Raw genomic sequence first — 72,089 nt, 5'->3', positions numbered from 1 at the left:
TTCATGAGACCTGAGCCAGAGCTGGTCCAGGCAGCAGGAGTGCTAGAACAGACAGTGGCATGAGGGGGTGGATTTGGAGCTTCTCTAGACACTTGGTGAAAGGAGCCCAGGGAGTGTAGTAGGGTAAGCATTGGGCTACTCACAGCAAGGTCATTAGTTTGAAACCATCAGTCACTTCAAGTGAGAAAGATGAGGCTTTCTAATCCTGTAAAGGGTGCTCTGTCTTGTTTTTGTGCATTTTACTACCTCTGTAGGTCTATCTAGATAAGCTAAACTGGATAAACAATTTGGAGGAGAAAACAACGGGACTGACAGTCCCAGGGAGACATGGGAGAGGGGCAGGTGGGGGAAAGGAAGTGTTATTAACCAACCCAGGGACCAGGGAACAACAAGTGATCCAAAATCAGTGGTGAGGAGAGTGTAAGAGGCCTGGTAAGGCTTGATCAAGGGCAATGTAACCAAGAGGAATTACTGAATCCCAGATGAAGGCTGAGCATGGTGGTGGGACAAGAAGAAAATAAAAGGAAATAGAGGACAGAATTAGGAGGCAAAGGGCATTTATAGAGGTCTAAATACAGGCATGTACATGTGTAAATATATTTATATGTGACAATGGGGAAATAGATCTATGTGCATATATTTATAGGCTTAGTAATAAGGTAGCAGATGGACATTGAGCCTCCACTCAAGTACTCCCTCAATGCAAGAACACTTTATTCTATTAAACTGGCATTCCATGATGCTCACCTTCCCAGCACCATCGCTGAAGACAAATGGGAGCATAAGCAAATGTAGCGAAGAAAGCTGATGGAGCCCAACTATCAAAAGATATAGCATCTGGGGTCTTAAAGGTTTGAAGGTAAACAAGCGGCCATCTAGCTCAGAAGCAACAAAGCCCACATGGAAGAAGCACACCAGCCTGTGGGATCATGAGGTGTTGATGGGATCAGGTATCAGGCATCAAAGAACAAAAAATCATATCATTGTGAAGGAGAGGGAGTGCGGAGTGGGGACCCAAAGCCCATCTGTATACAACTGGATGTCCCCTTACAGAAGGGTCTGGAGAAGAAGATGAGCCAGTCACAGTGCAGTGTAGCAATGATGAAGCATACAACTTTCTTCTAGTTCTTAAATGCTTCCTCCCCCTGCCCCACTATCATGATCCCAATTCTACCTTACAAATCCGACTAGACCAGAGGATATACACTGCTACAACACAGGGAATCCAGGAGAGATAAACCCCTCAGGGCCAACAATAAGAATAGCGAAATCAGGAGGATAAGGGGAAGGTGGGGAGAGAGGGGGAATGGATCACAGGGTCGACATATAACCCCTTCCCAGGGGGACGAACAACAGAAGAGTGGGTGAAGGGTGACAGAGGACGGTGTAACATATGAAAATAATAATTTTTAACTTATCACGGGTTCATGAGGGAGAGCAGGCAGGGTAGCGAGGGGCAAAAATGAGGAGCTGATAGCAAGGGCTCAAGTAAAAAGAAAATGCTTTGAAAATGATCATTGCAGCATAAGTACAAATGTGCTTGACACAATGGATGCATGTATGGATTGTGATAAGAGATGTAAGAGCCCCCAATAAGAGTATTTAATAAAACAAAAGAAAAAGAAAAACCTTTGAATTAGCTCCAAACAACAGTGTACTATTTTATGGGATTATAAAGAGACTTTCCCCCAGCTTTGTCTCCCCCAAAGTCTTACCAAACAGGGGATTTTTGCTCACATATGGGGGGAGGTCAGATGCTTACAGACATCCTCCCTGAAGGCAATTATAGGCCCAGCTGTTAAGGACAATGGGCTTACTTCTCTAGAAGCCTGCAGTCATGGATTTGGTTCCTGTAGGTGAAGTTCACACCCTCCTGATATTGGTGCCAGGGAACAAGTCAAACCGGCTCTGTGACATCCAAAGTTAGGCTGCTATCCTGTATCTAGGATGTGCCCATCTTGCCACATGTATACCCCCAATCCCTCCTCTTCCTATTGCGTGTGTACCCTAGATTGTCCCCCTCTCAATGCTGTATAACCCATAGTGCAACCCCTTCCCGTGACGTATGTCTTTACCTGTAATTAGTGGGCTTGCACTCGCCACCTAAGATAGATAGGCCTGGGTTAGCAATAAAGATCTCTCTCTCGGCTCCTCCCTTGGCCTCTCTTCGGTTCCCCCTCTCCTCTCCCATTCTCACTCCCCTGTTCCCTTTCCCCTTGTCCTCCTTCCCCTCCCCCTCTCTCCACGTAGACCACCAAGCAGGGCTGAGGTGAGCATGCTACCATGAAATGTATCTGACTCCATTATTTCTATCTCTCACGCTCTTTATGACTTTACTATAATCTTCACTCACTATCGCTGTACAATTGCGCCTACCGGACCCGTGATGATGTGTTAGGGCAAGTACCCTGATACTATGTGTATTCTGCGATTTGAAAGTCAAGTTCTAAATTGGGGAAATGTGAGTCTCCTTGCATAAAAATAGCTGAAGAGAGGGAGGCGGTGAATGGCTTGGATCTTTAACCAAAGCTTAAATAATTTTTGCATAATGCATACAGATTTCCATGGTGTCCAAGTATTAATGTTACTGGGTTAGCATTAAAAAGTTATTCTTGAAAATTTGGTCCTTTGCCCATTTGTAACTATGAGACTTCATGAAATTAAAATTAAGGAAGCATTTTTTTTTTTAAGATGAAATCCTGAGGTAATGGCTTTGGTACTGGCTACCCTTTTGCAGCTGGATAAGATACATTTATAATACTGCAGAGCAATGTCTGGTGAGAAACAACAACAACAACAAATCAGTACTTCTGCAGTCTGGCTTTGGCTTTCACAGTTAATCGCTGATCTTCTGGGTTGGAAAACCACTTTAAGGTTAAAGTAAGGTGGCTGCTCGTTTGTTTTCTTCTTTTACACGTCCAAGCTCTGTGCCATTGTGTGTGTCAATAGAAATAACATCAAACCCGTGGAGCCTTTGCTGTTTCCACATTGTTTTTCTTCTCAAAGTTCCTCAATTCAGAGATTAGGATGCTGGCTCCTTACCCAAAGATTCACAGAAAGAGTGAGGTGGCCGTGGGCTGGGACTAGACTGAGCTAGGGATTCTCCACAAGATCAAGGTAGTGAATTTTCCACTGGACCCCCAACCCTCATTATACACACCCCCATGAACTTTTTCTTCTCTGCAGCCCCTCCCACCCCCGCTTTCTCAGTATAAACAAGAATGAAAAGGAGAGCCGACTTCCTAACAATGTAAGTATGTAGACTGGATAGGATTGGAGAAAGGCAGGGAGAGAGTTGCCCTTGGGACGCACACAGACACATGCTATGTGTGTGTACTACTATGCCTGGGATCACGAGCACATGGACTACATAGTTGCAGTTACAGCTTGCGAATTACTCATTCTCCAAATACCTGTTTTCATAGATTAAAATTTTCCTTTTTTTCATAGAGCTTTTGCAAATGGCTTTTTCACCTGGGAGAATTTCTCAGTCTTGTTTGGTTTGGGAATTTGGTAACACTCTTGGAAAGGCCATCTTTACTTCAAGATTCTCCTATGTTTTTTTCCTAGTGTTATTATTATTAATATGTAGATTTAAGGGAATGAAGCCAGTTGTAAGATGTAAACTCTGGTTCCAACTTTGTTTTTGTCCTCTGCTCTCCCAGGAGGCCATCTGTTTTTCTTAACAGCATTAAAAATTGCTGACTAATTATGAGCTGTTGATAAACGAGATGGTTCATGTCTGAAGTGTGTTGAGTTAATTTTTGCCAGTCGTGTTTTCCATCACTGATGTGGAAGATGAACCCCTAGGCTGGAAGGCAGTATACAATAGCTATAACAATGGACTCAAACATCCTGATGGCCAATGATAGCTGGCCACCATTTTTGTTCCATTTCACACAAGGTCAGAAATCCTGGGGGGCATAGTGTTTACTTTGGCCAATTGCTCACGAAAAAGTTCGCTTTGAACCCACCAGTTGCTACATGGGAGAAAAACCGGTCAGTCTAACTACTATTATGATTTACAACCTTAGAAGCTGTATGAGAATTTAAATCCTGAGCACTGGATTTGCAGAAGGTTACTGTTTATTGTTGGAGTCCTAAACCCATTTTTAAATTTCTATATAGATTCAACCTTCACTGAATTTGTTCTGGCCATTAACCAGCAATGTGCATAGCTTAGAGCCCCGGTGGAGTAGAGGGTTACATGTTGGGCTGCTAAGCTCAAGGTCAGCAGCTTGAAACCACCAGCTACTCTGCAGAAGAAAGATAAGACTTTCTAGTCCTGCAATGGGTTGCAGTCTCTGACACCCACAGGCAGCTCTACTCTGTCCTAGTATAAGGTCGATGTGAGTTAGAATCTACTTAATGGCAGTGAGTACTGTAGAGTGAGTAACCTTGCCCTCAGAAAGAATGTGTTTGGAAATAGATTACTATCCGCTCTAGCCAATTGAAGGAGCACCCTAGCACTTAACGACTTGTCCGGGTGTGCCATTGATAGGATGGGAGGTGCTTGGGTGATCAGGAGTCATGCACTTACTATCTTGGTCAGAAGGCCTATAACCCCTCTTGGACACTTTCGTATGTAGAATAGCTTACGTTTTCCAATCATGCCTCCATTTCCACTTTTATAGCCCCTCCTGCAAATGTGATGACTTGATCTGCTGCCACTCATGAGTTGGGGATGGTTTCCTCTGTTCTCCATGAATGTGACCGAGTGTCTGTGAATTCTCAGGCACCATTACGGCCTTGTGCTGATGATCTCCCTCATTGGTATGATGTGTCTTTGTCCTACCTTTTCCCTGTTTAAGACTTAACATGTCTCTACAAATTATATCTGAATTTCAATCAAATGTCTTTGAAATGTTATATTGAAATTTCTCCTCTAGAACAGGGCAGTTTTATGCTGTCCTATAATCCCACTGTGAGTCTGGATTGACTTGATGACAGTGGGTTTGGTTTGGGGATTCATACAGTCACCATGAGTGGAGTGAGCTGGATAGCAACCAACAACAAACACAAAATCTACAAGTCAAGGCTGTTTATGGCTTACATACATTTATAGCTTAGATACATTTAGAGCTATAAAATTTGCCTTTGCTGATAAAATACTGAGGACCCAAGACTTCAGAAGCAATGATTAGTATATATTAAGGGTTAGTACAAATTTTAAACTAGAAAGAGATGGGTTTTTCTGAAAATTTCTTCTAAGAAACAGTAAAGAATTGACAAATCCAGACAGAAGTTCAAAATCTGGAGGGAAGCAATCTCATAAAGGCTTTCTTTGTTCACCATTCATGTGACTTGAGCTACAAGTCTTATCTTATCTTGGAGAGGTAAAAAATGCTGAGTTCTCTGCCCTGTTGGGTGATTCAGTGATATGAGGAGCAATTGGGATCACTGAGTAAAACAGTTTGCAGAATCCGCCTCGTACAGCCGCCTTCTTTAATGTCCTTTCTCCTAGCTGTATTTTAAACATAAAGTATACAGGGGCCTGGATTCCATTTCAGTTCTGCAACTTATTTGATCATTTCCACACTGAAAATTTAACAACCCTCAATGATTTTTGGAAAGGGATCAAGGGGCAGCTTTGAACCAGTAAAGACATCAAGGAGTGTTTAGCAGTCGCATTGCCACCTCATAATCCTCTTCAGACCCCCAAAGCCAGTCCTTTCATTTACATAAACCAGTTGCTGTCATGTGGATTCTGATTTAACTACAGGGGGGAATAAAAGGGACCTGCCTTGCAACCATTGCTCCAGGACCAGGGCCTAGTGGGCCGCAGTCTGGTTGGTTTGCTGCTGCTCAAGTGTTTTCTGTAGAAAATCCAGAGCGACCTTGCCTAGAACCATTCCAGCCAGTTGAGTTGGACACAGAAACATGGTTCTGAGATTTGATGCTATCAAAGAGTTTTAATTACATTCCACACAAATCAATTCTAATTTTTTGAATTTGCATTCCCAAAGGCAGATTAATTTAAAATTCTATTTCTAGAACCCTCTTTTCTCTTACTTCTATCTCTGTTTGAGCTCTATCATTCTAGTATTCTCTGAGCATACCTCATTACCATCTTAAAGCTTGTGGAAAAATGGAGTTAAAATATATCAGGATTTTTTCACAAACTCTTTGTAGTTCGCCCCATATTTTCCTATTTTCTACCAAAGCCTAGAAAGAGAGCAGATATCTTGATGAGATCAACACTAAAACTGCTAGTCCAAAGAAAATTCTGACTGACACTAAGAAGAGATTGGAGATGAAAGATTTGTTGGTGTTCAACTTCCTTTATTCATTAACAACCCTGCAACAAGAGCAAGGACACACCTCTCAGGGAGTGCTCCTTAGCAAAAACTGAAGTCAGTTCAAATTAGCTTAATGAATTAAAAAGATTTATTGGCTCGGTTAACTGGAAAGTCCAGAGGTAGGTTTCCACCCCACCATCCCCACCCCGCCCCCCGCCCCCCTCCACTTTTCTTTTCAGTAGTTCAACAGTGTGCTCCTCTCCATGAAGTTTCATTTTTATGTTCATGGTGCTGTTCTTGGGTGCCATTGAGTTGATGCTGAGACATGGGACTTCCGGTGCATTCCTCGGGATTTCTAAGACTGTTTCTATTGTGAAGTAGCAGGGAGAGGGGTGTCATATTTCTATCAACTCTGATAGACAGTTCGAACACCCCTCACCCATATTCTATCCCACCCCCACGCACCCCAATGACTTTGTTCCCTCTTATGTCTCCATCCTCTCTTTCACCCGTCAATAACTGTCAGCCCTCTAGTACGTTGTTTCATGTTCCCACCCTTGCCTTCCCTTTCTTGAGAACTTCAAGAACTGCTTTCTTGGGAACCTACAAAGTATGTTCCCTTTGGTATGCGCGTCTTGGTCTTGGTTGTCTCTGTAGCAGTGGAATCATACAATATTTGTCCTTTTTGTGTTCGACCAACCTCATTCAGTGTAATGTCGCCAGGCCCGTCTATGTCATGTGGTGTTTCCTGGTCTCATCACTGTTTTTTAGCAATGCAGAGTATTCCATTTTGTGCGTGTACCAACCTTTTTGTTTCCATTCTTCGTTTGATGGTCATTTGCGCTGTCTCCAGCTTCTTGCTGTTGGGAACAATGCTGCTGTGTTGAGCGTGGGAATGTGAGATGGTGACTTTTGGAAGGAGATCGTCAAGCCTGTCTCCAGAGCACTTCTGAGTGGGTTTGAATCATGAACTTTTGTAGTAGAGTGCTGAGCCATTTGAACCACCAGGGACTACCAAGTACCTATCCTCCCGACCACCAAGTCCATTCCTACTGAGAGGGACCCTACAGGATGTGGCAGACCTGCCCTTCTGGGCTTCAGAGACTGTAACCACTGCCACCCCCTTTTTAAAAATCAGTTTTTCCCTGAATTAAGAACTTTGTGAGGAAATTCCACTATCTTTATTTATTTATTTAAAATAATTTTATTGGGGCTCATGCAACATTTATCACAATTCATACATACATACATTGTGTCAAGCACATTTGTTCATTTGTTGCCCTCATCATTCTCAAAACATTTGTTTTCTACTTGAGCCCTTGGTATCAGCTCCTCATTTTTCCCCGCCCTACCTGTGATCCCCCCTCCCTCATGAACCCTTGATAATTTATGAATTATTATTATTGTGTCATATCTTACACTGTTCGACATCTCCCCTCACCCACTTTTCTGTTTTCTGTCCCCCAGGGAGGGGGTTATATGGAGATCCTTATAATAGGTTCCCCCTTTTTACTCCACCTTCTCTCCACCCTCCCAGTATCATCCTGAGGGGTTCATCCTCTAGTCTAGCAAGATTTGTAAGGTCGAATTGAGATAATCATAGTGGGTGGGTGCGGGGAGGAAGCATTTAAGAAACAGAGGATTTTTTGTTCTTTGATGCCTGATACCTAATCTCTTTGACACCTCATGGTCACACAGAAAGGTATCCTTCTTCAATGTGGGCTTTGATGCTTCTCAGCTAGATAGCCACATGTTTACTTTCAAGCCTTTAAGACCCCAGATGCTATGTCTTTTAATAGCTGGGTACCATCAGCTTTCTTCACCACATTTGCTTATGCTCCCATTTGTCTTCACCGATCATGTCAGGAAGGTGAGCTTCATGGAATGTTAATTTAATAGAACAAAGTGATCTTGCATTGAGGGAGTACTTGAGTGGAGACCTAATGTCCATCTGCTACCTTTATATTAAACCTATAAATATATGCACATAGATCTATTTTCACATCCTCATATATAAATATATTTACATGTGTACATGCTTGTTTTTAGACCTCTATAAGTGTTCTTTGCCTCCTAGTTCTTTCCTCTATTTCCTTTACTTTCCTCTTGTCCCAGTATCATGTTCAGCCTTCATCTGGGATTCAGTAATTCCTCTTGGTTACATTGCCCTTGATCAAGCCTTACCAGGCCTCTTACACTCTCCTCACCACTGATTTTGGATCACTTGTTGTTCCCTGGTCCCTGGGTTGGTTAATACCAGTTCCTTTCCCCCACCTGCCCCTCTCCCATATCTCCCTGGGACTGTCAGTCCCGTTGTTTTCTCCTCCAGATTGTTTATCCAGTTTAGCTTATCTAGATAGACCTGCAGAGATAGTAATATGCACAAAAACAAGACAGAGCACCCTTTACAGGAGTAGAAAGCCTCATCTTTCTCACTTGAAGTGACTGATGGTTTCAAACTAATGACCTTGCTGTGAGTAGCCCAATGCTTACCCTACTACACTCCCTGGGCTCCTTTCACCAAGTGTCTAGAGAAGCTCCAAATCCACCCCCTCATGCCACTGTCTGTTCTAGCACTCCTGCTGCCGGGACCAGCTCTGGCTCAGGTCTCATGAACTGGGCCCACGCAATGGAGAGTGCTGGCTGGCTGAAGCAGTGCATGTATGTTGCACACCCAAACCCAAGCCACAGCCATCTAGTCCCTTCTGACTCACAGTGGCCCTACATAGGCTTTCTAAGACTGGAAATCTTTATGAGAACAGATAGCCCCATCTTCCTCCAGAGGTGGGCTTGAGATGCAAACCTTGTTAGCAAAGCAATGCTTAAATGAGAACACTACCAAGGTTCCTGTGTGTAGAATGCGTGATTGAAGTCTAGCTTTGCACACCAGCTTGTGTGATCTGAAAGTGACGATGGAACATTGCCTTATGACGAAGGGAAAAGCATCAGAGCTCAGACTGCGAGCGCCCGGTCTGTAGCAGGCGATGGAGGACAGTGGGAGCCCAAGACTGATCTACTGCGGATCTAGTCAGATAAGCCTCTAGCAGATCTCCTCTAGCCACAGGCAAGGGTCTAGAAGGGTTTTACTCTCAGGTAGAGACCATTTTTAATCGTGACTATGCTGGACTGAATTTGGTATTTAGTTGGCCTGTCTCTTGCCCCAACCTGAAATTGTTCTAGTTTTATTTCTTGTTTGTTCCATGACAAAGATTTCTCCCCGGCCTTTTAAATCCTGATAGTGGTCTTTTCTTTCTTACTCATTATTTGTATTTTTATCTTCATATTATTATTATTTTAATCTTAACACTTTATTTCGCTTGTGTTTTTTTTATTGTTTCTGTTGGGTTTCCAGTTTGTGATGCACAGGGGGGGGGGGGTTGATGCTTAGAGATAAGAACTGATGCAATCAGAAGTCCCAGAACAAACAATCATATTGATGCAAACGAGGCGGGGCAAGGAGTGGAGACCCAAGACCCCTATGTCGATAATTGGGCATCCCTTCACAGAAGGGTCACAGGAAGGGATGGGTCAGCCAGGGTGAAGCATAGCACCGATGAAACAGACAACTTCCCTCCAGTTCTTTCATGCTTCCTCCTCACCCCTTCCACTATCATGACCCCAATTCTACCTTGCAAATCCAGCTAGATTAGGGCAAGTACACTGGTACAGACAAGAGCTTTTGACACACAGAATCTAGAACAGTAATGGGAGTAGCGATGTCATGAGGTTAGGGAAATGTGGGGGGAGAAGGGAGAAACCTACCACAATGATCAACGTATAACCGCCCCCCCCACACACACAGGGCCAAACGACAGAAATGTGGGTAAATGTACAGTGGTTGGTGTAAGGAATGAAAATAATAATTTATAAAGTAAGGGTTCATGAGGGAGAGATGGTGGGGGAGGGAGGGGAAAAATGAGTAGCTGATACCAAGGGTTCAAGTAGAAAGAAAATCTTTTGAAAGGGACGGTGGCAACATAGGTACAAATGTGCTTGACACAATGGATGTATGGATTGTTATAAGAGCTGTAAGAGCCCCCAATAAAATTATATATATTAAAAAAGCAACTGATGCAAGGGTTTACAGGGGAGGCAGGGGTGGGAGGTTGGGAGATAGGGAGGGGGAGGGGATTGGAGGAGCAAACAATGTATTCAGGAGGGGGAAGCGAGCACTAGAATCTGATCATGATTACAAAACTCATTTCAAAGGCGATTTAAACATTTAGAAATAGAAAGAAGAAAAAATTTTAAAATACAAAGTAGAAAAAGTCCTTTAAAACTGATTGTGGGTAATGATTGTACCATTTTTGATATGCTTGAACCATTGAATCGTATGGTATGGTATGTGGTTGGTTTGTACAACATGAAGAGTGTAAGCACTGGCGCCGAGTCATACGTGTGGAAGTTGTTGCACTGGTGCATGCTTCCTTGTGTATATTTTTTTTTACCAAACTTGAAAAAGAATTACACAGATGTCACAGCTCTTCTTGGTATGGCTGAATTGTTGAATTGTGTGACATGTGGCGGAAGTGCCAACACAACTCTTTTAAAAATTACCATCTAGATTTGTTAGGAGGAAGGCAGAGTGAATGGGGGCCGTGTTCTGCGGCACAGTGGAGGAGATGCGCTGCTCCTGGGAGAAGGGGAAATATGGACCAGGTACCCCTCCCCTCAAGACCCTTGAAGGGTAGTGCTAGAGATAAGATAAGCTCTCTGGGTATCTACCCGGGAGTGGAGCAGGCTGGCACGAACTTCTAGGTTGCATCTGATCCAGTTTCCAAGTTTTTCTGATGTTTGGCGTGCATTGCTTTGTTTGGGTTTTTGTTTGTTCCGGTCACTAGGGTGATCTCAGAGGTGATGTCACTGGAGGTCACCTTCTCAAAACCCAGATTGATGAACTTACAGGGACAGCAAGTACTATAAGGGTTTGGAGAGGAGGGGTGGGGACAGGGAGACGACGTCGAGGAGTCCAGGTTGAAAAGGATGTCTGGAAACTGATTGTGGTGGCCACTGTACAATTCCACTTGATGTGACTGAACAGCGCAATCACTATATCTGTAATATGCATCACGATCTGCTTTACGGAAGAGAAAATGAAATATTACATTCTTCCGTCCGACAGCACCCTTCTTTTCAACCATTATGATTTAGGCATCATCTGACTTGTCTATTATTCATTTCCAGTGGTTGCTGTAGCAAATTGCCCCAAGCTTCATAGCTAAAGACAACAGAATCCACTCCCTCTGGATTTGGGGTTTTGGACAGTAGTGGAGGTCGGAATCTTACAGTAGGCTGCACTCTCTCTGAAGGCGCAAGGGGAGACTCCTTTCTTGCCTAGTTAAGCTTCTGCTGGCTGGTTTTCAGCAGCATCAGTCCATCCTTTGCCTCCATGTTAACCAGTCATTCTCTTCTCCTAGCGTGCTTTCTCCTCTCTCATCTCTTGTGAGACATTTGCCAATGGATTGAAGCCCCACCTGGATGTTTCCCGATGATTTCAACCCTTAACTTCATAGCCCCTTTGACCACATAAATGCAAATGACAGATCTTTTTGGAAGCTGTCATTCTAGCCACACGGAAAGCCCTGGTGCCTTACTGGTTACTCACTGGAGGGCTAACAGTGAAGTCAGCAGTTTGAAACCACCAGTCATGCTGAGGGAGAAAGGCGAGGCTTTCTACTCCTGTAAAGAGTTACAGTCTTGGAGACCCACAGGGGCCGTTCTACCCTGCCCTGTAGGATGGCTGTGAGTTGGAACTGACTTGAGAGCAGTGCATCTGTTTGTTTTGCTTCTATTCAACCCAGTACAACCCTTCAGAGATGTGCACATCTCATCTCCAAAACTGAGGAATATGGTGAAGTGATTTTGAAGAAGTCGATAATTGCAGATATGGAGATTATTCTAGGTTAGCCAGCTGGGCCTGATGTAATTGCAAGGATGGAGGCAAGAAAGCCCAAGAAGAAGCAAGAGTGCTCCAGAATTTCATCCTTTCTCTGAAAGAAAGAACACAAGGGCAGGTTCTCCCATGGAGCCTGCAGAAGGAACCAGTGGTAGGTGACCAGGTATTTGAAAGCAAAACTATGCCAGGAAGCCAGCTCCTTGAAAGGCGTATATTGCTTTCAGGTTTACAAAAAGCATAGACTAACATACTGTATATACTCGTGTAAAAGTCGAGTTTTTGATCACATTTTCAATGCAGTTTTTGTGGTACAATTAGGTGCCTTGGCTGATATTCAGGTTGGCTTATACTCGAGTATATACGGTAAGTGCAAATACACGTTAACTCATGATCAGTCAGCAACGCTTGGGTATTAAAAATAAGAGTATACTTCTGACAAGCAGCAAAATGTTTTAAGACTCATTTTGGAATTCTGAATTCAAGAATGATAAGAGAACAATTTTTCTTTTGTTTCTGGTAAGTTATTAGAGCATTTATTGTAAATTAATATATATCCTTGTTTCCAGGCTCGCTTCATTGTTCTCTATACTGCAGCAACCTTAATCCAATTGCTGCCAAGTTCCTTGGGTTGCTAACTAAAAGGTCAGTAGTTCAAAACCACCAGCCGCTCCTCAGGAGAAAGATGAATTGTTCTACTTCCATAAAGAATTACAATATTGGAAACCCACAGGGGCAGTTCTACCTGTACTAAAGGGTTGCTATGAGCCAGAATCAATTCGTTGGCAGTGAGTTTAGGAGCCTGGTGGTCGAATGGCGACTTGGGCTGCTACAGGGGTTTAGAAGGTTCAAATCACCAGTCACTCTGTGAGAGAAAGATAAGACTTTCTACTCGCTTAAGCAGAGTTTTACCCTGTCCTATCAGGTCAAGAAGAGCCGGAATTGACTCAGTGGCAGTGAGTTTGTTTCTGGTTGGGTATGTGTACCAGAGTAAAACTGTGCTTTGAATGGCATCCAGTGGCTAACTATGCAGAAATAGATTGCCACACCTTTCTTCGAAGGGGCTTCTGGGCAGACTTGAACCTCCAACCTTCTGATATTCAGTGAAGCTCCTTAAGCATTTGTACCCCTTAGGAACTTTCTCTGCAGCGACCTTAAAGAGATTTTAATATAATGGAAACCTGTTCCCTTAAAGTTTTTCACAGGTCCCTCAAAATGTCCAAATTTCTCTAGAGATTGTCTCTATTTCCCTCATCCCATCCCCCCTCTTCTCTGTGGTGCAATCAATCACTTTTATATGGCCTTCCTTCCCATGGTCTTGTAACATCTGCCAGACGATCGGGTGCCAGTGTGGTGGTTGTGGCCCACCAAGCTAGTGATGCATGTAAAGCCTATGGCACCCTTGTGGGAGTGGTACCATGCAAATAAGGTTCATGGAACCACAGTAAGGAGACTAGTTGCTTCTACCATCCCAGCAGGCATAAAATGGGTCATTTCAGAGACAGACAGTAGAAGCTAACCACTACCAAGAAAGAGGAGATGGGTGCAGAGTATGTCTTTTGAGGGGTGTCCCAAGTTCCCTGCACTGGGAGCCTCCTATGAAGTAGACCAAGTAGGCAGAGAGGTGTAGCACTGGAGACAGTGAGAGAGGCTCAGCAGCAGTGGTAGAGGAAGGGCGGCCACACGTCAGCGGAACATGGGGATTGCAGGTGCTGTGGCCACAGGTTTCTTTTTGTGTGTGTATTTTTTACCCTTTTGCCTCATTCTTTGTTCTGGACTTGTTTTAAAATTTAAACTTTTAAATTTTGTAAAACATTTTATTGGGATACAATCCACATATCATGCAATTCAATAGTCCAGTCTTATTGATAAGAATTGTACAACCACCACCACAGTAAATTCTAGAACATTTTCTTCTTTCTTGAATTCCTTGTTATTAGCTCTCCATTTACCCCTAACCTCCCCTGCCACACCCCTAAGGAACCATTAATCCAGTTACTGTGGGGGTAACAAGCGCCCCACAATGAATCATGGGGATCGGTAGGCTCAACTATATGGTTAAGATATATAAAGATTATAGTAAAGTCATAGAGAAATAGGAGAGATAGGAGCGCAAATAAAAGAAACAAGTCAGACACATTTCATGGTAGCATGCTCACCTCAGCTCCTCTTGGTGGTACACGTGGAGGTGGGAGATGAGAGGGCAGGAGAGAGCTTGAGGTTTTATTTCTAACCAAATCTTACATATCTTAGGGGCATGCAAGCCCTCTGATTACAGATAATGACCTACATCATTGGAAGGGATTGTAATATAGGCAATATAAACAATAGGGGGCGGGGAGGATGACCTAGGGGTGTACACACAATAGTAAAAGGAGGGATTAGGGGTACATATGAGGCAGTATGGGCAGACCCTAGACTCAATATAGTAGCCTAACCTTCATCATCCTTGAGTGGCCCTGGGCTTGCCTTCAGGCACTCCTTCAAGGGAACACTATCAGAAGGGAGTGGACCCTACTTAAGGTGAGTAAGATTATACCATCCAGTTGCTCTGGAAGGCTGATACCCTGGCTTAAGGAGAATAACCTCTGACCTACTTTCTTTGATTTCCTAGTGTACAGTCCTTTAGCATGTGTAGCAAGCAGCGTCTTGGGTTTGGCACATATATGGGGGAGACAACTTGGGAGAAATCTTTCTGTATCTCTCAAGTTACTATATCTCTATAGATTCTCCCATTCTGGATTTCATATACCAAAAATCATACAAAAACGAAAAGCAATGAAACAAAAAAGCTAACAACAATAAAATTAAAAAGAAAAACCTCAATCAAAATGAAAGCAGAAAATATTAAAAACTTGAACAACTTTAAAATGGGTCAAAAGAGAGATTAAATGATAGGGTGTTAGGTTTCAACCTAGCTACATCTGCCATAATCCATTTTCTAATACACTCTGTATGATAATACACTCTGTATGCTGATACACTCTGTATGATAATACTCTGTATGATGATACACTCTGTATCACAATACACCCTGTATGATGACATACTCTGTATGATGATACACTCTGTATGATATGATCATACACCCTGTATGATGATACACCCTGTATGATGATACACCCTGTATGACGATACACCCTGTATGACGATATACTCTGTATGATGATACACTCTGTATGACGATACACTCTGTATGATGATACACTCTGTATGATAACACTCTGTATGACGATACACCCTGTTTGACGATACACCCTGTATGACGATACACCCTGTATGACGATATACTCTGTATGATGATACACTCTGTATGACGATACACTCTGTATGATGATACACTCTGTATGATAACACTCTGTATGACGATACACTCTGTGACGATACACTCTGTGTGATGATACACTCTGTGTGATGATACACTCTGTATGATAATACACTGTATGATAATATACTCTGTATGATGATATACTCTGTATGACAGATAGCAAGGCTACTCACATCCCTGGTCTATGTTCAGAGAGATTAATTGTCCACTAAAGCCATGTGTATTTCCCAGTGGTAGTTACATAATCCGTTGTCAGTTTGCGTATTGTAAGTGAAGGAGTGGAGTTTACCCTGTCAATCAGGTTGCAGCTTGATGACCTCATTTGGAGCCGCTAAGGAGATAATAGCTTGCTGGAGGCTGGACCCAAGCTCACTTCCTGCAAGGCATGCTTGCTGACAAGACACATGGAGCTACACTAGAACCCTGGAGCTGAAGGAGCCACATGGAGACTCCTGCTAGCTCTGGGATGCTTCCACCACCACTGGATCCACAAGAATTTCCACCCACTGCCCTGTGGTCTTCCTACATTTAGCATCATTGCATATGTTGCGTGAGTTTGAAGAGGACTTTATAGATTGGTATTGGACTTATGGGCTTGATCTGGACTGGACTGGGATATTCTCTCAATATTCGACTGCTCTTGTATATAAAACTCTTATACACATTTGAGTCTCCCTGAATTTGTTTCTCTATTCTACCTGGACTAACACATTCCCCTTCACAATTTCTTTAACTGATAAAACATTTAAATGAGTCAAAAGGGGGATCAAATAAGATGTTACATTTGCATCTAACCTTGTCTACCATCATCGTCTCTACAGTACTCTCTGTCTGACAACCAGGCTATTCACACCCCTTGACTGTGGTCACAGGGGATTCACTGGAGGCTTATTCTAGGTGTGGACCCTGCACATGGATTTTGGGCTTCCACTGTCATTCATAGCCTTCTCCAAAAATAGGTGTTCACAAGGAAAACTCTGATGCCATTCCCTCCCTCAGATTTGTCTTGTATTAGTTACAATCCTTTGATCACACAGGCTGGTGTGACTTCCATGTGGACTTAGTTGACACCTCACATATATGGCTGCTTGTTTGAAGACAAGCCTTTAAGACTCCAAACACTATTCTTTCTGATAGCCAGTCACCATCTAGTTTCTTCTCCACACTTTTCTGTAGCACTTAGACCTTCGGTGATCTCTTCATGAGGTCAAGTATCAGGGCTCTTGGCCCATAGGCCAAGAAAGTTCGGTGTCTTTAGTGGGGAATGGGCCTGGGTACTTGTTGGCTGAGATAAAGAAGAGCAGGGAAAGTCTGCCTGTGGGCCTGAGAAGCAGTTCTGATGGGTGAACTCTATCCTGATTCCTTCCTGATGCTGAATTATAACTCCACATTTCTTGCATCAACCCCATAATCATGCGAATTGTCTGTGAGTTCTTTGTGCCCTTTTCCATGCATTATCAAACCCAGGAGAGAAATAGAAAATTCTGTGGGAGGAACAGACTACTAAAGTCAGAATTGGTGAAAAATCAACAACAAAACAAAACAAGGTTGGGGAGAGGAGGCATGTCTTACTTCTGCCTCATAGGCATCAGCCTGAGCTGATGATGTTGGTGCATATCTCTCTCCCAACTTGTAAAATTAAAGGAGGTCGTATGCCTCCACCAACCAATTTTACATCCTTATATCCCCTCCTTTCCTTATTGATGTCAGATGGATCTTGACTGAAAGCAGAGAACACCAAAAAGATGTTACTTGTGTTTTATTCCCCACACCAAGGCATTCAGCTGTGCGGATGAAAACAGGCAATGGTTAGCCTTGAGAAGAGCACTGCATTGTGCTCATGTGGATCTTGTACACGAATCAAGAGGAAGTTATGAGAACAGAACAAGGGCATGCTGCACAGCTTAAACTCAGGGAAGGTGTGCATCAGAGTTATATCCTCTCACCCTACTTATTTAATCTGCATGCTGAGCCAATCATCAGAGAAGCTGGCTTCTATGAAGAAGAATGTGGCAACAGGATTGGCTAATGAACAATCTTTCATATGCAGATGATACAGCCTTGCTGGTTGAGAGTGAGTATGCCTTGAGGCATTTGCTGATAAAGGATTGTAGCCTTTCATGTGGATTACAACCCAGTACAAGTGAGACCAAAATCCTCATAAGTGGACCAATTAAGTATCATCATGATAAATGGAGAAAAGTTTGCTTGCATCCACAATCACTGCTCATAGAAACAGCAGTATAAGATATGACAAAATAATAATAATTTATAAATTATCAAGAGTTCATTAGGGAGGTGGGGAATGGAGAGGGAGGGGTAAAAATGAGGAGCTGATACCAAGGGTTCAAGTAGAAAGCAAATGCTTTGAGAATGATGATGGCAACAAATGTACAAATGTGCTTGACACAATGGATGTATGTGTGGATTGTGATAAGAGTTATATGAGCCCCCAATAAAATGATTAAAATGTCTTTAAAAAAGATGAGTTGTATTAGCTAAATCTGCCACATAAAACCTCTTTAAAATGTTGAAAAGCAAGGGGGTTATTTTGAGGTCTAAGGTGCCCCTTCCCCAAGGTAGGGTATTTTTAATCGCCTCATATGTGCATGAAAGTTGGGACATTGAATAAGAAACACCAAAGAAGAATTGAGGTGTCTGAATTGTGCTGCTGGCGAGGAATACCGCTAAAAGGACAAATCTGTCTTGAAGAAGAACAGCCAGAGTGCTTCCTAGAGGCAAAGGGGTTGTTGAGAGTTTGTCTCCCATACTCTCCACAGGTTGCCAGGAGAGACTAGTCCCTGGACAAGGACATCATGCTTGGTAAAGCAGAGGGGCATCAAAAGAGAGGAAGGTCCTCAGAGGGATTGGCACAGTGGTTGTAGCAGTGGGCTCAAGCATACGAACAACTGTGAGGATGGTGCAGGACTGTTCTGTTGAGCGCAGTGTTGCTATGTGTTGGTACCGACTTGATGGTTCCTAGCAAAAACAACAAGAACCCCTCCCTGCTTCCTTTCATTGAGTCTCCCTCTAGAGCTTGGACTTGTGCACATGCCATTTCCTCTACCCTTCTCTGTCTGGCAAATTTCCTCCTTTCAACATTTCCTGGATCATGAAGACTTTGGGATGTCCTAATGAAGCTGATTGCTCCATTTTCAATGTTGCTATTTCACTTTCTATGGACTTTATGGATATGTAGTACATACTGCCCTATGATGGAATTGTGTGGTTTACATCTGCTTTTTCCTGGTAGGAGCTGATCCTTTTCGACTGGAATACAAGAAAAGCCAGTAGATAGCAGCAGCAGGCCTAGATGACTATATTTCTGTAACCAGTCCTGCCTCTAGCTTGACAATGAGCCACACCGTCTTATTTTTTCTCTTCTAGCATAGCCCAGAGAGTGCAAACGGACTTCCCAGTCCTAGGCCTTTAAGTCAGAGGAAGTATTTTAGGAGAGGGCTGGGTGCCAGACTGGAAACATGAGTACTTTCGGCCTGGACTCAGCTCTTGCACTCCAGAGCTCAGACACAGGAGCAGGCCCAGCATACGGAGAGTTTCTGAAAGACGATGGACAAGGGCTCATCAAGGACAGCATGAAAATTCACCTGAAGTTGACCTTTGGCTTTCAGCTATGACTCTCTTTTTTTTTTTTCTTTTGCAGGGAGGGGCAGGAAGGGAGAGGGACAGGGAGAGAGACAGGGAAGGGGAAGGAGAGGGGGAGGGAGAGAGGGAGAGGGGGAGGGAGAGAGGGGGAGAGAGGGGGAAGAGAGAGGGAGTGAGGGGGAGAGAGGGGGAGGAAGGGAGGGAGAGAGGGAAAAGGAGAGGGAGAGAGAGAAAGGGAGAGAGAGAGGGAGAGGGAGGGAAAGGGAGGGAGAGAGGGAGGGCTGGAAGGAGGGAGGGAGAGAGGGAGGGAGGGAGAGAGGGAGAGAGGGAGAGCTCAGCTATGACTCTCAAAACACAATTAATACTCTTTATTATTCATAGATGGCATATTTTTGAGCTTGCCCAGTTGCTAATATTTGTTTGCAATACTTGTGCCTCGTGCACAGTCATCCAGGGCCCTGGGGACAAGCAGAGTGGTGAAAATTTTGAGGCTGCTGATGCTCCAGTCTATTTTAATATTCTTAGAGCTCAGTGTTTGTGGATTATTTTCAGTTGTGGGTAACTTGCCGAACATACCTGTTGCCAACAGTCACCAGTTTATACTTTGAAAATATCACTTGATGGAAATATTTGTATCCCATGGGTGATTTTTCCCATTGCCTGAGTTCTCTGAAGGAGCAAAACCAATTAAATATATACAAATATAGATGTGTATGTACTTCTAGGAAGTGACTCACATGGTTGTAAGGCCAGGGCTCCTGCAATTGTGGGGCTCCTTGCTGCTGTTTTAGGAGCCGCCAAGTCCATTCTAATGCAGAGCAGTCCTGGGGCAGCAGAATGACACGCTGCCGAGCTTGTGCCGGCCTCACAGCTCGCCTCATGTCTGAGTCCACCTTGGCAGCCACTGCATCCATCCGTCTTGTCCAGGCTGTCCTCTTTCTCCCCGCCTCTCAACTTCACCAAGCTTGAGGGCTTCTCCAGGGACTGGGGATTGACAAGTGCCAAACCTGTGGGTCAGAGGACAGGCAGGAGACCACTTCTGGCTCAGGTAATTGCAGGGGTGGATGAGCTCTAAACCTGCAAGTCAGGTGGCCAGCTTATTTCCCAGGAACTGGGACCAGACGCTGAGATAGCAGGATCAGGAGAGTGACTTTGCCAGCACATTGATGCCTGTCATGGATACAGGCCACACCCTCGAGAAAACGCCTCTTCTGGGTGGCTGCTCCCCTGAGATTATAACATGAAAGGAAATACATAGTATCTGTCAAACCACTGAGAATCAAATCCTAGCCCAATTAACACTTACCATCAACCACCATAGGGGATAGAGAGTCTTACGTACACAGTGTTACACACACACACACACACACACGCACACACACACACCCCACATGCTGCTCCCATGACAATCTCACTCCACTCTGTCAGACACCGTCAAGGTCCAGCCCCCTTGACTTCACCGGTGTCTGAACCTGTGGGCTTTGACAAGCCTCAACAAATGGAGTATAGGAGGGGGCAGACTCTTGCTCCCCATTTCTCCCATCCTCTAATAAGACAATTCCAAAATCTTCTTTATAAAGTTGGTGAGAGAGCACCAGTACTGAGCCAGATGTTCATCCCTTCACTTCTGCTTCTCTCCCTTCCCAAACGAAGGCCTTGTTTTAAACCACATGGCTGCTCATCAGGGAAGGTCAAGGGTTTCGTGACTTAATGATGAGGACTGAGATTGGAACATGCTTGCCAGAAAGAAAATGTTTTGAAAATGATGATAGCAACATATGTAAAAATGTGTTTGATACAATGGATGTATGGATTGTTATACAAGCTGTAAGAGCCCCCAATAAAATGATTTATTAATAAAAATGTTTTAAAGGAACATGCTTGGATTTTGAAGTCTGCCCTCCTCCAAGTTTGGAGAACACCCTGCAGTGCTCCCCACTCCACAACCCATTGGCAGCCACTTGCTCCCTTTGTTTCCTGTCAGGCTTCACGCCCAACTTAACACCCAGAGTCCAGCCAGATGGGCTGTAACACTAATGCAGATTATCTAATGCAAACAAATCATTAACAACAACAAAAGACTGTTTTATATCATTCTTGGACTTGACCTGGGAAGCTTTCAAAAAGGCACATGGAAATAATCACAATGAAGAGATTGCATGCATTTTTGGAGCAAAGCTTATTTATTCAAAATGCCTTTGATGGTTAGATCCCATTACAGTAGAGGATGTTCCAGCCAATCTTCACGCTTCATTTTCAGAGCGATAGGCTTCTTATTTGTGTTATTATTTGGGGGCACAGATAATCTGATGCATTTGGCAGATTCTGTTAGAATATTGCATTTTTCACTGGAGATTTTTTTCCTACTGAATATGCAAATGGATTCTTTCATTTGAAGATTTCAAAGTCATTCTTAGTAACAATGGTCTATTTTAAATAATTTTATGAGCAGACTCAAAAGAATCAACTACAGAGGCATTACATTTATACTAATCAACTAGACCTATTTTGACTTTTCCGAGTTTTATTTTTAATTCGCTTTTTAAAAAACTTTATGGTGGAAGTATACATACCCCACAAAATGTCATTTTAATCACGCTTTAAATGTGCCGTCTGCTGACATGCATGTTGTGCAACTATCCCCACGGTAGATTTGGAAAGGTTTTAGACACTATAGCCAACATCATATGTGTTGTCAATAGTCGCCGCATGGAATCAATTCCATCTCATGATGCCTGCAAGCTTAGGGTAGAACTGCTGCATAGGAATTTCAAGGCTATGTTATGACCTTTTGAAAATAGATCACCAGGCATGTTTTCCAAAGCACCTCTGGGAGAGTTGAAATCCTCAACACTGGTCATATTGTTTTAACTTATCAGATTATAAAATATATATATAATTAAAACCCAAATACAGCAAAACGGGGCCCTTCCGTGTCTGAAATTACCTTTACTAAAATCTTTATTTCTTCATGAGACTTCAAGGTTGTACCTAGTGTCCTACCTTTCCAACGAAAGGACTCTCTGTAGCTGTTCTTTCAGAAAAGAGCTCATAGTAATGAACTCCCTCACTGGTCGCTGATCTGGGAATGTCTTAATTTAACCCTCTTTTTTAAAGATACTTTTTACTGCATACATAATTCTTTGTTGACTTCTGTATCCCCTCCCAGACCCCCTAGTCCTTTAAATATATCATCCCTTCACCTTCCGGCTTCTATGATGCCCAAGAAGAAATTAATATAGTCTAATTGGGCTTCCTTGAACCTGAAGTTTCTCTTTTCTCTTACTGCTTTTTTTTTTTAAGTTAGTTCAGGGATCGTTTGCTGGCCCTTAGGAACGTTTTCCAGTCCAGTCTGTTGGGCCACTACACCCTGGCCCCAAAGTCCACTTTCAGCATTCCCTGGGGACCTTGCCACTCCATTCCTTTGCTGTTCCGCTGCACTCCCCCAGTGATTTGCCTCGGTGTGGTGGGATCAGGTCAGGTGCAATTCCCATACTGTGTCTCCGGTGCTGTCCCCTGTATCGCCCTTAGTCACTGAGGGGCATCATTTCTCATAGTGGGGCCAGCCATGTTGTTCTCTCTGTGGACTGGCTCTCTTACTGCTTTTTTTTTTTTTTTAAATTTTAACAATTTATTGGGGCTCATACAATTCTTTTCACAGTTCATATATATACATACATCTCTTACTGCTTTTAAAAGTCTCTTTTATCTTTGATTTTTGACAGCTTGCTTATCATATGTCTTGGCGTGGCTCGCCTTCAGTTATCCTATGTGGACTTCACTGAGCTTCTTATACGTGCAAAACTCATGTCTTTTGTCAAACTTGAAATGTTTTGGCCATTATATATTTTTTTCAAATGTTCTTTCTGTTCCACTCTACTTCTCCTTTCCTTCTGGGACTTCCACAATGCATATATTGGTCTACTTAATGTAGCCCTCAAATCTCTTATGCTCTGTTCATTTGTCTTTATTTGATCAGGCTAGATCATTTCAATGGTCTTATCTTCAAGTTCACATATTCTTCTGCCAACTGCTATTGAAGCTGTTCAGTAAACTGTGTAAGTGATTAAGTGTTGGGCTATTAACTTCTACCTGCAAGGTCAGCAGTTTGAAACTACCAACCTCTCCAAGAGAAAAAGAGGAGGCTTTCTACTCCCCTACAGAGTTACAGTTTTCGAAACTCACATGGGCAATTCAACCCTATCCTGTAGATTCATTATGAATCAGAACTGACATGAAGACAGTGAGTTGGCTCTTTGGAGTAAACTTTTAATTTTAGACACAGGCAGTTCCTATATTGCAAATGAGTTCTGTTCCTAATGGTGTTTACATTGTTTGTACATATTGAAACTGCTGTTTATTTAGTACCCATATTTGTCTTGGTGTATAGTATATAGTGTATCCATCTGTGTATTAAAATATTAAACACTTCCAGATATGCTGAAACATTTTTTACTCAAAAAATTTATTTTTTATTTTGTTTTGTTATTAGGAATATACACAGCAAAACATATTAAAATAAGACAGTGATCATCATAATAATAGTAACCCTGCTTTGATGTGCATTGCTAAGTAGCATCCATTCATTATTACCAACCATTGCACATTGCCATAGCACAGATGGCAAGGACTTCGTGAACCCAGGCCACTGGGGGTGGGTGAGCCCACACGAAGTCTCTTGCCCTCCTTTGAAATCTCTGTTGCAATCAGTTTCTTCCTCCCTGCCATGGCCAGGAGCCTGGTGCGCAGTGCAGGTTGCATGGTGTGGATCAGGGGATCCAGGCCAGGTAAGACTGGGTCTGAGGGACATTTGAATTATTACACCCCACTGTGGACAAAGGCTGAAGTGGCACCCAGCAGGGTAACTTGTAATGAAGCTCGGTTCTAGCCTCCACCCTCTGCCCAACTCAGGGCCCCAGAGGCCAGAGACAGAGTCCCTGCTAGCTATGGGGTCATGGTGGAAGCGCATGTGTGGCCTTCACTGCATAACCCCTGCACCTCCACGGCTGCTCAAATGGTCCCAGGGTTCCAGGCTGGTGCCGACGTCATGAGGCAGTGGGAAGAAAAGGGGAGACATTCTACATTCTTTGTAAAATGGCTTTATGCTGCTCAATCCTTGGGCTGGGAGAGTCACCTGAAGAGGAAAATTTAGGATTGCCACAAGTCTTTCTGGGCCTGCATCTTGCCCCAGGCATGCGAGCAGGCACCTTCCTAAATCAGACAGGAGTGACTTGAAATGCCCCAATTTCCCGTGGTAATTCTCTCGCTGGGGTTTTGACCAATGGCCTTCTGTGTCTCAGGTGGTGAGGACTCGTGGGTTGTTTATCTCACAGTGCCTCAGACTGTACCTTATGCGCATTCACCCTGTGAGAATCACAAGATGGACGAGACGAGCACTTCTTTGCTGTAGTCTGTAGGTAGTCATTTCACTGTCTGAACCAGGAAACATCATACTTTGTTAACAGAGTGCTCTCTGCTTCCTCCACTACCAGGCATGAAAACCCAGCTAAGAGTGGAGCGCATAATAATAATAATAATAATAAATAATAATATATACACACATACATAGATCTATCTCGATCTCTATCTATCTATCTATCTATCTATCATCTATCTATCTATCTATCTATCTATCTATCTATCTATCTATCTATCTATCGATCATCTGTCTATACTAGTCTTAGACTCTTCCTATATTCTGAAAGCCTTCACTCAACCACATGGTTGGGATTTTCTGGCTAGACCAGGTGATTTTCTCCCGGGGACCGGCGTGTGGGGTTTCTTACTCGCCATCTTGGTTTTTCAGCTTCTCTGCACGCTAAGAGCTCCCCGGCTGTGTGCGCGATGACGGGGCCGGGTAAACATCAGGGACATCCTCATGTGCTCAGGGGGAGCAAGTGCTAGAGGGCCGTGGGTCTCACAAACACCTTTCTGGCTTTTGAAGTCTGTACTCTTCTGCTCCCAGCCTTCCCTTCAACCTTCCACCTTGTGCTCCTGCTGTCATTTTCCTCTCGCTCGGGAATGGGAAATGCGCTCTGGATTTCCACTTGCCTGGGGGAGCTGGTCAGTCCGTTCCCAGGGGATAGGGTTATTGCTGCAGGATGCCCGAGTCAGCATCCAGTGGCTAGCATGTCATTATAGTCAGGCCAACATTAACCAGTTGAACAATTATTTATGTGTTATTGTGCCACCTGGGTGAATTTCTTAATTAACATTTGCATGTCTGTCACTGATTGATGAACTGCACCTTGCGTTTTCCTTGTTAGCAGTTGAAAGTCAATTCATCAAATACCTAGTACTACAACATTTCATTAGTAGCCTCAATCATCCATGTCTGTTGGTTATTAAGCTTGGGGTGCCCGCACTGTCAAGAGGCATGGAGGGAAGACGACTGTCCTCGGCCTCTCTCTGTATCTGAATGACCGGAATGCCAGTCCCAGCTTTGTCTCGGAAGATGTGAGACACCTCACCCAGTCACTCATCATTTGCTGCCCCCAGTGTACCTGTCAGTCAAACAAGGGGACTGAAGTCAGAAATCGTTTACAACCTTTTCTTAGGAGGAAGTTGAGCTGCTCTCCGTGCATTACACACTTCCCTCATTTCTACTTTTCACCAATTTCCAGGGGGTCCCAAGAAACCAGGTCACACAGCTTGAGAAAGGGATTCGCTAAACCCCAAGGCCCTCCAACCAAACCAAACTCACTGCCATCGAGTTGGTTCTGTCTGTGAAAAGAAGTTTCTTTTGGAAAATTAATACAACACTAGTCCCAAGGAGGTAGAGATTAAAGATCTCCCAAAGGCCCAACTTTTGTAAAATGCTATATTTCTCAATTATGCTTGATAGCTATCACCCACCACTCCCCCTTCTTAGTATACCCCTTCATGTCCCAGCATTCTTCACTTCATTGCAATGTCGCACAAAACCCACGAAGCATTAAGGAAATAGCTCACAGTGGCTGCTGTTAAATCCCCATTCTGAAATTCAGACACTGTCTGGAGGATCTGCCTCCTCCACAAGGTTTGGGGAGCTGTAAAATCAGTTCAAGTGATAGGCTGCAACTCAGGCCCTAAGAACAGTAGGGCCGGCATAGCAAGGCAAGCCAGACGCAGGACCTAGAGTCAGAAGTGAAGTGTCCAAAAGTCAAAGCAGGTGAAAACACTGCATCTGCCATTTGCTAGTTGTAGGTACTTCAGAAAACATACCCCTGAACCTCAATTTTCTTTTCTTTAAAATCATTTTATTGGGTGCTCATTCAGCTCTTATCACAATTCATACATACATTCATTATGTCGAGCACATTTGTACATATGTTGCCACCATCATTTTCTATTTTTTAAATCATTTTATTAAGGCCTGATACAACTCTTATCACAATCCATAAATACATCAATTGTGTAAAGCACATTTGTACATTCATTGCCCTCATCATTCTCAAAACATTTGCTCTCCACCTAAGTTCCTGGAATCAGCTCCTCATTTTGCCTCCTCCATCCCCCCTCCCCCTCCCTCATGAACCCTTGATAATTTATAAATTATTATTTGGTCATATCTTGTCCTGTCTGATGTCTCCCTTCACCCACTTTTCTGTTGCCTGTCCCCCAGGGAGGAGATCACATGTAGATCCTTGTAATCGGTTCGCCCTTTCCATTCCATCCTCCCTCCACCCTCCCAGTATCGCCATTGACACCACTGGTCCTGAAGGGATCATCTGCCCTGGATTCCTTGCATTTCCAGTTCCTATTTGTACCAGTGTACATCCTCTGGTCTAGTCAGATTTGTAAAGTAGAATTGAGATTATGATAGTGGGGGAGGAAGAAGCATTTAGGAACTAGAGGAAAGTTGTATGTTTCATCGTTGTTACATTGCACTCTGACTGGCTCCTTCCTCCCCAAGACCATTCTGAAAGGGGATGTCCAGTGGCCTACAAATGGGCTTTGGGTCTCCAGTCCGCACTCCCTCCCCCATTCACTATGATAAGATTTTTTTGTTCTAATGATGCTTGATACTTCATGCATTCGATACCTCATGATTGCGTAGGCTGGTGTGCTTCTACCATATGGGCTTTGTTGCTTCTGAGCTAGATGACTGCTTGTTTACCTTCAAGCCTTTAAGACCCCAGACACTATATCTTTTGATAGCCGGGCACCATCAGCTTTCTTCACCACATTTTCTTATGTACCCATTTGGCTTCAGTGATCATATCATGGAGGTGAGCACACAATGATAAAATTTTTTGTTCTTTGATGCCTGATAACTGATCCCTTTTGCACCTCGTAATCACACAGGCTGGTGTGCTTCTTCCATGTGGGCTTTGTTGCTTCTGAGCTAGATGACTGCTTGTTTACCTTCAGGCCTTTAAGACCCCAGATGCTATCTCTTTTGGTAGCTGGGCACCATCAGCTTTCTTCACCACATTTGCTTATTCACCTGCTTTGTCTTCAGCAGTTGTGTTGGGAAGGTGAGCATCATAGAATGCCAATTTAATAGAAGAAAATATTCTTGCATTGAGGAAGTATTGAGTGGAGGCCCAATGTCCTTCTGCTACCTTAATACTAAGCCTATAAATATATGCACATAGATCTATTTCCCTATCCTCATATATAAATATATTTGCATATGTACATGCCTTTATTTAGACCTCTATAAATGCCCTTTGCCTCCTAGCTCTTTCCTCTATTTCCTTTGATTTTCCTTGTCCCACTATCATGCTCATTCTTATTTGGGTTTCGTAATTCCTCTTGGTTACATTACCCTTTACCACACCCTACCAGGCCTCCTACACCCTTCTTACCACCGATTTAGATCACTTACTGTTCCCTTATCCCTGGGTTTGTTAACACCACTAACTTTCCCCCCAGCTGCCCCTCTTCCATGTCCCCCAGAACTGTAGGTCCCGTTGTTTTCTCCTCCAGAGTGTTCATCCAGCCTATCTTATTTAGACAGACCTGCGGAGATAATAACATGCAGAAAAACAAGACAGAGCAAAACCAAGCAACAATATACAACAAAACACCACCAACAACAAACCAATGGCAAAAAAAACCCAAAACAAAACATAAGAAAGAAAAGCCTGTAGTTAGTTCAAGGATCATTTGTTGGCCTTTAGGAGTGTTTTCCAGTTCAGTCTGTTGGGCCACCATGCCCTGGCCCCAAAGCCCACCTTCAGCATTCCCTGGGACCTCACCGCTCAATTTCCTTGCACCCCCTTGTTGTTTTGCCTCAGTGTGGAGGGATCAGATTGGGCAAAATTCCCACACTGTGTCTCCGGTATTGTCCCTGTAGAGCTATGGGTCAGTGAGGGATGTCATGTCTCATAGTGGGGCTGGCCATGAGGTCCACTCTGTGGACTGGCTGCTCTAATTGGAGTTATTGTCTTCAAGGCCTGGTGGGCCAGGATGTGCTCCACTCTCTCCTCCTCTCCCTTCATCTGCTCCTTTGTGTTCTCATCAGATACGTCTGTCTCCCGGAGTTTAAGATTCAATATCCTTCTTTGAAATAAATTCTTCTGGGAGGAGGGGCAGGTGTCCATGTAGTTGGGATTGGGGCGAGCCCCTCAGATCTCTCCACTGGTTCCCTGCTCCATGCCGGCACATTGCATTCACATCTTGGAGCACTGCAGAGATATGAACAATACCCTCCCCTTGGGTGGGTTAGTGCCCTCTGCTGCTGCTACCCATTTCTTTTTTATTACTATTATTTCTTCCTTTCCCCACCTTCTTTTTAGTTGTCTACCATGTGTATCCCTGTATTTGGTCTGGTCCCTGCCATATTACCTGGTCCTCACCCCAGGAATGTTTGTATACAGTAGCTTTTCCCGTATGCCCCTTTTGCATTTCTTTTTAAAGCTTACCTCAGTGGACTCATGTTGTACTTGTCCTTTTGTGCTTAGCTTACTTTGCTTAGCATGATTTCCTCCAGTTCTTCCCATGCAGCGATGTGCTTCATATGTTCATTACTGCTTTTTAGTAATGTGTAGTACTCCATTGTATGTATGTACCACAGCTTTTTAATCCAATCATCAGTTGATGGAAATTTGGGTTGTTTCCAACTCCTTGCCATTGTGAATTGTGCCGCAATGAACATTGGAGCACAGATGTCTGGCATTGGTTTGTTTCTTGTCTCTCCTGGGTATAGTCCAGTAGGGGGATTGCTGGGTCGTATGGTAATTCAATTTCCATCTGTTTTAGATATCGCCAGATCGATTTCCATAGTGGCTGTACATACTTATAGGTCCACCAGCAGTGGATGAGAATTCCTGTCTCCCCACAGCTCCTCTAACACTTGTTGCTCTCTGATTTTTTGAATTGGGCTATGTTTGAGGGTGTTAATTTGTACTTCATTGTTGTCTTAATTTACATTTCTCTATGGCTAAAAATCGGGAACATTTTCTCATATGTTTGTTGGCCATTTGGATTTCTGCCCCTGTGAAACTTCTGTTCAGGTCCTTTACCCACCTCCTCAGTGGGCAATTAGCTTTTTTCTTTTTGGAAGCTAGCAGAGTATTGCAGATTTTAGTAATAAGGCCTTTTTCTGATGTGTCATTGCTAAAGATGTTTTCCCAGTCTGTGGACTCTCTTATTATTCGCTTGGTGAATTCTTTCAATGTACACAGGTGTTTTATATTCAGTATATCCCATTTGTCAATTTGTGCCTCCTCTGTGTTTGTGTTCTTCCCTATTTCTGACAGCCTATGTATTCCCTGTGCCAAAGTTCTCCAGTTGGTCCCAATTCCTTCACTGATGGCCCTAATAGTTTGGGGTTTAACTTCATGGTCTGTGATCCACCTTGACCTTATTCTTGTGCATGGAGTGAGATAAGGGTCTTGCTTCATTTTTCTGCAGGAAGATATCCATTTTTTTCAGCACCACTTGTGAAAGAGGGTGTTCAATTTTCTTATTAGCAATAGTAAGTTATACAGTTGACATCGAGAAGATTCTCCCATGTGAGTCAAAAGTAGAACTATTGTCGAGCATAGATGAATGAGTCTCTGTCAGTGTGAATTTGTATGGAAGTGTAGGGGTGGAATCCAAGCTGTCAATTAGATCACAGCCTGATGATGCCTCCTTGGGGATGTGGCTTTCTTATAAGTGGGACAGCAAGGAACCTCCCTCTCTCTCTGCCCCGTCACCTTCCTGCATGCTGGGACTCTGCCACCAATCTCGAGAGCTTTCGGCACCCTGCCATGTTTCCACCCTCTTCATCAGCAAGTGCTGCAAGTCTTCCTAATTTTCAGCAAGCAAGTTGTATCACCTGCATATCACATGTGGTTTATAAACCTTCATCCAATCCTGATGCAAAATTCTTCTTTATAAATTCAGCTTCTCTGATTATTTACTGAGCCTACCGATTGAATATGCATGATGAGCAGATGCAACCCTGACATGCACATTTCCTGATTTTAAACCATGCAGTAGTTCCTTGTTCTGTTCGGAATCTGCCTCTTTATCCAGGTGTAGGTTCTCCATGAGCACAATGTAGTGCTCTGTGATTCCATTCTTCCCAAGGTCATCCACAGTTTATGATGATGCACACAGTCTAATGCCTTTGCACAGCCAATGAAACACAAGTAAACGACTTTCTCGTGTTCCTTGCTTTGAGCCAAGATCCGTTTGACATCACCAGTTTATCCTTATTCAAGGTATCCCTTATTCGTTGCCCTTTTCTGAACTGGCTAAATTTCGGGCAGCTCCCTGTTAATGTAATGCTGCCACCATAGTTGAATGATCTTCAGCAAAATTTTACTTGCGTGTGATACTGATGATATTATGCTATACTTTGAACATCTGTTGGCTCACTCTTCTTTGGAATGGGTACAGATATGGATCTCTTCCAGTCAGTTGGCAAAGAAGCTGTCTTCTCCATTTCCTGGCACAGATGAGTGACTGCTTCCAATGTTTCATCAACTTGTAGGAACATTTCAGTTCGTATTCCATGAATTCCTGGAGCCTTGTTTTGGGCAAATGCCTTCAGAGCAGCTTGCACTTCTTCCTTCAGTAATTTTGGTTCTTTCTCATATGCTACCTCTTAAAATCGTTGATTGTTAATTGGTTCTTTTTGGTACAGTGACCCTGTGTATCCATCTTTTAAAAATGATTCCTGTAAAGTAACAAAGACATATGGAAGAAGCACACCAGCCTGCACAATCACAAGGTGTCGAATGGATCAGGTATCAGCCATCATCAGAACAAAAAATCTTACCATAGTGAATGAGGCGGGGAGTGCGGAGTGGAGACCCAAAGCCCATTTGTAGGCCACTGGAGATCCCCTTGCAGAGTGGTCTCGGGGAGGAGACGAGCCAGTCAGGGTGCAATGTAGCAACGATGAAACATACAACTTTCCTCTAGTTCCTAAATGCTTCCTCCCACCCCACCCCCACCCCCACAATCATGATCCCAATTCTACCTTACAAATCTGGCTAGACCAGAGGATGTACACTGGTACAGATAGGAACTAGAGACACAGGGAATTCAGGGCGGATGATCCCTTTAGGATCAGTGCTATGAGTGGCGATACCAGGAGGGTGGAGGGAGGGTGGGTTAGAAAGGGGAAACCAATTACAAGGATCTACATGTGACCTCCTCCCTGGGGGATGAACAATAGAAAAATGGGTAAAGGAAGATGTTGGACAGTGCAAGATATGACAAAATAATAATTTATAAACTATCAAGGGTTCATGATGGAGGGAGGAGCAGGCAGGGAGTGGGGAGAATGAGCTGATTCCAGGGGCTTGGGTGGAGAGCAAATGTTTTGAGAATGATGAGGGCAATGAATGTACAAATGTGCTTTGCACAATTTATATATATATGGATTGTGATGAGTTATATCAGGCCCTAATAAAATTATTCAAAAACAAAACAAAAGAATAAAGGCCAACAACTTTAACTATTAAAAAAAAGATATGCTGAATGTGGGGTTTTTTTTTTGCTTCTCTCTGTTTTTGCACACTTCAATATAATATTTTGCTTTGTCTTTTCAAACTGCCCTTTGAAATTTTTTGTTCAGCTCTTTGATTTATTAATTTCTTTTGGTTGCCTTCACTAATCTATGATTAGGAGCAAATTTCAGTCTGTTCTTAAATCCACTTTAATCTTTTCCCTCTTTCCTGTCTTTTTATTGATCCTTTGCTTTTTCATGTGTGATGTTCTTAATGTCATCTCACAGATCATCTGGCTTTCTGCCACAGGCTTCAATGCATCAAATCTCTTCTTGAGTTCACAAAACTCAAGTGGAAGGGACTCATGGTCCTATTTCACTCTCCTGAACTTATTTTATTCAGCTTCAATCTGAATTTACATATGAGCAATTAATGGTCTGTTCCCAGTTGTCATGTGGCCTAATGTTAGCTGCTGATATTGAGTTTTTCTATTGTTTCTTCCTACAACTGTAGCCAATTTGATTTCTGTGTATTCCATCTGAAAAAATTCTACATGTATAGTCGCCATTTGTATTGTGGAAAAATCTATTTGCCATGAAGAAGTCATTGGTCTTGCAAAATTCTATCGTGGGATCTCTGGCTTTGTTTCTCTCCCCAACTACTGTTCCCCTCTCTATTTCCAACTTTTGCATTCCAATCGCCAATAATTATCAATGCATCTTGATTGCATGTTTGAAGACATTGGCAGAATTCTTCAACTTCTTCATCACTAGTTTTTGTGGTTGGTCCATGAATTTTAATAATAGCTGTGTTTATTGGATTTCCTTGACTACAGATAGATATAATCCTATCACATATCCATAATTCAAATGCACGGATTCCTCTTCAGTCTTCCTTATTCAATGTCCAGCTTTCACATGCATTTGAAGAGATTGAAAATACCAGGCTTGAGCCAGGCAAACCTTAGTCCTTCTTCTTTCTTGGTCATAGGAGATCTCTCTCTCTCTCTCTCTCTCTCTCTCTCTCTCCTTCATTCTCTTTCCTTTTGTGTCTTTTAAGATAAAGGATGATACATGTAAATGCACCTTACATCCAGTCAGGGCTATGACCTGCATAAAGGCATTGCATCTTACTCTAAGTCCCTTACAACTGATTGGCTGATCACATTTAATTAAGCCATAGGAGAGGATTGCATCATTACACTGTCACAAAGTCACATCTTTGCAGACCTTGTTTTTTATTTTTTTTCAGACCTTGATTTTTAAACATAAAGCGAGCCTGTTGTAGGGAGTGAAGTCAGCTACAACACCTTCAAGATTCACTGCAGTCTTCTACCTGAAGACAGGCTATGCCTGATTGTTCCTAGTCAATGACTGTATTTGGCAAGTGTATTAGTGCAGGTAGACTAGAGAAACAAATCTATGGAAACTCACATGTATATAAGAGAGAGTTTTATATAAGGGGTAATTGTACATTAAGAAAGCATCCCAACCCAGTCCAGTCCAAGCCCATAAGTCCAATATTAGGCCATATGTCCAATACCAATCTATAAAGTCCTCTTCAGACTCCCGAAATACATGCAAAATCACCGAATGCAGGGTGATCACAGGGTAGTTGGCAGAACATCTTTGGATCCAGTGGCGTTGTAAGCATCTCAGCACTGGCAGGCCTCTCCACGTGGCTTCTCCAGTTCCCAGAGGGTCTGGTTGTATCAGTGCAGGTCCATGTGGCTTCTCCAGCTCCCAGGGCGTAGCGCCATGTGTCTTCTCAGTGGAGCATCCCCAAGGGAGTGAGGAAAGAAAGAGGGAGAGGGAGAGGGAGAGGGGGAGGGAGAGGGAGAGAGAGAGAGAGAAGTGTCTCCTACCTTCAAGGAGGAAAAACAGGAGTTCCCAGAATTCTCAGAAGGCCCACACAGAGGCCTCATTGATTATATCTTGATTGACAGGCCAGACTCCTCTCCTTCATTCATAATCCTCTCAAATTGACACCAAATTATGTAACTACCACAGCAAGGACACCAAGACCTGATGATTTCCACCCAGCACATGTCTCCTTTATGGATCAGTTTTGCATTGGAGCTCCTCACTGTGCAAGCCCAGTCGTTCTAGAGCGACACCATGGTCTGAGGCTCTTCCTGTCCTCAGTCCTCCTCTCTGCCTCATCTGGTTTCTGCGATGTCAGACCTGCACTGTTATCCGCAGGCTTCCCCGACCTCTCCTCTCCTTTGTCTTTCACAGCCATTGCCCCTCATCAATGTTTTTTGTTACTTCTAACTCCATCTTGGCATTTGGTTGCTTGGGACCTGAATTGCCACAGCCTCTATTTTGGCATAATGAAAATGAGGCAGCTACCTGTGACTGTACGCGTATATAGTCTCTATTGCATTCTGGAAGGAGTAATTTATCGCTATCTCTCTCCTCTTTATTAGAAAAACGCAATTTATAGATAATAGAGAAGTGGAGACACAGTGTAAGGGTCACAACTGAGTACCTCTGACTCAAGAAGGGAGAAGGAGAATTCAACTCCTCATCAGCCCAAGGCAGAGGTCAGGCATGCCTCCACCACCCAGCCTTCCTTTACCCAATTCTGATACCAATCATTCCTCCCATGACCCTCTACTTCTCTGCTTGAGAATTCATTGCAATGGCCACCCACAGACAATAGTCATGATTATGTGGGTTTATTTGAGAATTATCAGGTTCCCAGAATCCAGGTTTAGAAAGCATGAAGGACACAGGCATTGGTTTGTATTTATCTCTCCTCAGTTAGGAGCCAAGTCTCTCTTTCTCTCAGCTCATGAGCCTCTCAATCATGAGGTCCGTAGGCCTTGGCCTCTTTGGACCAGGAATTCTGTGTGTGTCAGCAGCTAGACTTCTATGAACTGGTGCCTCAGCCCTTCCCACTGTGTGGCATGGCCTCTGCCACTTAAGGCAGGGATCCTGAGCACGCTCCACTAGTGCCTCTTCTTCCTGATGATTCTGGAAACTCTCTCTCCCTGCTTCCGAGATGCTTTCTTTCCCGTGCACACGAAACTCCTCTGTTAATGTCTCACACACCCTATTTACATGATCTCGCCCAGCCATTTGGGGGCAGTTTCAATGATGTGAATAGAAGAACCATTCTGAGTAGCTTTACTTCACCCCAGGAAGAGCAGAGTATGTCGATGAGTAGTCTTGATGTTGCATTATTTTGCATTTGGAAAACTCACAACACAGGAATGTTATTTTCTCCTTTCTTTCTCTTCCACTGCAGATATACCAGACTCCAGTAAGGAAAGAAACAAGCATATTTCTGCTGTGGATTTAATTATGTGTCCCCACCCTAAAATGTATCGTAAATCTTAATCACTCTGCTTGTGGTTGTAATTCCACTTGGGAACAGGTTGTCTTTGTTATGCTAATAAGGCAGTGTCTATGTAAGGTGTATCTTTGCACATTCTCTTTTGAGAGATGAAAAGATGCTAAACAAGCCAGGAGAGGAGAGACAGGCTCAGAATGATGCCAAGACACATGGAGAACTCCAAAGAACCTGGAAACAGGAGAGACAAGGACCTTCCTCAAGAGGTGCTGTGTCAATGGAGGTCATCCTCTCCAAGCTGTGTCATATGCTTTCCTGGCGTTCAGAATGTAAAATCCAGGGTCGATGAACCTAGAGGGACAGCACGTAGAATCAGGGGTTGGGGTGAGGGGGTGCAGTGGTGGAGGGGGGCAAAAGGAAGATCGTGTCAAGGAGTCCATGTTGAAAAAGAATGGTTGGAAACTGATTGCGGTAACACTTGTATGTTCTACGTGACATGATTGAAATTTGAAATGAGACATGTATTAAATCCCAACTTAAAAAAAATAAAGAGAGCAAGCCTTCTATTAGAGCTGGGGCTCTGATTTCAGATTCCCAGCTTCCTAAACTGTGAGGGAATAAATTTCTGATAGGTAAAACCATCCACTTGTGGTATTTCTGTTTTAGCAGCACTAGAAAACGAAGATACTTTCTGAGCATAATAGCCAACCATGCCCCCAGGAGTGTTGCTCTGGACTGTAATGGGTCCGATGATCTGGCAATTAGTTTGGTCCCTAAGAGCAAGCCACAGGGGCTACTCTTCCCTCTCCTCCAGCTCCCAGGAGTCAACCTCATGGACTCACAGTTATATTTTTAGTAATAAAACTCAGTTTTAATGGTAAAACTCAGCCTTAACAGTAAAAAATTTTTTTATCCTACTTCAATAAAGCAGCCTCTATATGCAAGCCTCTCAACATGCTTCATTGTACCAGCACAGAATGAAGAGCCCTCTGATGTCCTGGGCTTCCTCATGTTCCTCCAAAATGGATGTCAAAGTCCTAACCACTGGTACTGTTTGAATGTGACCTTCCTTACAAATAAGGTCTTTGAGGATGACACATGTGAGTGGGGTGGTTCATAATCCCATCTATTCAGTGTCTTATGAAACAGGAGATGGGAGGAGAGATGCATGTACAAGTCAAGGAATGCTTGGCGCTCCTAGAAGCTGAGAAAGTCAAGAAATGATGCTACCTAAGGCTTTCAGACAGCACTTGGACTCTGCTAATACCCTACTTTTAGACTCCTAAACTCTGGGACTCCGAGCTAATACATCGCTGTTATTCAAAGCTATCTACTTAGTGGTACTTTGTTATGTCAACCTAAGGAAATAATACACTTCCCTTGAGTGAATTTCTGTCTCTTCCTCTCTGTGGTGGTATGGATGCTAAACTGGAAGAAAAATAAGAGGATAATGGATCCTCTTTGGTTTCATGAGAAAGAAGGAGAACCCATCTCCATCCCATTCCTAGGCCATTTGCCAGGAGGCAGGGTGAGACATGCCTCCGCCTTGCATCTTTACTTATTCGGACACCAACAGTCCCTCCCACAAGTCTACTTTTCTGCTGGGTTCCATAATCCATTGCAATGACCACAGAAATCACAAATAACACTCAGATTTATCAAGGGTTATCGGGGGAATTGATAGGTTACCAGAAGCCAGGATCTGAAAAGATTTAGGCTATTGTTCCATAGCAACATGTCACCAGCCAGCAACCAAGTCTCTCAGGTCTTCAGCTTTTCAGCCACATGGTCTGGTGGCCCTCTGCCCCCTTGGACCAGGAAGCCACCTACAGTCAGTCTCAGGGCCGCTCCTCTGTTCAGTCTCCTGGTCTACTGTCCTAGGCCTCTAGCCTTGGTGTGGCCATGGCCTGTTACTTCACACAGGGAGAGATATCCAATGTACTCTGCCACTGGCTCTATTCCTTGACAGTCCCACCAGGAATTTTCTGTTCCTGCTTCTAACTCCCCCTGTTAGTGTTCCACACGCTGCAATTGCATGGTTCCACCCAATTATTTGGTGGGTGTTACAGAGATATGGATAGAAGAGCCATTCTAAGTGATGGCACTTCACCACAATGGCGGACACTTTCTGTGGTTTGCCCAAGGTGACACCATTGAAGTGGAAAGGCAGAGGTCTCAGACTCCTACTGCTGCCCTAGCTACCCCCTCCTGTGTGTATTTCTGTGTTTACCTTTCGCGGCCCTGTGGCCCCCACAGGATCTAATCCCTTCCACAAGGATACATTATTCACCCTTTTTAAAATATTTGCCACAGGTGCTAGTTTTCAAATGCCTTTGGTCTCACCATCAAAAGAATGTTAGATACTTTCTCCAGTAAAAAAATAGGGAAAAAAAGGGTTATATCCCCTTTATTAAAATCCATCAACAGTTTTATATTTCTCTCAATATTTTTATAGAGAAATTTTACAGTCTCTATAAATTTTAATCTCTCTCTATAACTGTAATATATATTCAACTCAAATCACTGCCATCAAGTTAACTCTGACCCATAGCAACCCTACAGGACAGGGTAGAAATGACCCTGTGAATTTCCAAGGCTGTCACACTTTATGGGAGTAGAAAGCCCATCTTTCTCCCTTGGATCAGATAGTGGTTTCAAACTGCTGACCTTGTGGATTGCAGCCCAGTCAGAAATCACTCACACATATATGTACATATACATATATACGTGCATAGATATAAACATATAGATACACACAAACGTTTGTGGGAAAATTCCATTATCTTTTAACTCTATTTTTCCACAGATTATGATGGTTGTTTTCTGGTACTTTTTCTCCTCAACAGTTTTATTGGCATATAATTCACATCTCATACAATTCAATAATTTAATCAACTCCACAAGAGTTGTACAATAATCACCACAATCAATTTTAGAGGATTTTTTTCATTCTTGTACTCATCATCATGAGCTCCCTATTTCCCCCAACACTCCCTGCCTCACCCCTAAACCAAAGTTAAATCAGCTCCCTGTCGTTGAGTCTATGCTAACTCATAGTGACTCTACAGGACCGGGGTTCCTGAGACTATTTATAGGAGTAAAATGCCCTGTCTTTTTCCTACAGAGCAGTCAGTGGTTTTGGATTTCCAGCTTGTGTGGACAGCGGTCCAATGCACAATGACGACACCACCAGGGCTCTGTCCCCAAGATATTAATCCAGTTACTGTTTCTATAGATTTACCTATCCTGGATTTCACATACAGAACACATTAATTAAAAAACCAAAACTGAACAGTAGCCAAGTAAAACAGACAAAAACCTCAATAAAAAAATCCCAAAATATTATAAACTAGAACAAATTTAAATGGCTCATAAGGGAGATCAAATGACAGGGTGCTCAATTTTAACCTAAGTGAATCTGCGACAATCTACTTTCCAATGCATTCTACGTGCTAGCAAGACTATTCACAACCCTGGTCCATGGAAAAAGGGGATTCACCAGGAGCTTGTCCCATGTGTATTTCCCTTTTGCTTTTTAAAACAATGGAAAAAGCTTTAAAATGAGTCAAAAGGGGGATCAGGTGATAAGATATTACATTTTAACCTAAGTATGTCTGCTATCATTGACTTTGTGATGCTCTCTGTCTGATAACAAGGCTAGTCCCATCCCTCCACTATGACCAGAGAGGAGTCACCAGATGCTCAATCCATGTGCAGACCCTGCAAATGGATTCTGGACTTCCACTGTCACCCAGTCTTCTGCAATCCAGATACTCAGTTTAAGCTCTGAGTATCCCCTCCTTTCCCTCCTTTAGATTTTGATTATATTATTTACAATCCTTGGATCATACAGGCTGGTGTGCCTTTTCCATGTGGACTTAGTTGATGCCTCACTTATATGGCTGCTTGCTTGAAACCAAGCCTTTAAGACCCCCTACACTGTTCTTTCTGATAGTTGGGCACCATCTAGTTTCTTCACCACACTTTGCTATAGCACCTTTGTCTTCAGTGATCTCTTCACGAAGGCGGGTTTAAAGCAGGGCCATGTCATAAGAATTATTGTTCTTAGATTAGGGCTAGCATTAAGTGCAAGACTGGAATTCATTCATGTATTTGTGATTTATATGTCTTTGATTCACATTAAAGGTACCATTGTCATTTTTTGTTAGCGAACATTATCAATCAATCCCTGGGATATCACTGCTGCTGCCATTAAATCAATGCTGACTCATAGTGACCCTATAGGGCAGGGTAGAACGGACCCTCCCACAGATTTTTAAAATCCCCTCACATGAGCTGTGAACTCATGAGTTCATAATTATTATAAAACTCATTGCATTTTAAATTATTATAATGATAATAAATAATTATATTATTACAAATTAAATTAATTAGTTAAATTATAGAATTCATATTTTGAACAAAGTCATCAAAGTTTCAGAAATGATTGCACTTTGTTTCTAATTTAAAACAATGAAACATGAGACACATGCCAACTTTAATGTTGAATTGGAAGCTTGCATTTAATAAAGGTCAGGACTTTCACCAATCTCAGGTGAAAAAATTAGCCGGCTAGGGGATGCACTCAAACTCATTTACCTGGAAGGAAAGTCCTGCCTTTAGAGGGTACAGCGGAACCATTAACGGAGACGACCAGGCACTCATTGCCTTTTCACCCTGCACATTCCTCTTGTTTTAAATGCTAACCATTCAGGTCTTGAGCCTCTTAATGTTCAGTGAATGCTTGTTCTTGCACCCATTTCTTTATGCTGGGGGTTTCTTTGGCTTTGGTTTCAAGGGGCAATTCCCAGTGTGCTTTGTTAGGCAACCATGCAAAATCGGAACCTAGCTTCCAGTGAGTGGCCCATCTCACACCACCCAAGTCTCCACAGCACTGAGTTCCCAAGCCAACAAACACAAACACAGTAGGGGATACCCAACACTGGCCGTTCCTTCTTAACCTTTTCTGTTGTTGCTAAGTGCTCTCAAATAGATTTCAACTCAGAGACCCCACATGTTTCAGAATAAAAGCGTGCACCAGAAGCCTCTCTTGGTTCACCAGTCTTTTCTGCAGTGGTGCCACAGGGGGTTTCCAACTGCCTACTTTTAGGTTTGTAGCTGAGAGAAAGCTGTTTGCCCCACCCAGAGGCCTAAGATGTTGCCATAACACCAAGCTAAAATTTCCTAAGCAGGCGTGTTAATGGCGCAAACATCCCTAAGCTTCTGGTGGGACAGTGTTTATGTGCTCAATGACTAACCAACAGGTCAGAGGTTGGAATCCACAAGCTGCTCCAAGGGAGAAAGAGGAGGCGATCTGCTTCTTAAAGACCTGCCGTCTCAGGAGCCCCACGGAGCAGCTCTATTCTGTCCTATGGGACCACTGTGATTTTGGTTTGGTTTCGGTTTGGGTTTTGAATGTTTGGTCCGTTTTCTGTCCTGCTCTTGAGTACCGGATAATAATTGATTTCTATCATTGGTTGGCATTGTTAGGAAAGGGACAGAAACAGTTCTGCTAGCAAATCATTTGCTCTTATTTAAGTGGCCTCCAGTTTTCTCACCATGATAAAGATTCTGCTGACAACACTGGCCGTGCAGGCAGGCTTGGACAGTAAGTGTTCCTTTATTCATCAGTCATAAATAAACAACAAATTACCCAACAAAGCCTCTCCAGTGTTGCCCGTGGGCTCTGCCAACCCAGGGAGCTCTTTCTCACACCCGAGCAGTGTGGGGAGAGAACGGACAGGCCTTCTGCTGGAAGCCCGTCAAATGGAGAAAGTAGGCCACTCGGTGCCGCATGGTTCTCAGCGCAGGCTGCCGCTGGAAGCACCCTGGTTTGTTCTTGTCAGGACCAGTCGCTGCCACCTCAGGTCACACTGCTAGTGCGTCTGTGGGTATTAGAGAGAAGTCTGAGAAGCCTTGGTAGGTGGCCTGGGACAAGCAGGATGGAGCTCAGAAGACATTGGCTACCAGCTCCCTCTGTATTGTGAAGCTCCTCTTTGTGGGCTTGAGTTCTTTGGGGACAGCAGGAATGATTCTTTGGTGTTATTCCTTCCCTTCCTTCCAATGGACTGGAAATATTTTAATTGTGCGCTCAAAATTGCAGCAGTAAGCCAGCCTGGCCCAGGCTGGTTTTGTTCTCAAGGCCACTGCCTTTATTTATCTACTTGTTTATTTATTTATGTTTCCTTCTTTAAAATGACATTGCTTTCCTCTCAACCCCCAAAGTTGTAACCTTTGCCTCTAGGATGAAAAAAGTAAGAGGATCTTACCTTTGTTATGTACGAAGTCTTCTCAGAGATGACACGCCCGGTCATGGTTTCTTCTAAATCTAAATCAGGAAAGACATAACCGAAAGGGTGAAGACAAAGCAGGAAGGCCACCTGAGATTTTTCAGTTACTGCTTTACCGAGCCAGGCTGGATTAGTGGGTTATGCAGCAGGCTGCCCACCTCAAGGTCAACATTCCAAACCCAGAAGGTTGAGGTGTCTGCTCCTGTAGAGATTTACAGCTATGGACATCACAGGGGCAGTTCTGCCCTGCCCTACCGGGTCCATGATAGGAGACAGAATCACCTCCATGGCAGCAAGGGGGCGGTCCTTTCTTTCAACCCTCCCACACCTCCGGTACAAGACACACAGAGGTCACGGTGACCAGGCTCAGGGGCAGGCAAGTGGTGGTGGCATCTTGGAAGGCTGTGAACTGACCTGTTAGGACGTCATCGAGTTGTTCCACCATGAATTTTGCGTCTTCTTCAGTGAAGCACATTGGGGGCTTTATTTTGAGCACATTTCTATGAGGTCCATCGGCGCTGAGAAGTACTTGTTTCTCTTTCATCCTAAGGAGTGCCGAAAAGGCAAGCGCCCACAAAGGCTAGTTATTCAAGGGCAACGTGAGCCAAGAAGCGAGGGGTTCTGCATGCAGGAAACACACTTTTAAAGCTAGAATGTCCCCGTGTTTGGATGTGGGAGGAAGTCAAACAGGGGTTTCAAGTGGCTGGACCTTGGCATGGGGTGGATTTACTTGTAGATGACGTGCTGAGCCTCGGCGGTGGCAGGGGTCCGTTTCTGCTGGTCCTTCACTAAGTCAATCCCAACAAATAGGCCAATGCCCCTGAGGGTGGGGAAAAAAACACTCAGCAAATGCTCTAGGTAGCTCTGCGCTGTTCACAAACACAACAGAATTAGCACTCTCCCCAAGTTTCTAGAACGCTTGTGGCATAGCGATTTAGGAGTTAGAATGCGAAACTCAAGGTCAGTAGTTCAAACACACCAGCCGCTCCTTGGGGAGAAAGCTGAGACCTGGCACTCCCGTCAAGATTACAGCAGCCTCGGAAGCCACAAGGGCAAGTGTACTCTGTTCTCTACAGGGGTAGTATGAGGCAGAATTGACTGAATGGCAGTGAGTTTGGCTTTAGTCACCAAATTTCAGTTTTATTTGGAGCCAGCTGCGATGTCCTTTGGGGATAATTGTAATTGATTCTGACCAAGTCAAGATACCGGCTCTGTGTTCGCAGTTCTTTCTTGTTTTGAAACGAGTCCTTTGCCATCCAGGTCTCGTTTATTGTTTCTCATGTAATTCTAGAAGAAAGTGCGTTAGCGGTCTGCCGCTTAGTAAGCAACTCCGAATAAAACCCAGACCAAAGCACTGCAGCTCCTAGAAACCTGTCGAACCGAGTAGAGCCGCCTCTGGGGGTTCCTGAGGCTGTGACTCTTCCCAGGGGTGCCAAGCCTCCTCTGCCTGCCTCCCTCCTTGGGATAAGGGGACAATGTCTATTCACATTTTGGAGGGGGAAAAAAATCCAGTATTCCAGGTGACCACTTAAAACTTCTCTAAACTTTTTATGATGCCGCAGGCGGCGGTTTACAAAGTTGATCATTGTTTTACGCTCAACAATTTATACTCTGCTGCTTGACTTCATCTCCTCCAATGCCCTCCAGGTAACATTGCTTCTCCCATCCCCGTGTTTTCTGTTTGCATTCTCCCTTCTCTTCCAGCCCCCTGGATTCGGTCCTTGGGTAGTGGTTCGATGGTTAATTGTTCTTACGGAGCGGTCAGTTGTAGACCCGACAGGAAGGGGCCATCATCTCGGGGCTCCCTCAGTCTTTATTCGCCAGTAAGTCTGGTCTCTTTTATGATTTTGCGTTCTGCTCCACATGAAAATAAATTTAAACAGACTATTTAGAATCACTCTATGCTTCTCTTTCAATCTTTTGGGTGAGCAAATGATTCTAGTTTGCTTGTTTATTCGTTTATTCAAATAAAGGTATAGAAACTAGGCAGGAGATAGCCTCAGATGTTAAGAGTGATATGGGAGTTCTGGATTTTGAATGACTTGGGGTTTTATACACTTTTTGGAGTGACTTTTAGATTTACTTGTATATAATTGATTTTAGATCCAGTAGGTAAACTAAGCTATGCTCATTTTGGAAAAACGGATCACTACATAATGACAACATGATGAACATACCTGATATCTCCTATCAAAGTATGTTTAGCTTTCTGTTCTTTCAGTAACTCAATAAGGTAATTCCCTACTCTGGTAGCATTTCCTTGAAGGTCTTCATTTTCAATTATATCCAAGACAGTCAGACCCACAACACATGACACGGGATTTCCTCCATACTATAGGAAAATATGAAGAAGAAACATAAAGGTAGATTTAATAACATTACCTCATCCATGAAAAGTTTGACTCAGATATAACCAATATGTGAAGATGCAATTTCAAGACCATGTTCTCTTGTGGCATTCATTTCTTAACTTTAAAATGTAGCATGGTTTATCATTCAGGATTGAGTACAAGTTCATTCCAAATTCTCCTCTCCATGCTGCATGACTAGTGTGAGGGCCTCTTGGGGGAATGCATTAGTTCATTTGCAACAGCAACACAATCAGTGTGTTGGGAATGAAGGATGGTGGCATGTGGGTCAATAAGAGAAACACAGATTTCAGTTCTTGGAGAATTTAGTAAAACCCAGGAAGCAATTACATTTGCTTCAAGTAATTTATATACTTAGACTCAAATTCTGTGCTGATTGCAACAGACCTTACAATGCAGACTGTAATAATTTCCCCAAGTTTAAAGAGCATGGTTTTGAATGGTTAAAAGCAAGGAGATAAAATGTTTCCTAAAGATAACCCACCAGTATCTCTTTTGGGAGCCATATAATATTTATAGTAGTGACTCTTCTAAATATCTTAAAGGTGTTTTGAGAGGTTAAATTTGTCTGATAAAAAAACACACAAAGAGGTTCTAGCACCTGCAAATGAAATATATTCTCAAGAGATAAGCCAGGAAGCCATCTATCATATCCCTCTCCCCCTCCACTGTTATCAAGTCAACCCAATAGAGAGTTTCCAAGACTGTAAATCTTTATAGAAGCAGAAAGCCTCATCTTTTTCTTGAAGAGCAACTGGTGGGTTTGAACTTGTGCCCTTACAGCTAACAATCTCTCCCTTACCTCATTGTACCAACAAATGTCCTTCCAATGATCAAAGAACCATTTATAAGAGTTTTTAGCAAGTGGGAGTGCACACAGGGACTAATCCAGGGAGAATTATACTAGACAGAATGAAATTTGTTTAGATCAAAGTTTGGCTGGGGTTCTGAAGTAACCACATGGAACTTTATGTTCAGCACATTGACAGAAAGTGGAGGAACATACATCATTTGTTTTCCTTTTCACCTTAAAGTCAGAGACTCAAATTTACCGTATTAAAATATTCCATTCCTGAGCTACTGAAGGCTTCTGCGATTTCTTTGGTTGTTACCACGCATGCCATCGGGTGGCCATTGCCCATTGGTTTTCCCATAGTGACGATGTCAGGTACAAAGTCTTCACCGCACATCTGGAAGCCCCAGAAATGTTTCCCAACTCGGCCAAAGCCCACTTGAACTTCATCAGCTATAAACACACCCCCTGCTCCATGTACGTATCTGAAAAGCAATGGAGAAATCTAACATTTTCAGGTCACTGAAAGTCCACTACTTAAAAGGAGTTTAATTTGTAGCCTGTAAACTGTTAAAAATATTTTTATCTCCAAAACTCACAATGCAATCTATGTGATGTCATTGATTTTCCACATCATTACGCAGTTTCTACATTAGGTATGTCCCACATTACGCGGCTTTGTGCTGCTAAACGTAAACTGTGTCGTCTTTTACAAGGGAAGAGAAAGAATTGAACAAGATGTCAGTTTTAGCAGGACCATTTTGCAATTATTTACTAATTATTAAAGCTTGGGTCCTAGCCAATTGGAGGTGACACCAGTCGGAAGGCTGGAGCAGAGTCCTGCAGTCCCTCTGGGACGAAGAGCTCTGCTTTAGAGTTGACCTTGAAGCGTGATGACCCTCTGTGTGTCAGTCAGGCTTCACTCCATAGGATTTTCAAGAGTTGGTTCTTGGAAAATAGATCAGGAGCCCTTTCTCTGGAGGGGTCTCTGGGGACGTTCCAACTTCCAACCTCTTGTAGCAGGCAAGCAAGTTAACCCATTTTCACCACCCAGCAACTCCACGGGCCCAGTTATAAAGCCTTCATTTGCTACATCAGGGATAGGAGGAGGCATTTCTAAAATGCAGGAGTGATTATTGCCAGTGAATCTGGAAGTATCCCACTATTTTAAAAACCAGGTGGCCCTATTCAAGTGTACCTGTCTCGGTTTTCAGTAGGGGAAAAAAGAAACAAACAAACTCCCCCCCAAAACTCTCATGGTGCCCTCCCACGTACGTACTTTGCCACTTTCTGGAAGTAGCCTGCTGGAGGGATTATTTGTCCGCCACAACTCTGCATGGACTCAGCGATAAAGGCAGCAATCTATGTAAGAGAAGATGGGGTCAGTGTCCATTAGGCCCCCTTCTGCCCACGAAAACAGAGGATTCCTTAGAGAGCAGAGGGTTTAAAAACCAGTCAGTCATAGACCAGTGGCAAATTACACGTAGGTCTTCGATTAAAGAGACATGATGAAAGAAGAGAGGAGTGGTCTATGAGGGAAAGGCTAGTGGTCCGAAGCACTTGTTTCTGAAACGGTAGAGAATCCAAGAAACCCCCATGAGAAATGGAGATGAAGGCGAGAGGTTGCTTTTCATTTCTCCCCAGTGAGTTTCAACGCAATACTTCATTAAACCAAACACCAAACGCCCTGTCAATTTGAGTCAATTCTGGTGCATGGTAACCCTGCAGAGGGCTTTCGCAGATAACTTATCTTTCCCCTGCGGAGTGGCTGGTGGGTTGGCACCGCCGACCTCGCAGTCAGCAGCCCAATGCCTAATCACCAAGATTTCTTTCAGAGAACTAAATAAGAGTGACATGATGACTTGTCTTGGATAGGAACTTTTAGAAAAACGACCCAGATTCCAACAGGTGCCTGCTTTCTTAGACTGGAGAAGGAGGATTGCGTGAGGCTATGTTTTGCATTAAGGAAATGGAAGGATGTGGCCAAAGATGACACTTATTATGCAGACTTTCAAGTTCTTGGTCTGAACCAGAACAGAATTGGGAAGTTTCACAAAGGGTGACCTGTAGGTTTAGAAAGTAGATACTGTTGAAATGAGAAGAGAAAGCTCAGCCAGCATAGGAGAAAAGAATTCAGTGGGGCTAAAGTTCTAGTCCTCTGACCACACTGGATAAAACAGTATTACTTGGGTTGTCCTTCACTGTTAAATTATTCAGTTTACTTTATCTGTAACATTAATCTATTAGGCTAAAGAGATTTCTGCTGTGCAGTGTCATAACCTTACAAGTCCATTTAATACTTTGAAGAATCCATCTTCTATTTGTGCGTTGTTTTTAAGATTTGTTAACAATACTGACGCACCTACTGTCACCCAGTCGATTCCAACTCATCGTGAGTTTATAGGATAGAGAAGAGCTGGCCCTTTGAGATTTCAAGGCTGTACATGTTTTGGGAAGTAGAAAACCTTATCTTTCTTCCTGGGATGGAGTTCAAATGGCTGAACGTGCATAACCCACGCTGCCCCCATGGCTCCTAAAGGGGCAGCGTCAGTCCCAAACTGTTGAATGCTAATGATCCCAGAAAATGACTCCAATTCTCTTTTGGGAGCATAAGTCTAGTATGAAGTTCCCCATGATGAGCAACACTTTAAAACTCAAACCAGACTCACTGCCCTCCAGTGGCACGTGACTCATAGCAACCCTTAAACAGAGCGGAATCATCCCTGTGGTTTTCCAAGACCGCTACTCTTTCTGGGAGTAGAAAACGTCATCTTTCTGCCATGGTGGTTTTGAACTGCTGATCTTGCAATAAGAAGCTCAATGTGTAGCCCACTATGCCACCATTTCTTGCTCTTTTTCTTCCTATGCATAGCTATATTGCACAGGAAGCTATAAAAATTGAATGGGAGGAAAAACAAGAAAAATGAGAATACAAATGATGCTCCAGACAACAAGACAATAATATGTAAATTCACTGGAAAAAGAAAAGGCCCAAATTTTATCTCAATGAAGGGTCTTTTTATTGATACTTGTAAGCCATACACCCGTTTAAAGGTAATGAATGTGCTAGCATGCATTAGAACTCCACATACAAAATCTCAAAATGACTGAGAAATAGGGTAGAGATGGAGAAAACGGAAGCTCCTTCTGTTCTCAAAGATTTGGGTTCTGTCTTAGAAGTTTACGTGCACATTGGAAGAATATCCCTCGGCCTTCACCTAACCAGGAGCAGAGCATCCCCAGGCTCCATGTTCAGTAAGGCTGAACTGGTTCAAGGAATGTCCCCAGGCTCTTGTGCAGGTCTGGAGTCAGGGCATGGGTGGGATTACCCACTAAAGGTAAGCATGAGCTTATTTGTGCTTACTTACTGGTCTATAGTGACCCATTCCACACGCTTTTCATTATAAAAGTGATGATGCCTATATGAAATTCTTCACTCCCAATTAGCAAGTAAGCTCAAGTAAGCTTGTGCTTACCTTGTTTAGTGGGTAATCCCACCCATGCCCTGATTCTAACAGGGATTATAAATTTGAAGAGATGTTGATTCTGTAGGAAGGTGCTGTGGAGTTGGCAGAGAGAAAGAAGGCAGCAATACTTAGAAACAGAATCTCTGATGTGGTGAAAAACAGTGAAATTGTTCACTACAGACTAGTAATGAAGCACAAGAACCCCTGGTCTTATTTTGCCTTATTACAACTTTCCTAAGGCTGTGACCCTGTCATACTGTTCCTCATATTGTGGTGACCCCCAACCATAAAATTATTTTCATTGCTACTTCATCACTGTAATTTTGCTACTGTTAGGAATCAGGCAACCCCCGTGAAAGGGTCATTTGAGCCCCAAGAGGGTCACGACCCACAGGTTGAGAACCTCTGCTTTATTAAGTAATGTGACACGAGGTCACTCTGCTTTTTCCTGTTACCATATTAACTCCTGATGCTTCTTTCTCAGTTGGCGTGGTCTGTCCTTGGGCCAGCCCTCTCATCATTCCCTTTCCCCGGGCCTTCTGGGTTAGAGCGCACCCCACGGAAGCTGTCAGAGGATGAAGTTCATGGAAAGGATCGAATGACTGCATTGTCAGAGTAAATCGAGGTAGACCTTTTAGAGGCATGACCATAGTAACGCTGCCCTTGGAACATAAACAGTCCCTGGTCATGAAGAGCAACCTGACTTGCCCCTCAATGCCGTGTCATCAGCCATCATTTTGAAATGAAGGAATTATCCTCTAGTCTCAACAAATTCTTCATCACTGTCACTTGCTGCACATGCAGTGTTTAAGTCATTGGGGAAAAAAGGTCTTTGTCTTAAGCTACACACTGTTCGTTACAGTAGTAGTAGTATTAAGGACACGAAAACAACTTATAAAGGTCCATTCTGACTCATAGCTGTAAATCTGTATAGGAACGCTTAGCCTCAGCCTTCTCCCAAGGAGGGGCTGGTGGACTTGAACCACTGACCTTGTCGTTAGCAGTCTAATGCTTATCCTACAGGGCCACCAGGTCTCCTTCTTGTACTAAAGTAAGGGTCAATAAGAACAGTACACAACTGTTCTGACTTAAGGACACAACAGTTAGGAATGGATCTCACCCATAACCCCGGGCCGACATGCATGAACCAGAGAAAACAAAGGGGCCTGAGATCTGGTCCTTTCTCAGATCTCCCATGTGTCACCGTCATTTCAATCCACTTGATAGGAAATGTGACGATCTTTCTGATGCTGTGAATACAAACCTTCCTTCCGCTGTCATGAGCATCCTGGATAATTTTCTTCACCTCATTTGCATAAGCAGTGGCTGGGTCGGCATAGTCTTCTCTGTATTTGCCTCTGTAAGTATCTGGATGTGGGGCCTGAACACAACAATGCAGGTTTGCTTTATTTGCCTGTTTGGCAACTGGATTAATTTAAAAAAAAAAAGAGGCATATTCCCATAAAGGCATATCAGAAAGGTGACTTTGGTTTGAGGTTAGTCTAAGGTCTTTTGCTATTCTTTTTCCTTAACATTTTTGAAAATGTCACATCAACAGCTACTTATGTGACTTAGACGCAGCCTTGTTAACTGTTGGGAATGAATCCAAACTGCTCTTCACAGTACAAAGAATTCAGTTCTTCACAGAATTCAAAAATGGACTCTTTGTTATTAGCTCCCTGTTTCCCCTAACCTCCCCTGCCATGTCCTCAAGAAACCATTAACACTAGGCATTTTCCCAATGATAATTACCTGAGGCCAGGTTTGAAAGTACTTACCACATGCACAAATTCTTTCTTAACATCTTTGCCAGTATGAAACTTATATGGACTGATGTCAATTAAAGATGACAGGTGACCATGATAAGCACTGAAAAGAAAAAGATCAGTGAACAAAATCACTCAAAGAAGGATGATTTGGGGGTACATGAAAATCAGATTGCATATCATGCAGTAAGAATCTCAACGTTGATGCCAGACTTGACTCTATTGGATCTAATATGATAAGAAGGGTTATTAATTTGCCCCATTTTCCCTATACATGTAATAAAACACATGAAAAGCAAAGTATGTGTCCTTACAAAAAATTTCTTCTTAGAAAAAGCAAAGGCGACTCACCCACTCACTCACTCACTCACTCACCCATCCACTCACTCACCCACCCACTCACTCACTCACCCACCCACTCACTCACCCACCCACTCACTCACACATCCACCCACTCACTACAAAAAAAAAAAAAAAGAAAAAGAAAAGGCAACTAATCTCTTTGGATTATGTTAGAACTGATAAATTGAATTTTCTAAATATGAAAGGAGTATTTTTATAGTGATGAAAGTGTCATATGTTTAAATGTATTTGATAGTTATATTCCAATACATTTAAAAGACAACTTTATATTGCAGGATGGTGTGGGAGAGCACATTTTCTTAATATGGCTCTTCCATACATGTCTCTGTAATTCCTACCAAATGATTGGGTGGGAGCATGAAATAAGATGTGTGTACCACCAATAGAAGGGCTCGGTCCATTTTAGTCATCACTTCCCTGGTTATAAGAATGAGCTGTCAAGGGGTGGATAATAAAGAGTGTGGACCTGAAAAATAAATTAAAAAAAAGAATGAGCTGTCTTGGCAGGAAGAACAAAAAATCTCGGGACCATTGGAAGAAGAGCTAGCAGTGCAGCTCATTTGAGATCTGTTTGCTGTCCAAAGTGGCTGAGCCCAGAGGCCAGGGCAAGAAGGGAGCAGCACTGAGACTTTGAGACTCTGAGGTAGAACAGTGGACTGGCTTCCTGACCCATAGAGGCAGAGACCAAGGGGCCATGTGGCTGAGAGCCTGAAGATCAGAGAAAGTGGCATAGGAGAGGGCTCTGGTGATGCATTGGACTGTTCACCACAAAGTCAGTAGTTCAAAACCACCAGCCGCTCCAAGGGTTAGAAAGACAAGGCTTTCTACATCCATAAATAGTTACAGTACTGGAAACCCAGAAGGGCAGACTACCTGTCTTGTAGGGTCACTATGGGTCAGAAATGACTGGTTGAGGGGAGATGATGCTGGAGCATTCAATTACTGTATTCTTACTCGTAACGAATCCTGGCTTGTGGTAGCCTTTAGCTCCCCTAGTAAGCCCAAAAGATTGTGAATTTTGTTTAATTTCTACATGGCCATGGCAATGAATTATCAAACTCCGCAGAGAAGTAGATAGAGTGACTTAGGAGCAATGTTTGATGTCAGAGCAGGTAAAGAAAGATGGAGGGTGGAGGCATGTCTGACCTCTGCCTCGTGTCAAGGGGCAGCCAGAGGGGTCAGGTATGCCCCACCCCCATGCTGTTTACACAAATGGGCATGTGTTTCTGTAGGGGTGATCTCTAAAGGATGTCCAATTGTAAATGTTGGGCAAATATTGGTTGGGAAGGAACAGGAGTCTTTTCGAGAAAAACAAAGATTGAGTGGTAATCAAGCGATGTGATGTTCCCTTTTCGGGGGCGGGGGTCTAAATGGGAAATTATGAAAGGTGAAGGTCAGAGAGGGTGCTTCCCTACCAGAGATGGAGCGATACTAACTGTCACAGTAACCGGGATAACTGGGTGTGGGACAAGAACCCAGAGATCACTGGGCGAGAAGGAGCGCTCAGGGTCCGCATAATTGTTAATCAAGCGAACTCCAGGTGGATTCAATACGAGCAGGTCTCTAGGTAGCAGAGGGAAACACAGAAGAACATCTTTGCGATCTAGCGAGAGCCACAGTAACACAGCTTTGAAAACCAACCGTACCCGAATTCTCCTTATCAGATTTCATTAAAATCAAAGATTGCTTTTTGCAGGGTCTCATGCACACAGTTGAAAGACACATGATAAGACTTGGATAAAGAGACTTCAATTGTCTCAGACTCAGAAGGAGTAGAACCTAAAATTAGGGGTGGTTCTGAGTTCTGGATGCAAATTATGACTACTCGGGAATGTGAGAACATCTGCTCTTCCCCGAGGCCTGGAGAAGTGATGTCCAATTAGTCCGGGGTGAGCCTGGACACTGGCATGTTAGAAAAATGTCCCCAGTGAATTCCACATTCGAGTCCAGGCAGAGATCTTTGGATCCAGGATATAAAAGCAAATATACACGCACCTACACACATGGGAATCCTGAAAACTGGGCACAGAAAACAAAGGTCTAATTCTCAGAAGAGAAATCACAAATGCACAATAAATACATAAAAAGATACCCAAACTCTTCATTAAAAAGCTAGAAATTAGGACAATAAGAGATAACATTTTAGCTCAATTAGACTGGCACAAATTAGAAAGCTGGATAATTTAAAATTGGGGGGAGTATATATGACAGTGGTTCTCAACCTGTGGGTCACAAGCCCTTTGGGGGTAGAAAGACCCTTTCACAGGGGTTGCCTAACACCACTGGAAAACACATAGATATTTCACAATATATAACTAAATATTATTTTGTGATTAATTACTATGCTTTAATTATGTTCAATTTATAGCAATCAAAATATATCCTTCATATCACATATTTACATTATGATTCATGACAGTAGCAAAATTACAGTTATGAAATAGCAACGAAAACAATTTTATGGTTGGGGTTCACCACAACATGAGGAACTGGATTAAAGGCTCGAGGCTTAAGGACGGTTGAGAACCACTGACAGAGAACAATGAGAACATTCCTGCAATGTAGATCACTACTACGACCTGAAAACCCTGGAGGATGTGCCATGCAAGTCATAGCCGCCCTGTTCATCATGTGATTGTCCCTGATATACGGACCTGTCTAGTGAGCATTTGAAGTGCAGCCAGTCTGTACTAGGATGTACTATCATTGTACAGTACACTCCAGATTTCAAAAAAGACAAGAACACCAAACATCTCCCAATTTTGTAAAACAACACACAAATTGCTCTATACTAAAGATGAGCGGATAGGTGCAAGTTTACTTTGTGCCTAGGGTCGTCTAGGGGCCACTGATGGCGTAGGGCTTGCCTGTTTGGATGCGAGCTGCAAACTGCTCAGTGGGAGCGAGGCAGGGCTGTTGACTTTCATCACAGGAGCAGGTCGACCCTGTCGTGTCGGGTCGCTACGAGAAAGCATGGAATCGACGGTAGTGAGTGCAGGGTAACCTGCTCCTCATCCGGGGCAGCAGAGGGGCATTAGCCTGGAGGGTTTTCCAGACTGTAAGCAGGCACAGAGTAACAAGGTAAGCATGCTTGCCTTTAGCTGCTAATGGGTAGTGAAGTTTCACCTGGCTTGGTAAGCACATCAAATACTTGCTTACTCTGCTTATTGGGTAAAGGGATTGTACATTCATGGAGGTGTGGAATCCATTGTTGGAGAGAGACCTATGCCAGCCATATCCAGAAGCAGAATCTTGGATGGGGTGGAAAAAAACACGAAATTGTTCACTACAGATTAGCAAGGAAGCCAGTGCTCATCTTACTTATTGGAAACTCCACCCTAGGCTGCAAACATTATGGAAGCAAAATTACCAAATCTTTCTGTGGCACTGCCAGGCGGGCTTGAACCACCAACCTTCAGGCTAGAGTAGTCCATGGCAAACGATCTACAATATCCTGGGAGCTAATGCCAACATGGGAGCTCTCAAGAAAGAGAGAAAGGCAGTGCGGTTGGAGTCAGAGGAGACGAAGCTGGAAGCACCATTCAGAACGCTGGGAGTTTTGCAGCTAGAAGGGCGCCACCAGTCACCAATCACTAGCCGCCGCTAGAAGCTGGAACATGCGAGGAATGGCTTCTTTTCTAGAACCTCCTAATTCCTTGGTTTTAGAGCAGTGAGACAAAGGCTTCACCCAGTACACAACAGGAGAGGGGCCTCTAAAGGAATGGAGACCCAAATTTGATTCAATCCTGTATCTGCCGTCAGTGAGGGAGTGGAGTCAGGGGAGAATGAGGGGTACAACGACCTCCCTAGTCAAGATGGAAACTGCCAGGCTTCCTGTCGCTTTCTAGTGGGAGGAAAGTGACATTCATTGGTTTACAATCCCAGATAAGCTCTAGAGAACCAAATAAAATGTGACAAATACATATTTGCAATGCCACCTCAGAGGCAACTGTCAATGGCCATAAAGGACGAAGTACTACATTCTACTTGACTGTTTTCTTAAACATTGGTTCTTAATGGTGACTTTTCAAAGTCTTGCTAGTGGAGAATCACAGTAGTGAAGTGGATACTTGGGCTGAGAAATGAATTGCATTTTATTTTGAAAAGCATTAGTTGATTAATTAATTATACACGGTAGGAGTCCACTTGAACGCTCGCTTTAAAGCCCTGATTTGTGTGCAGCTCATGAGACCACTCAGTACATCACCCATTATCAGGTTTTGAGAAAGAACTGACCACCCCGAGTCTAAGTTTAAACTGCTGTTGACATCCTTCCTCCCCAGACGTGCTTACGGTGTGAGTGTGCGTAGTGCCAATGCAACTATATCTTCAAAGAGTGTCTTGCATAGAAATCTCGCATCCAACACTTACTGTTCCAGGGTGATTACATCTTGGTGGCCTCGGTACTGCCGAGCCAGGCGTAAGGCTAAGTCATTGGCTTCAGATCTATTAAGATAACACATCAGAGAGGGGTCATGTGCCATAAATCCTTTACAAAATATTTCAACGTGCTTTTGAAAAGTTGTAAAGTAATGAATTGCAACCCCACTTCCCCCTACAGTGCGATCTCACTCACCAGTCTAGTAAACAATGTTCAATAAAGAATGAGATATTTTTAAATAAGGAACGAGATGTACAGATGTACATTTAGCCTAGTACGACTAAATGATACCGTCCATTTCAAAATTTAGCCCTGTGCAGCCCCATCTGGCTGGCGTTGACGATCTTTGAGAGCAGTGAGAAGCTTGTAGACTGGTCTCAATGGGAGGGCTCATTATTTTGGCTACCACACAACGTTGTATTGATCCACTGTTCGGTTAGTTTCCTAAGCTATCAAATGGAGGAGACCATTTTCCAATATGGCCCAGAGAGACAAAATATACTTTCCAGGCATAGAAGAAAATAAACCGCTGTAGAATGTTTGCTCTATGCCAGAAATGACGCTGAGGATTTTATTTGTTGTTATTCTCAAATCAACTCTGCTGGGCAAATAGCACCCCTTCTTTTCCATGGAGAAGGAAATAACCTTGGGTTAAGTGATCAGATAAAGGTCTCACTGCTCTTGAGAGACAGACCCAGTCTTCAGAGAATATGGCTTTGAGGACCATGTTCTTGTAACTCACCCAGGATCTCTGACCCATGGTCTTTAGCGGGCAGCACTGTTTGGGACTCGTCCTCTTTAACAGCATAGGATTCTTCAGAAGTGGTGACATATTATACATTTGATTTATTGAGGCTAAAACTCTAAGTTCCTAGGCTTTTGAATAAACCTAGAAACAGCAGTCTGGTGGTTAACCTGTGCATGGTACCCAACTTTTTATCACCATGGTTTATTTGGAAGAATATGCGGAAACATGCACTTCAGGATCCCTGGAGACGAGATACTTAGGTAGTAAGTTAAGTTCAATCTTAATTTTTCACCAAATAAAAAGGGAATGATCTTCTGTTCATAGATTTGCTTTTAAAACTGCTCATTGAAAACAGAAGAATAAATCACATATAATCAAACATTTAGAGAATTTCTAATAGCTAATTTTAATCCACACATATTTTTGAAATGCATTTTTATCTGTCTCTAGTTTTTTCTCTTGATAATGTTGCATTGCAAACTTTTCAACATGTCATTAGGTACGTGTTTTCAAAATCATACATTTTAATGTCTTTATAATATTTTATTGGATGAATATGAAAAAATTTGTATTTACAGAATATGAAAATTAGACAATATCTATTCCCTTGAATTTCTTCCTGTTTTCTTTTCCATTGGGGTGTGTGTGGGGGAGTTGGCAGGAAGGAGGGGGATATGCACAAATATCTAAGTACATAAGTAATCTTACAAAGTTACAACCTGTTTTGCAGTTCATTCATTCCTCACATTCCTCATTCAGCATTTGGAAGAACCATCTTCGCCCATAAAACTTTATCTACTTAGTCAATTGCCCAAAAAGATGAGCATTTTTGACTAGTTAGATTTTCTTAAGTAAATAGCAGATGTGACCATTTTGGCCAGGGTCACTACCTAAGTATCTTGTCTATGGGGGTACTGAAGGGCATGTTCCCCCATATTCCTCCAAATAAACCATAGTGCCACACACAGGTTAACCACCAGACTGCGGTACTAGGTTTATTCAAAAGCCTTGGGACAGATTATCTGCTCTCTGATCTAAAATAGAAACCAGAAATAAAATAGGAACCAGAAAGATCCGATCTCGGAGGTGTGGTATCTTAATAAATGGCAAAGATCTCAGAAAGTTTTTAGACATCTGTGTTCCACCAGGCCTCAGGAAGAGAGCTGTATGTGAGCCAACTTGACTTTGAGATTGGTGGGAAGGGGGATGGACAGGTAAGCCAGACACATACCCTGAGTTTGTAAAATAGCAAACACACAGTGTCTCCGGCAGGGTCGCTGAAAGGCGCTTGGCATACTCCACGATGCTGTCATGGAGGAACCGTGAGTTTGTGTTGAGCAATTCCATCTGTTTCGCAGCGGCTTTGACCACCTCGGGGTGACAATGTCCCACTGAAATGGAGGAGATGCAAGCCCAAGAAACACGTTACAGCCCCAGAGCCTGGGAAGCGAGGGGCATTCGGAAGCAGGGAAGGAAAGAGAGAAAGCAAACGGCCAAGCCTGGTGTGGTCCCCTCTACGGCTTTTGCTGTAATTTCTCCCTTTGGCTGACTGTCCATTACAGAAATTGCAGCCACCGACATTCCTGGGGCAGATATTAACAGACAGTCCATGTCTGCCGTGCTCCATCGACGTCTCTTCCCAGCTCAGCAGGGCCAGGACACTTACCATGAGCGACGTTGTTGATGCAGTCCAAGTACTGCTCGCCGTCCTCATCAAACATGAACTGCCCCTGGGCTCGCACTATTTTGATGGGATCCGCAGCAAAGAAAACCTTACAGGAGGGCCTAGAAAGGAAAGCACACAGTCTGTCCCAGTAGGATGGCTCAGTAATTTCCCTGCTCAAGAAAAGTCATCTCAATGGAAAGTTACAGATCCTTAGAGGGAAGGGAAAGCATTTGGGTGATGGGCCATTTTTTTCCTCCCCATATCAGCCCAGAACACTTGATCTTAATGCTCCATTCATGACACCCTTCCGATCTCTTCTGGTTGTTCTAGTTAGTTGGCCAGGATTTGATGACACTACTTATAGGCATGTACATCAAGTCTGTGTCAGTCCTAATGACCCACACAACTGACTAATTTTCCTGTGGGGAATCTGGTTGTATCAGGGAAAAAGGAAACAAAATCATAACACCATTTAATTCTCCTAAGAGTCCTATAAATATGAAGTTATTAGCACTCTCAGTTTCATAGGTGAGGGGGACACGGCACAGAAAGTGAACAAACTTGTGAAAGATCCACAGGAAGTTGAGAAAACCAAAAATTGAAGCTTTTTTCTTGTCATTGATTGAATTACCTTCTCCCCTGCCTCCTCGCTGCAATCTAATATGTAAAGAAATGCATGACTCTAAAGACTTAATTTACAAAGAAATGATTCGTACAAATTTTCTAGAAGACCAGGTCTATGGTTCAAAGTGGTACTCATCTTTCATCAATTGGATTTCCCATTTATAAAGTCATGAAGTTCAATTATTTATCTAAACCAGGGGTTGGCACACTGCAGTTCTCGAGCCGTATGTGATTCCTTGGATGCCTACATGTATCTGTGAAATAGACTTGACAAAAATTAAAGGGTATTATTCAGATAATGGTGATTTCATTTGTCTATAAAAATTAATGTACGACTCTCAAATAAATTTTAAATTGTCGTGAGGGACAAGAGTGTCTCTTCAGTCTCAAAAGCTAATAGACCCCTGATCTAAACTATTGATCCACTCTTTAGACCATACGACAAGATCTTTCATGACTTTTGGGCTATTTGGAAGAACCTATTGTTATTAGGAGCCTCCGCGGCAGTTCTGAGGCAGAGTGACTCAATGTACAACAGAGAGAAATAGTACCGGACCCTCTACCTTCCTCACGATTGATATGCTGAGCCATGGTTACAGCAACTATGTCAACCCATCCTGTCAAGCTGCCTCTCTACTTTACCAAGCAGGATGTATTTCTCCAGGGTCTGTTCTTTCCTGATACTAAGTCCAAAATGCATTAGTTGAAGTCTCACCATTGCTGCTTCTAGGCAGCTTTACAGCTGTGCTTCCAAGGAATATTTGTTTGTCCTTTTGGGAGCCCACACTGTGCCTTGGTGGCATGGTGGTTACTCAGCGTTTGGAAACCGCCGGCTGCTCTATGGGAGACAGGTGAAGTTTTCCATTCCCATAAAGAGTTACAGTTGGCAACCCCCACAGGCAGTTCCACCCTGTCTTACAGGGTTGCCATGAGTTGGCACTAATTCGAGTTTGGTTTTTGGCAGTCTCTTGTGCTTTCAATACTCTTTGCTAGCATCTCAGTTCAAATACATCCTTCTTCTCCGGTCTTCTACATCGTGTCCAACTTTCATGCACCTGTGGTGCCATGGAAAATACACGGCTTGCGTGAGGCACACTTTACTCCTCAATGTAACATTCCTTGCTTCACAACACTCTAAAGAGGTCTTGTGCTGCAGATTTATCCAAACGCAATGCATTGTTTGATCTCTTGACGGCTGCTTCCTTGAGCACTGATTGTGGAGCCAAGCAAGATGAAATTCTTGACATCTCCAACCTTTTCTCCATTTATTTGGTTATTACCAACTGGTCCAGTTGCGAGGATTTGGGTTTTCTTAACAGCGTGTTGTAATTCGTACTGAAATCTTCAATCCTTGTTCTTCAGCTGCATGTGCTTCAAGGCCTTCTCAATTTCAGCAAGCAAGGTTGTATCATTTACATATCACAGGTTGTTAAGCGTTCCCTTAATTCTGATGCCACATTCATTTAATCTAGCCTCTGTGATTAGCTCAGCATACAAATGGAATACACATGGTGTGAGGAATCGACCTTGACGCACACCTTTCCCGATCAGAAACCACGCAGCATTCCCTTGTTTGGTTGTGTGTGTGTGTGTGTGTTTTGGCACAACTGCCTATTGATCCAGGTACAAATTGTGCATGAGCACAATGACGTCTTCTGAAATTCCAGTTCTTCTCAAGGCTTTCCATAGTCTGTCATGATCCGTACAGCTAAATGTCTCAGCGTCGTTGACCAATCACCTAAGCACCCTATGGTTTGTTATTCCCCTTAGTATACAGCAGTCCATTCTATTTTGATATGGTCTTGATTTCCCCTCCACTTGGATGTTCGGCAGCTACACCATGCATTCCCTCTTTGAGCTTTGCAGTTGTCATCATATTAGAGAGAGAGAGAGAGAAATGAACAAGTATAATGTTGGGCAGAAGGGATGGGGAAAAGGAAGACCTATGAGGAAAGAGAAAACAAGCAAACTAACGCATAATTCAGTAAGAGCACGAGCACTCGCCACGGAATGCAGATGAGGATCAGTGCCTGGGGCTCTGTGAGAGCAAGCTGTACTGACTGCGCATGCATGGCTGGAGGTGGGCTAGCCACTCCTCAGATCAAAATCACAGGGGCGTGGGAGGAAGAAAATACAAAGGGAAGAAGTAAAAGAGGAAGAAGACAAATTTAAGTGAAGAGATAAGGAAAAAAGTGGCATCACACTGGCAATGGGGTTGGGGTTTTACTGGTGTATGGTGCAGTCTAGCCAGCAGATTATGTGAAGTTGTGTGGGGGTGGGACCATCACACACTCTCTGCCTGAAAATTGCTGGTGCAGCCCTGGGTGAGCCCCCGGCTGTTTCCCCGGTAAGAACACTGTTTGTAATCATTCAAAAGGGTCATTCACAGCTCTGACAGCCTCCTTATGCACCATTTTCATTCGTTTCCTATAACCTGTTCATGCTCTTCCTATAATTGTTATGTGATCTATTTATATATTTTTTCCTTTGAAGCTGAGTTGAACATCAATAGCCATTTTACTTGATTTTTCAGGTCTTTGTTGTAGAGCGCCTGGATATTATATTTGCCGAGCTTACCATCTTGGCCCCTCCCTTGCTGTCCCTTTATCAAGTATGGGTCCTTTTCCATGGTCTGGTCTCTCCTGAGAACATGTTCAAAATGAATGAGGCGAAGTCTTGACATGCATGGTTCTTTGGAGCATATTGGCTGTACTTCTTCCAAGACAGCCAGAATTCCCATAGGCAATCTTATGTTTTAAAATTGCCCAAGATTAGCTATTTTATGTTGATGCTGATGTTCAGTATCATCAGCCAAAATGAAAATAATATTTAATGAAAATTTTTATTGGTTCTAATTCAGCTGTTATTTTATACCTACAACAGCTGTTAGTTTATATCTATGAATTAGAATTTGAGGAAAATTCTTGGTTAAGAACACTGTAAGGCAGTGACATTTCTTAATAAGGCTTTTCTACCCAAGTCTCTGCAACTCCCACCAAATGATTGAACGGGACTATACAAATAGGGTGCATGGAACACTTATAGAGGGGATTGACTAGTTTAATTACGTGTCCCTACCCTACCCCACCCCATCCCACCACCTGCTTTAAGGAAGAATCATATTGGAAGCATCAGCATGGAAAGTAACCCCTAGGATCTTGGAAGAGACCTCTGCCTTTAGTGACAGAGACCACTGAGACCAAATGTATCAGATACTGTGGCATGACCACTCAGAGGAAGAGCGCCAAGGATCATCTCAGCTGACTCAAGACTATGGGACTATGTGGCAGACAGGCAGCTGGGCTCCTTGGCTCATGGAGGCAATGTCCAAGGGAAATATGGCTAAGAAGCTGAGAACTAGAGAGAGACTTGGCTACCATGTGGTGCAGAGACTGAGAACCAGAGAAAGATTCGGCTGCTAGCTAAGGAGACCAATCGTTTCAGACTTACTATTTGCTGATTAACTTCCCTGTTTTGAGTCTAGACCAACATTTGCCTGTCACTTTGCCATATTGCAGTGGCTTGTGTGTTGCTGTGATGCTGGAAGAGATGTCACTGGTATTTCAAATGCCAGTAGGGTCAGTCAAAGGGAATACAAAGAAAGAATTAGCTGTCTTCGTTAGAGGAAGTGGTCACTGAAAACCTTATGCATAACATGAAACATTGCCAGATACTGTAGGCCAAATCAGTAGAGAAAGAACATTGCCTGAGACCTTGAAGTACAATGCGAGATCTGTGATAGGATTATATCTATTTGCATTCAAGGAGGTCTACTTTCCGGTGAGTTCTTTCTGACCATTAACCGGCGATGTCATTAGACCCTCAGGCAGAATGTGTCTGAAAGTGGATGACTACCCTAGCCATCCAAGGGAAGAGTCCAGATTAACCTTTAGGGATTTACCCCAGAGTGCTCTTGAATCTGCCCTCTTGAGTCATTCACTGACTGTCTTGGTCCGAGGGTCCTGAAGCAATCGTAGAAGCTTTTCCATGAAGTGGTCATCCGGTGAACTCTCATATTAACTATGTAGTAAAGAGGAGAACTGCCCCCTAATGCAGAATATACTTGATGTAAATAGTGCTGGCTACTGATTTGGCATAATGGGTTATAACTGGGCTGTAAACCACAGGGTGAGCAGTTCAAAACCACAAGGAGCTCCTTGACAGAGATGAGACAATTGCTCCGATAAAGGCTTACAATGCCTTGGAAATCCTATAGACTCTATAGTATAGCAGCGGTTCTCAATCTGTGCGTGCAACCCCTTTGGGGTTGAATAACCCTTTCACAGGGGTCGCCTGATTCATAACAGTAGCAAAATGAGTTATGAAGTAACAATGAAAATAATTTTATGGTTGGCGGGGTCACCACAACATGAGGAACTGTATGAAAGGGTCCCGGTGTTAGGAAGCTTGAGAACCACTGGGGGGGTCTCTCTGAGTCACAAACCACTGGATGGCCAGGGTGTCACCGTCTCTACTTATGTACATCTAAACATATCTGTCATAGAGCACTAATTTGTTTATTACTCTCACTGGCTTGCTTCTGTGAAGTAGAATGTGATTCCTGCTTTCAGAGCCCAACCCAAACCCAAACTCACTGCCAACTAGTAGATACAGACTCTTACAACACCCAAGAACGGGGGAGAACTGCTCCTCTGAGCTTCCGAAATGTTAGCCATTAATAGGAGTAAAATGCTCTGTCTTTCTCCCGTGGATAGGCTGGTGATTTTGCACTACTGGCCTTATGGTTATCAGACGTGAGTGTAACCGCTCTATCAGCAAGTTATAAAAACACCAGAAGACTAGAGCCCAGGCTGAGCTGTATGTGCAGTCATGTGTGCTCATCGTTCTATTACCAAGCAGTTACCAACACAGGCAAAGCCAACGCAGCCAGCAGGGAACGTCCCGTTTTCAAACGGAGCGAGGGCATAGCGCTGGAGACCAAGCAGGTGGCTGCTAACTGGATCCCAGTCTTTCCCCACTGCAGATGGCCTCAAAGTTTCCCTATGGCCTGGCTTAACCTTTTACCCCTTAACCAAGCGTGCAAGAAGCCAAATTCACTTTAAACAAAACCTGTCATTCACAGTTTTGTTTTCACAGGATCTTCAAAAGCATTTCTATTCATAGTTTTCCAAAACTACGCATGGGAGTGAATGGGGAGCTCTTTTGCATCCCAGTACCCATGCTACCAGAATATTCTCCTCTTGGGCCAGAACATTTCATGGGTCAACTCGCTCCCAGTCACCGTGGCGGGCTGCCGACCCGGCTAGATCTGGGCTGTGGAGTGTTTCCCTGCCCTGCGGCCACCCAGTCGCTGCCCGAGGCTCCCCAGCGCTCCGCTGGGAAGCGGGCGGACGTGCAGCCTGCAGCCCAGGTGGCCCCAAGAGCAGCGGCGGCTAGCGCGCGCGCTGCAGGCTGGGAGCCGCCGGTGACTTTGACTCTGTGCGCGGTCTCCCGCAGCTTCTCTCTTGCCCCGACCCCAAGCTCCGCACCAGCTTCCCCCGCCCTCCCACCTGCTTGTCTTCCTGACGCCTTACCCGATATACTTTCTCCTCAGCGCCAAGGTGTCCTGTTTACTGTATAGCTCACACATGGTGACCGGGCTTCTGGGGGCTCCCAGGGGGTCTCCGGTCTCTGGCAATGCACCTGCTGCCCTCTCCTTCTCTGTCTTTTGAGCCCCTGGTCCTGAGCGCCAGAGATCAGGTATGGCATCTCCCACTAGGGTCATCTCCCTTTTATATCTTGCTCTGCTTTTGCCCTTGGCTAAGCCCCACCCTCCCCCTCCCCTCCTCCATCGGCCTAGTGCCTGCTTGGCAAGTCACTGAGCTAGCCACTCATTGGCCACCCACCCACAGCCCCAGTCTAACTGGCTCCTCTCCCTACCCTGCAGTTACCACTCGCCTGCCCCATCCCTAAGATTTCTTTTAAACTGGCCTTTTATTTTATTAGCTTTGCCTCGCTTTCCCCATTCGCCTCCTGCTTGTGCATGCACCCCTCCCCACTTCTTGCCCCGCCCCCACCTCATTTTCCGTAAATCCCCCTTTTTTTCCCTTGTAAACATTCAAATATAGGTGCTCCCAAGAGATCACAAAACTCCACTTTTCTCCATTCTCGCAGTGGGCGTGTTCCCCTTACAGGATCAACCATTTTCTCAGCACAAGCCAAAGTCACAGTTGACTCTGGGACTCCGGCAGGGATCTCCTTGGGAGTGTTCCCATGTACAGCGTTTCCTCAGCTCACCCCAAATCCTTGGGTTGGTTCAAACTCACAGCAACCACAAGAGGGGGCTTCACAAAATTCATGGGGAAATCCCACGATCTTTGCCCTCCAATTTCCCACGAACTTCCGGAAGCTGCTTTGTATAGGATTGACTACAAGGTTCCCCATAAGGTTTCCAAGCCTGTCAAAGGGTGGCTGTGTGTCAGAAAATCGCTCAACGGCAGTGAGTTTGGTTTAGGCTAATCCTTGTGGAAGCAGATTTCGACCTCCTTCTGGGGCGTGGCTGAAGGGCTTAAGGGTCATTGGGGCAGCAGCAGAATGCGTGAGCACTGCACCACCAGGGCACCTCTTTCAAAGGTTGCCACCGGGGCACCTCTTTCAAATGTTGCGAGGTGCCTTCAGATCAGTTCTGTTTCCTAAAGACCCTCTCGTACAAACAGAAGGACACACAGCCTGGTCCTGTGCCAGCCTCTCAGTGGCCACTGTGTCAACTCGTGTCAATAGCTACTCTTCTGATTTTTCTGGGGTGGCTACTAGACAAAATGTGGGCAGTGGAAACCCACCCAGAGGCCCTCGGGAGACAGACTTGCGCTCTGCTTCCGAGAGGTCACAACCTTGAAAACCCCATGGTTTTATCTCGGTGAGTCCTCAAAGCAGCCCTGAAGGATGAGTGTGAGAGAGAGTTGTTCAACAAATGCAAAGCGAGGCTGTGTCCTGAGCCATAAAGACAGACCTTCGGACACTTCTCTTGACTTTCCACATTCAGGCAGAGGCGGAGTCCTTAACCCCAGCATTGTGTCATAAATTGTTTTAGACGCTAGAACTCACCTGGATTAACTCTCTGTTCTGTAAATGAAAGCCATGACGCACAGGAGAGGTGAAAGACCTTTTCAAAGTCACACAACGATTTAAGCCTTGGGTTCAAACTAGATTATTTTCATTGTCTCTGGATTTTGATAGGGCAGCACAGAAAGCCTGATTGGTTTATAACAACACATTCCTTAAGTGTTTGCAACACCTGACTCATCCCTACGATTAGTGGTTAGGCTTTAAACTGAGATCCAAGAGGCTGGCTGTTCGAAAACACTGGCTGTTTTGAAGGACACAGGCGGGGCTTTCTACTCCCCGAAACAGTTAGGGTCCCGGGAACACACAGGTGCCCTTTTACACTGTCTAAGAGAGTTGCTATCAATCTGTATCGCCTTGAGGGCAGTGAGTTTGGTTTTGAGTTTAAAGAAAGTTTTTACATAGAGAAACTCATCTAAAACCACACAGCATCCCGTCCACAGGGAGTGGATTCTGATTTACCATGACCCTAGGAGACAGAGTACAACTGCCCAATAGGGATTCAAAGGCTGCCGTCTTTCTCCCCCAAAGCAGCTGGTGGGCTGCAAACACTTTTTTTTCACTATTAGCCACACACTGAGCCACGGTGCCACCAGGGCTCCTTGACCTGTGGTAGACTTTGATAAATGTTTGTCCACTAATTGACTGAATGGCTGGTTGAAATGAAAAGACAGATTAATGATTTACTATCTTGTTTTGAAGATTAAAATTTTAAACTCATGATATAGCCCTGAAAATGCTTCAGTCTAATTGTGTTGACTCACAATTTATGTTGTAGCTATTTGTTTAGGAGAAAAATACTCAGGTTCATAATCTCTTATGGATAAGATCAATGGTGCATAATATATGGATGCATGTGCTGAAGGGTGTGTGTGTGTACACATATATTTGGTTGCTCCCACTTGTTTATTTTAGAAATCATTTTATTGGGGGCTCTTACAGCTCTTATAACATCCATACATCAATTGTAGCAAACACAATTGTACATATGTTGCCATCATCATCTCCAAAACATTTTCTTTCTGCTTGAACCCTTGGTATCAGCGCCTCTTTCTTCCCTCCCTCCCCCACTCCCACCCTCGTGAACCCTTTATAAATTATTATTATTTTCATATCTTACACCATCTGCTGTCTCCCTTCACGCATGTTTCTGTTGTTCACCCCCCTTGGATGTGTGTGTGTTTGTAGTTATACATTGATCCTTGCAATCAGTTTCCCCTTTCTCCCCCTACCTTCCCCCTACCCTTATGGTATCACTACTCCCATTATTGTTCCTGGGGGGGGTTCATCTGTCCTGGATTCCGATTGTCAAGATCTCCCTCTGTACCAGTATACATGTTCCAGTCTAGCTGGGTTTGTAAGGTAGAACTGGGGTCATGATAGTGGAGGGGCGGGGCGAGGAAACATTAAAGAACTAGAAGATTGTTGTGTGTTTCCCTGGTGCTACACTGTACCCTGGATGGCTCTTCCCTTCCGTGTGACCTTTCTGTGAGGGGATGTCTAATTGTCTATAGATGGGTCTCCAATCTGACCCCACTCATTCCCATTGGTATGATTATTTTGGGTCTTCTGATGCCTCTTATCTGATCCTATCGATACCTCGTGATCACACAGGTTGTTGTGCTTCTTCCATTTTGGCTTTGCTGCTTCCCTGCTAGATGTCCATCTGTTTAACTGCAAGCTGTTAAGACCTCAGTTGCTATATCTTTTAATAGCCAGCTACCATCAGCATTCTTCACCACATTTGCTTATGCATCTATTTGGTCTTCAGTGATCATGTCGGGAAGGTGAGTGTCACAGAATGCCAGGTTATGAGAATAAAGTGCTCTTGTGTTGAGGGAGGACTTGAGTAGAGGCCAAATGTCTGTCTGTTTCCTTAATACTTAACATATAAGTATGTATATATATATGGGGGGGGGAAAGCAAGCCTCCCATAAGTAATCACAGGTTCAGTAAGTGCAATTGTATGGTTGAGATATGTAAAGATTATAATAAAGTCATAGAGCGTAAGAACAATAGGAGAGAGTAAAACAAAAAAGTCAGATACATTTCATGGTAGCATGCTCACCTTAGCTTCACTTGGTGGTACAGGGCAGGGGAGAGAGAGGAGATATTTATTGCTAATCAAGGTTTATATATCTTTGGGGGTGTCCATGCCTCCTAATTACAGGTAAAGACACACTTCACAGGAAGGGGCTGTACAATAAGTAATACAAGCAATAGGAAGGGGCTATACAATGGGCATAGGTGTAAGAGGAAGGGGATGAGCTAGGGCTGTACACATGATAGGAAGGGGAGGAACTAGAGGCATACATGTGATAAGAAGGGTGGACCCTAGATTCATGATGGCTGCCTAACCTTGGTCACCCTTGAATGGGCTTGACCTCCATGGGCTTTCCTTCAGGGAAACAATCTACTACTATCCTAATCAGAAGGGAGTGGACCCTACTTGGGGTGGGACAGACTATCAGTCTGATTGCTCTAGATGGCTGATGATCCTTGGGGAGAATAACCTCTGGCCTACTTTTCTTGACCACTGACCTCCAAGTGTATAGTCATTTGCCATGTGTATCAAGCAGCTGAGTTTGGCATATATTTGGGGGAGACAACTTGGGAGAAATCTTTCTGTTTCCCACATGTACATAGGCCTATATCACATTTGTTATATATTTAAATATGAACATGCCTATGTTTATACTTGTATAAGTGTTTTTGCCTCCTAGTTCTTTTCTCTATTTCCCTTTACTTTCCTTCTGTCCCACTATCATGTTCAATCATTTGACTCTCATAATTCCTCTCTGCTCCATTGCCCTTGATCTAACCCCACCAGGCATGCTATGCCCTCCTCCTCCTCCTCCTCCTCAATTTTAGATCTCTTATTGTTCCCTTGTTTCTGGGTTTGTTGACCAGGCCCCTGTCCCCCAATTCCCCTCTTCTCCCAGAACCATTGGTCCTGTTGCTTTCTCCTAGGGATTGTTTATCTTGCCTATCTTATATAGATGGATATGAGAGAGAGAGAGAGAGAGAGAGAGAGAGAGAGAGAGAGAGAGAGAGAGAGAGAGAGAGAGAGAGAGAGAGAGACCTAAATAGTTCCAGGTCTCTCTGCTGACCCTTAAGCATGTTTTCTAATCAAGTCTGATGAGGTACCAAGCCCTGCCCTCCAAGTCTGAAGTCTATTTTTGGGATTCCTAGGGGACTTCATTTCTTTGTTCCCCTTGCTGCCCTGTTGCACTCCCTTCGTGTTTTGCCCCGGTGTGGCAGAGAAGGCCTGGCATAATTCACACACTGTGTCTCCAGTGCTGCTCCTGCAGTGCTGTGGGTCAGTAAGGGCAGTGAGGGGACGTCATATCTCATGGTGGGTCTACGGTCCTCTTTGTACCTTGACTGCTCTGAGCAGGAGTGTCGTCCTTGGGGCTTTATGGGCCAGGTTGCGGTCCATTCTCTCTGTCTCTCTCTCTTTCCCTCTTAGTTTGCTTCCGTGTGGTCTGGGCAAACCTGCCACACTTCCCGGGCTGTATCTTCAGTGCTGTCCTCTGTAGTGCATTCTTCTGGGGAGGGGGTCCACATAGCTGAGATTGGGGCCAGCCTGAAGACTGTTATATTGCTGCTTCAGGTGAGTATATTGCCCTCAAGACTTGGCTTACTAGGTTGAGGTCTGGTCCCTCTCTCCCTTTCCTGTGGAGACATAAACAACACCCTCCTGGTGGAGATGTTAGTGCCCGTTCCCCCATTATCCATGTCCTCTTTGTTTTTATCTTCTTCTTTCCCCCTCCATTTTAGTTGGCTGCCATATGCAACCCTGGGTTGGATCTGACCCCTGCCAGAGTGCGTGGGACTCCCCCTGGGAATTTAGTGGCTTTCCCCTATGCCCCTTGTTCTTTTTAAGCTTACCTCAGTGGACTCATATTGTCCTTGGCTTACTTCACTTTACACAATTTCCTCCAACTCTTCCATGTGACATACACATATATTTGTATACATACACTCAACTCCTCTGCACCTACAGGGATGGGGCCACATGGGTGGGCTTGTGTATACGTGTGGATTGGGTAAATGAACACCAACACACCTACGTGTACAGACATAGACAGACAGACAGACAGACAGACAGACAGACAGAACTAATCTGTCTAGGAAGAAGCACCACCTGAATGCTCCTTAGAAGCAAAGGGGCTGAGACGTGTCTCCTGTTCTTGGGACGTGTTGGCGGGAGACCAGTCCCTGGAGCAGGACATCATGTTCGGTGAAGTAGAGGGGCAGCAAAAATGACAAGTCCCTTGCCAAGATGGATGGACACCGTCGCTGCAACCATGCGCTCCCACATGACAACTGTGAGGTTGTCACGGGACCAGGCAGTGTTGCACTCTGCTGCGCACAGGGTGGCTGGGATTTGGAATAGGGTCCGTGGCACCTAACAACAACACCGCATAAAATATCCCTTCTTCATCGTTTAACTTATTTCACAACATGGAATGTATAAGATTGGCCATAGAATCTTCTTTAAGTACCCCCTAACCCAGACTCACTGCCATCGAGTTGATTCCACTCAGTGACCCTATAGCACCAGGTAGAAGTGCCCCTGCGGGGCCCTGAGGCTATCCATGGACTTTTACAGGCGCAGACAGCCCCGCCTCCATAGCACCAACATTCAGATGGAAAAGAGTGAACGGATACAATGTTTGATCAGAAAGCACACTCTAAGGTATTTTGTGTAGATTTTCTCATAGACTTCACCAGAGTATGAGCATTTGTTAGGAGAATATACTACAATACTGCTCCTCCCTAGAAGTTAAGGTTCACTCAGGACTGGTCCTGACCCTATCGATTGGCATCAGAGTGAGCCCTGGATCTAAAGGTCATAGATTTCTCAATAATCTAGGCTTGGCTAAGCAAACTACTCTGTGCATGACTGAAATCAGAAGGTTCAACCTGCACTCATTTGTGGCAATGAGAACTCTATTCAATAGCCCCATGAGAAGAGTCTGAATGGCAGGTTTAAAGCGTTGTGTTGGGGAGGGTGGGGATCTTGACAGTGAGCACCCTAGGTGGCTCAGACAATAGGTAGTTTCCAGTTCATTATCTAACACTCTACATGGAATGTGGGCATCGGAATCGTTCATCATTGTTTCCCGTTTGGCTGCCCTGCTCTAAGTTATCCTACCTGTTTTGAGGACTCACCTTTTCTAAAAAGGTTACATTACCTGAGACAAGTGCTAGGTGTGGTGCTTTTTTGACACAACACACTAGATCCAAAGAGAGTCTCTTTTGCAAAGACAAAGCCTTACCTGAGCAGTTCGGGTCACTTGCTGTGTTAGTCTGGGTGGCCTGAAGCAACAAATCCACGGACACTCATATGTGTATAAGAGGGAATCTTATATCAAAGAGCAATTATACATTAAGAAAAATCCCAGCCCCATCCAGGTCAGGTCCATAAGTATAATATTAGCCCATATGTTGATACTAGTCCATAAATTCCTCTTTAGACTCACACAGCCATGTAATGACACTGAGTATAGGAAGATCACAGGCCAGTGGGTGGAAAGTCTTTGGGATCCAGTGGTTGTAGAAGCATCTCAGTGCTGGTGTGGGTCTCCACATGTCCACATGGCTCCTCCAGCTCCAGGGCTCTGGCTCCAGGGCTCTATCAGCTTAGCTTTTTTAGCAAGTCAGTTCTAGTCAGCCTTCCCTTGTTTAGTCTTTGCAGAGTGTGGCAGTTATATAATCTGTCAACTTGCAAAGGGGTGGAGTCTAACCTGTCAATCAGATCGCAGCTTTATGACCTCATTTGGAAGCACTAAGGAGATAAATAGATCACTGGAGGCCAGATACACGCTCCTCACTCTGTTTAAGTTCCTGCTAACAAGCCACATGCAGACCCCAGATGGAACCAGACTCCTGGAGCTGGAGAAGTCACATGGAGACCCATGCCAGCACTGAGATGCTTCCACCGCCACGGGATTCACAAGACTTTCCAACCACTGGCCTGTGATCTTCCTGCATTCAGCATCATTGCATGTGTTGCATGAGTCTGAAGAGGAAATTATAGACTGGCATCAGACATATGAGTTAATATCAGATTTATGGACTTGATCTGGACTGGGCTGGGGTGTTTTCTTAATGTACAGCTGCTCTTTTATATTAAACTCTCTCTCACACACATGAATGTCCTGGATTTGTTTCTCTAGTCGACCAAGATTAACACAGAGCATCCCAATCTGCTCATTCAAAGCATTTGCCACAATGGTAGTTAATTAGTAAAACAAATGAATAAATGCAATCAATACCCAAACCCAAAACATTGTTGTTGACTCCATTCTGACTGACAGTTACTGTAAAACTGCCCATAGAATTTCCAAAATTGTAAGTTCTTTTTAAAAAAAATCATTTTATTAGGGGCTCATACAACTCTTATCATAATCCATCCATACATCAATTGTGTAGAGCACATTTGTACATTCATTGCCCTCATCATTCTCAAAACATTTGCTCTGCACTTAAGCCCCTGGCATCAGCTCCTCATTTCCACCCCCTCTCTTCCTGATCCCCGCCTCCCTCATGAACCCTTGATAATTTATAAATTATTATTTTGTCATGCTGTAAGTTCTTTTTAAAAACAAACAAAACTTTACTTGTTGTGAATTGGGTGAGGTTTCATCGGGCAGGGCAGTTTTTATCCAGTAATTCATATGTATTTTGTTTCATTTCATTGATGGCAATCCTCACAATATCACACCAATTATCCCACTGGTCCCTATGTTTCCTGATCCCCTCCTCCCACCTCTTTCCCCCCAATTCTTCTGAATTTTGTCCTTAGGGAAATGCTACCATTTGATCTCAAATAGTTGATTATTCTGAGGCCTGCGTACCTCCCTAGTATTATTGTTCCCCTCTAGGCCTGGCTATTTTTTTAATTGAAAATTGAACTATAGGGTAAATTCATTTCTAGACTTGAAAAGTGAGTGGGGGGGGGGCATAGACCTGGGGGTTCTACCAGTTTCTAGCAGATCAGTGAACCTGGTCTTTTTACAATTTTGAGTTTGGTTTCATATTTTTGCTTTTCCTATTTTGGACCTTCTCACATGATCTCTTTCAGAACAGTTGGTAGAGGCAGCTGGGAACCATCTAGTTTTTCTGATCTTGGTGTCATGATGTTTGAGTGGTCCATTAGTCCATTAGACTAATGACTTCCACAAGTCTTCAATTTTCTTCTTTCCTCTAGATGAGGAGGGATGAAGAGTTGCAACTTTGATGGCTGCTCATGAGCTTTTAATCCCTCAAAATCTATTCACCAAAGTAGGACGTAGAACAGAATCTTTGTGGCCTAT

General features: G+C 43.7%; 1 protein-coding gene across 1 annotated transcript; it reads right to left on the bottom strand.

Annotated features, from left to right (window-relative positions):
* Nucleotides 1–39,807: 39,807 nt before the first annotated feature.
* Nucleotides 39,808–63,292, bottom strand: ETNPPL (ethanolamine-phosphate phospho-lyase). Its single transcript, XM_075543536.1, has 13 exons — nt 63,237–63,292; nt 57,079–57,197; nt 56,644–56,803; nt 54,655–54,729; nt 49,933–50,023; nt 49,419–49,535; nt 45,967–46,049; nt 44,947–45,172; nt 43,703–43,857; nt 42,256–42,345; nt 41,940–42,070; nt 41,505–41,563; nt 39,808–39,852 (listed from the first exon to the last, which is right to left on the bottom strand). The coding sequence occupies exons 1-13, from the start codon at nt 63,290–63,292 to the stop codon at nt 39,808–39,810; spliced, it is 1,407 nt and encodes a 468-aa protein (XP_075399651.1).
* Nucleotides 63,293–72,089: the final 8,797 nt, after the last annotated feature.

The sequence above is a fragment of the Tenrec ecaudatus genome, chromosome 3, assembly GCF_050624435.1.
Source record: "Tenrec ecaudatus isolate mTenEca1 chromosome 3, mTenEca1.hap1, whole genome shotgun sequence".
NCBI lineage: Eukaryota > Metazoa > Chordata > Mammalia > Afrosoricida > Tenrecidae > Tenrec > Tenrec ecaudatus.
Note: the sequence above shows the minus strand (reverse complement) of the source record. Positions and strands in the feature narration are given on the sequence as shown.

Bases quoted from the DNA above. Each gene is read 5' to 3' on its own strand.
- ETNPPL (XM_075543536.1), bottom strand. From the start codon at position 63,292: ATGTGTGAGCTATACAGTAAACAGGACACCTTGGCGCTGAGGAGAAAG. The intron at 54,730-56,643 runs GTATGTGTCTGG...TTATCTTAATAG, and splicing joins TGCTATTTTACAAACTCAGG to ATCTGAAGCCAATGACTTAG. The intron at 42,346-43,702 runs GTATGTTCATCA...CCCCACCCTCAG, and splicing joins ACTTTGATAGGAGATATCAG to GGGCATTGGCCTATTTGTTG.